The sequence below is a fragment of the Electrophorus electricus genome, chromosome 11 (genome assembly GCF_041902795.1).
Source record: "Electrophorus electricus isolate QZ-2024a chromosome 11, ASM4190279v1, whole genome shotgun sequence".
In the NCBI taxonomy this organism is placed as follows: domain Eukaryota; kingdom Metazoa; phylum Chordata; class Actinopteri; order Gymnotiformes; family Gymnotidae; genus Electrophorus; species Electrophorus electricus.
This window is the reverse complement of record NC_137507.1, coordinates 11,233,954-11,305,000: the sequence shown is the minus strand read 5'-3', so window position 1 is coordinate 11,305,000 and position 71,047 is coordinate 11,233,954. Positions and strand designations below refer to the sequence as shown.

The 71,047-nt window shown below is 42.0% G+C and overlaps 2 protein-coding genes across 20 annotated transcripts in view; both read left to right on the top strand.

The window, feature by feature from the left end:
• Nucleotides 1-10,688: 10,688 nt before the first annotated feature.
• On the top strand, nucleotides 10,689-37,865 carry sema3aa (sema domain, immunoglobulin domain (Ig), short basic domain, secreted, (semaphorin) 3Aa). 10 transcript variants are annotated; one of them, XM_027020249.3, is made up of 20 exons: nucleotides 10,689-11,280; nucleotides 16,392-16,562; nucleotides 19,147-19,307; nucleotides 22,044-22,106; nucleotides 24,774-24,893; nucleotides 25,318-25,380; nucleotides 25,759-25,852; nucleotides 25,948-26,067; nucleotides 27,201-27,343; nucleotides 27,561-27,675; nucleotides 27,775-27,844; nucleotides 29,019-29,163; nucleotides 29,358-29,577; nucleotides 29,925-30,016; nucleotides 30,170-30,211; nucleotides 30,318-30,475; nucleotides 32,861-32,928; nucleotides 33,038-33,183; nucleotides 34,822-34,879; nucleotides 35,259-35,394. In XM_027020249.3, exons 1-19 carry the CDS (start codon nucleotides 11,169-11,171, stop codon nucleotides 34,831-34,833), a joined length of 2,115 nt encoding a protein of 704 aa, XP_026876050.2. In that variant the 5' UTR covers nucleotides 10,689-11,168; the 3' UTR covers nucleotides 34,834-34,879; nucleotides 35,259-35,394. The 10 variants fall into 10 exon arrangements, with proteins under 10 accessions (XP_026876050.2, XP_026876045.2, XP_026876047.2 ...); XM_081723260.1 differs by lacking the exons at nucleotides 10,689-11,280; nucleotides 34,822-34,879 and adding exons at nucleotides 17,127-17,338; nucleotides 17,421-18,654 and having other exon boundaries at nucleotides 16,431-16,562; nucleotides 35,259-37,865; XM_027020244.3 differs by lacking the exon at nucleotides 34,822-34,879 and having other exon boundaries at nucleotides 10,697-11,280; nucleotides 35,259-37,865.
• Nucleotides 37,866-53,935: 16,070 nt separating this feature from the next.
• pcloa (piccolo presynaptic cytomatrix protein a) overlaps nucleotides 53,936-71,047 on the top strand; it is a 51,595-nt gene continuing 34,483 nt past the window's right edge. For 9 of the 10 annotated variants that reach the window (XM_081723236.1, XM_081723233.1, XM_081723235.1 and 6 more), the window contains exons 1-3: nucleotides 61,159-61,532; nucleotides 63,423-63,975; nucleotides 65,323-66,063. In XM_081723236.1, the coding sequence (XP_081579362.1) occupies nucleotides 61,351-61,532; nucleotides 63,423-63,975; nucleotides 65,323-66,063 (1,476 nt within the window). In that variant the 5' untranslated portion in view covers nucleotides 61,159-61,350. Of the gene's footprint in view, nucleotides 54,068-61,158; nucleotides 61,533-63,422; nucleotides 63,976-65,322; nucleotides 66,064-71,047 lie in introns of those variants that run through there. The other variant, XM_081723239.1, reaches the window with a different exon arrangement.

The following is a 71,047-nucleotide window of genomic DNA, read 5'->3' as shown; positions in this document are numbered from 1 at the left end:
GGCTCTGCTTTACCTCAGCAAAGTTAGCCAGCTAGCGACGCCTCACTAAAACTCTTCTGTCCTGACTGAATTTTGACACGGACTCACCTTGCGCAAACAAACAAGTTCACATACAGTTGAACGTCATCTCCTTCAGCTACTTTTCTTTACTGTCAGAGGGAAGGTTTGATCTTGTATAGTCTTTGTGTGGGCAACATGCTCAATAGAAAGTTCAGAATATTTATGATACAGTAGGCATTCTACATGTGTGAAGGACTGTGAAAACTCTGCTCCATTAGCAGTGTCATACTCACTGCCCTGCAGCTGTGCTCAGAGAGAATTTAACAATAACTTATCCTGTCCAAGCCATTCTTTCTTTATTCTTGGTCTCTTGAGTGCAATAACATTTTTGGAGCCTAACTGTAGGTAAAAAGAGAAAGCATTAAGCCTAACTGTAGGCAAAAAGAGAAAGCAATAGTATTTGTTGCCCCTCCCCCCGATAATGGCAGCTCTTGAGAAGGTCCTTTCTTTTCAATTAGCCAGGTTGACTTTGCATGGATAATTAAGTCCTCAGCCTGACAGGTTGTCGGACTTCTCCAAGCCGCTTACAGAGGGCTTAGTGCTGCGGACCAAGCCCAAATGGATTGGGTGCAGCTGGGGCTGGATTAGCTCGAGGGCTGGTGGCCTGGAGCTGGTCTTTTTGTAGGGCTCCAGAGTGCTTGGCCTGGACAGCTTGAGCTAATCCCTCACCCTCTGAACTACCTCCCAGTGAGACCACAGCTCTCCAGGCAAGGCATACAGGTGGTTGGAGAGCTGCAATGTACAGCTCTCTTCGCGTGACTGTGTGTGTGTGTGTGTGTGTGTGTGTGTGTGTGTGTGTGTGTGTGTGTGTGTGTGTGTGTGTGTGTGTGTGTACACATAGGGGTAGCCAGTGACTAAAATATTTTGCATACCCTTTGAATTCAACTATGAATTCAAATGGTTATTTTTTGGAGAATATAAAAATATTTGACTATAGTTTTTGGTTTGAGCTTTGGTTTAAATTTAATATCTTTATGGAAATGAAAACTATATTAATATTAACATTTGTTAAATTTACATGTATTCTATGGGTTTTTCCAGTGGTGTTATAAGCTTTGATCTCCTCACTGACAGTTGTCATAGAGAAAGCTGTTGACTCAAGGAGGTTCCCTGAATGCACAGTGTTAGATGAGCAGGTCCACTGTAATAGCATATAGCTTTTTATTAGATGTGATGAGAAGTGTGTGGGTAAACAGTAGGCCTGTTCCTTGCATTTTGTCCTGACATATGTTGTTTTAATGTAATCCTCCTATGTACAAATCTGAAATTCTCTAACCCTCAAACTCTTGCAAATCATAAAGGAATTAGCTAAAGTAGGAAAACCTGTCCTCCATACAGCAGATTTTCACAATGTTTCACAATGCAGTTTGTTTTTAGCTACTAAAGCATATTTAAAAGATTAGATTTTAAAACAAGTAAATGCAAAATTCTGACACAGTGAAGTTCCAAAGCAGACATTCAAGTTGAAACTCGATAATGTCATTTCATGTCAGGAAAATACCTCATGGGAAAGAAAACTAAGTCTATCTCAAAACATACACTAGCATTCTATTGACTTTTGTATTGCATTTATTATCAGTATTAGTTTGTGTAAGATTTGACTGTAAAAGTGAGTTATTTTTTCACGTCAGCAGTATGGTTTGCTGCCAGATTGTTATATGTTTGCACAAACCTACCAGTATATTCCATCAGCCTAGAGTGTTCCCTCCAAGTACAACACTAACAAAAGGTCTCTCACCACAGCATGACAGCAGTAGTCCTATTCTGAAGTCCTCCAGAGTATCCCAAAACAGCCTTGATAGATAGGCCAGTCTACCCCAAAACAGTCCCGATAGATAGGCCAGTCTATCCCAAAACAGCCCTGAGCGATGGAGTAATCCAGCCCAAAACACTACTCACGTCCCTCGTACTCCCTACGACATCAGAGGCAGAACAGGAAGACAACGCTCGCCCATCATACTGCAAACAGTGCTACCTGAAGACAAACAGAGCGAGAGATGTCCTGCTCCTGCCAGCAGTATGCTGTTTGAGCCCCACTGTATCACCACTGATTTCCTGAACTACATCAGATAGCCCCCATCTCACTCTAATGCACTCTTATAAAAAAAATAAATAAACAAATAAGTAAAAAGTAGTTTGCCCAGATGCTGCTTTAAGAATAAGGAAGATTAGCTGATGAAATGAAGTCAGACTTTCTAGGCATTGCTTTGCTGACTTTCTAGAATATTGGTGCTAAGTGGACAGGAGCCCTGAGGAATGCACTGCACTGCCTTGCGGTTAGGGCTTGCTAGTCTCGCTGTCCAGCCACGCAGGTGAGCGGTGAGCCTTTGTAGCCTCCAGCAACGCCATTGTAGCATCTTACTTCACAATCTGCGGTTAGGCCTCACATCAAAGTAATGTCCCCCATTCAAACTGCCATCTGAAGACATTTTATCTGGTGGAATCATCTTCATAGGTGGTGGATTTTCAGAACAAAAAAAAAAGTCTATGTCGCTCATGATGGCATATGTGTTTTTGTAATGTTTTCAGCACTGATGTAAGAGTTGAACTGAGTACTTAGAGTACATTGGAGTGCTTCCCTTTTTCTTTGTGCACTGGACAAAGTTGTAGTCATGGTCTTTAGATGATCTGGCAGGCCAGTCCTTAACAGCAGGACCAGAGGATTTTTATTTAAAGATGGGCAGTGTTAATTCTCTAAGACATCTGGCAGGGATGTAGGTAGGGAGAAATATTTTACCCAGACGTCCGTGAAACAGATCTTTTGCCAGGGATTCTCAATGAAGGATGGTAATGCATATACGTCTAGTAGCTGCTTTTAATACTGGGTCCCCATTCACAATTGACTTCTGTTTTTTAGCATATGTCATTGAAAGCATGCTGGTTTCGGAATATACAATGATAAACATCATGCACAAATCCCTAACATTTTTATATGCTTGAGAGTTCATGAATCTGAATCAGTAGACTGTGGTCTTGAAAGATTATGCGCATGGTTTGGTATCTCTTACCATGTGACAGTGAAAAAAACAGCTATCAAAGTGAAATATGTCATTCTAGCATGTACAGAAATGTCTAAGGAAGACCAAAACCAAAGCCTACTTTGTGAGTGAAATGTTTGCTGCAATTTCCATGTGTGCTCTTGCCAGCTGTTGAATGGAGCCCGTCTGTGTTTGGCTAACAGACCCGCAGAATGCACCCAAGAGGTCCCAGATGGACAGCACGCCACAGAGGAATGAACAAAATCTCCATCCCATTTATTTAACGAGCCAGCAAACCCAGCCTAATGTATACTGAAGACAGAGCACATCTCATTTCAATTAACTGCCATGGTTAAGGGCAGAATTCCCACTGTGTAAATCAATGTTGGCCTCACTCTGATCACTTGACCTTTTCTCTCTCACAATGAGATGCCTCAATTTATTATTTCACCATAAAAGATAATAGCATGTTTCATTTGCAGTTGTAAATTGTAATCACTGCAGGGAGAGCTTTGATTAAACCCATCAGCATTAGTTCATAGTCCAACATGTGAAGTGTTATTAATCCCAAGTTCACAATTAGAAAGGAATGTATTTTAGATATTTAACTGAAAACAACAGACACTAATGAAGGACTTAGAAACTGTTGTCACCATCTTTGAAGAGGCATTGTTCTTTGAGCTTTTAAATTGTCCACTACTTTGTCATGATTCCAGTCTAATGGTATAAATTATTCCATCTCATCTCAGTAGAAAATGAATGTACTTTGATAGACTGACCGTATGCTTGAAGATTTGTTCAACAAAATCAGCTTTAACATAGTTTAGATGGATGAGCTTGTCTGAGTGATGTGAAATATAATTTGTCAGATCTACTTTAAAAAATACCAGCGGTCTTGCATTCTCCATTGGTGACAATCCCTTTCTGCTTTAAAACTGTTTGGGTAGTGGAGGTAATTGGTCATGTATGGTGTTCAAATGAAATACTTAAGCTGGAGTTATTTTATTGAGTGGCTGTGCATTATATCACCCAGGCCTGTCATTTATACTTGATTTATGATGTAGCTGAAGGTCCCCAGTGGCGCTGCTTTGGCTTATGGGAATGTGATTGTACTCTGACTGAGTGGTTAAGAATGAAGAATGGGCGGTGTTGAGGATAAATGTATGCGGATATTTAATTTGCATTGCAAAAATTCTCCACCATTACCCTAAATGCCGACGACATGATTAATTTCATTTCCTCTGCATAATTTTACAGCAAATGCCTTTTGTTTTGTTGCACTGTGAACCCAATCTAACTGCCATACCATTTCAGGTTGATGTGTGGCTTATGTCCTGCATTAATATGAATGTTTTACTCTTCCTCTAAATAAGGCATAGACCTTTCCATGTTGCTGTAATGCAGAGCTGCTGCACACTGGACAATATCGCCTGCTTTTTACTTTTTTTCGACAAGCATATGATAATGCAAGGTCATTTGCAGCATGAGGTGGCAGCAGAGCTGAAGTATTCGGGACAAAGACTTCGTGTGACAGATGCATGGAGACACTGCTGTGTGCCCAGTGGCATGAGTGGATACTGTGAGACAGTGCAGCAGGAGATAGAGCATGCCTTGACCCCATTCTGCACCCACCAAACTTAGCTGACCACATGTAAACCCTTTGTTTAGGTACCTGTAAGCGCTAAGCCCTACTTCAGAGGAGGGAGCTGATAATATTTCCCCTGCAGACATAGGAAAGACATTAAGATAATAAATCACCTGCCATAATTGTTTTTTCAGTATGGGTCTTGTCTATATGGGATGGTATTTCCTTTCATCTAGCTGAGATTGAAGTCAAGATAGATAACAAATCCGAGATGATGGGAGAGCAGTGGAATTAATGTAGGTTCCACAGTGGGTCCTCACTCCAGTCCCCATGGCAGATAAATCCGACAGATGTTTTTACATCTAAGCTAACACGCCAGTCCGCGGACACGGCTGGGGTTCATCACCATAGCAAATTAGCCAGTGAGTCATGACAAAGCTGATACACATTAATGGCTTTCTCACAGGAAATCTTCAATGTCCATGCATGGTTTTATATTTCCCACAATGCAAAGCATACCCAGCAAACTCTTCAAAAGTGAAATCTAGTGAAATTCTCCTGTTAATAATACTAAATGATGTTGTACCTCTTTACATGTAAAGAGCAAACAAGTACCTATTAATGAAAACCAGATTAAGGATTACACTTACAGCCAGTAAAATGATTTAACCACAGGTCCATAAGTCTCAAATATCCTTTCCTAACCACAAATTTAATGTTAGTTATGACTATTGCTCTCTCTCTCTCTCTCTCTCTCTCTCTCTCTCTCTCTCTCTCTGTCTTTCTCACTTCCTCTTTGGCAGTCTTTCAGCCCTATATTAAATACGACTCCTCTGCCCAACAGTAACATTAGTGTCAGTGGTTAGATTTTATACATTTCACAAGCGTGTAAATGTTTAATGGAGGTGTGGAATAGACTGCAGCCCCACTATGTCAGCTTTCTGAGGCTGAAGAGCTGAGTGCTTGACAACAAGGACAGACAGACCCAAAGCTGAAAAAAAATGGAGCATGTTTATACAGTGGAGATCACAAATATGGCTGTGGATCAGTCAGTTCTGGGCAACTCAAAACAAACCACAAGACTTCTAGTGAATGGCCAGTATAACTGTGATCAGCATTAAATAGTGAAAGCTTAAACAGAACTTACTTTGGGGGTGTAGTATTGGGAGGTTTTGACCTGACTCAGAATAAGGTTGCAATGTGCCATAGCCCTTCCAAGGTTATTCACAGGACAGGACCTTCAAACCTGAAGCTCTCTGAGACTTGATCATTTTCCCTTATTGCCTATCTGAACTACTGCCCTTAAAACTAAACATAAGTTGCTCAAACTGCCAATGTATGCATATATATATATATATATATATATATATATATATATATATATATATATATATATGTGTGTGTGTGTGTGTGTGTGTGTGTGTGTGTGTGTGTGTGTGTGTGTGTTTCTTCTAACCTCTGTGGACTGTGTTTTATTGACGCAATAGTGAAGGAACGCTGATGATTGACAGAACTTTTTTTTTGCTGAACTATTCTTAATCTCAAAACAAGACCCCTTTAATGCTTGAACTGCATCATTAACTCCTGAAGCAAATACCCCACTCGATTTGATTAAGTTACATTTTAATTACAAGCAAAGTTAAATCTCTTCACTTGTCCCTCTGAGCTCCCATTCACGTTGACTGGATGGGGGGAGGAAGGGAGGCAGATTTTCTGCAATCCTAAATTTTCTGATTGGGTTACACAGAAGGAATAATGAGCACTTTTCTGTTGTCTCAGCCGATCTGAAGTTAAGCACTCCAGAGCTGGCATTAACTGACGCCACTCCGCATTTACATATACATGAGATTTAAAAAGCCCTTTTGCCTCTTGGATTAGTTCAGCCTCTCACAAGCCTTGCCTACCTTTCCGCATCACTAACGCTTTATGGGGGAGCTCGATCGGACAATAAACTCCAAGTGCCTTTGATCTGAAGTTGAGAGTCAAAATGTCCATTGAGGTGTTAAGAGGTTAGGTGAAGTATTCACAGCATAACATGTTTGTCTTTAGCAGTATTTTGACCCCTGGCACTAGACTACATAGTTTACATTTTCAGAACAATTGATTTGGATTGTTCTTGTGGAACTAATATTTAGTAAAAGCAGCGTTTTTTCAGCCATCCAATTTTCTGCCATTTAATTTCACTGATATGCAGCTGTTGTGTTTGTTGTATTCAGTTACTTAGCAACTCAAAAGTCAGTATGAAGTAGAAACAGGTCGGTAGAGGAAGTGGATCCAGCCCCACTTAACCCTGCATGAAACACTCTCATTCTATAAAGTGTGCCAGACACTATCTAGGCTCCAGACAAGTCATCCATTCACCTGTTTCTCCACTGATGTTACGTCACCTTCCAGGCAAGTTCAGACACTGTTACATTTAGTGAATCACAGAGGAGGTGGCACTTTAATATCCCCACATTGCCCACATGGTGAGGCACTTGTGAAACTTGAGTAAACCGCCAACGCGCCGTCACATCACATGCCCCTGTGGAAGAGACTCTGTGAAAAAGTGATGGATGGGAACAAATTAATCCACTCGCAAAGTCATCCATCCTCAGGTCCTGTTTCCACCAACTCACTGCTTCTTTCCCAAAGCACAAAGTTCTTTTGCTTCTATCTGCTTTTATTCAGGCTGTATGGTCTGACTTAGTGTGGAAATGTTTTAGATGAGAGTGATATCTTTCAGGAGCTGGGCAGTGGTCAGAGGATTAACAAATCTCTGTTACGCTCATTGTGAGGGATATGACCTCTTTTGTAAAACAGACACTGACCTCTGACTTGTGTGCCACTGATGAAATGGTGGATGCAGCTTTCCCACTGTGGAAGAGGGTGGACATAACACACCATCAAGTTCTCAGGGAATCTCTGAATAGGCCTTTTTCGCATTTCCACATTCAATAAAGAGAGTGCTATTTTAAAAACACTTAACACACATCAACGCACTCAGTTCACATTCTTATGAAACAATGAGTTTACTGTCCAAGTGAGTGAATCAATAAAAAAAGAAAATCTCCAAACTTCCCATACCATGCTGCAACATCCCCAAACACTAACAGACGTCTGGAATACTGTAAATCACCTTTATCCATATCCCTGTTGCATAAATCATGTGGAATCCTGGCCTGGTCTCCCTGCCCTGTCGAAGGAGCATGCTTCTCCGCTGTGTCGGGTCAGGAAGGACAGCCCTGCGAGAAGATCCTCCACACATACCTGCCAAAGCTGTCAGGGCTCAGGCTCTGAGCTCTGGTGCAGTTCTAGTGCTCAGGGTGCTGTTTTCTCCCTCCCACGACAGAAGCACAGCTTGTTTTCAGCACCATCTCCTGTGATCTGTCCTCCTGCTCCAGCTGACAGCTGCAGGCAGATGTGCATGCTACATCCCACCACTGATCCGCCTTGCAGGTAGAGCCAAAAACAACACTGATGGATGGACTTCGATGCAACTCTTGACTGCAGCAAGCAAAGGCTGCAGGAAGGGCTAAGAAAGCAGCACCTATGTGGCTAATCATGTGTAGCTACATATTACCGAATAGCTCGAAAGTCAAATAGTGATAACTGACTTTGGAAAGTCTATTTCTGTGTAAACTGTTCTTCTGGAAGGTTACACGTGATTTCTAAAGTGGTGTTCAACTACTTACCATCATATCAACAAAGATTTCTTTAGAACTTTTTTGCTTATTACTTTTAAAGAGTTGACAATTCTAAAGGTGACTTTAAAGGTTTTTGTGATCTCCTCACTGATGCACACACTTATGCACAAATATATACACACACAAACACATATATTAAGATGGAATATTTGTTGAGTACATTGGCTGTAATGACGGAGCTGTCATTATGGTGAGAGGAGGATGTGAGTAGAGAGTGGGAGTTCTGGTGCCAGCCAAACACACCTCCCCCCCCTTGCTTTCCACTCGCCTTTCCTCTCCTCCACTCCCATCCTTCCTCTATTGCCTAGATCCGTGTGAGTCTGTGTGGTTTAGTGGGCAAGGCAGATTGACCTGCATGAGCTATCCGTGACCTGCGGAACAGACATTGCCAGTTAGTCAGGAAGGGTGACCCCTGAGACAGGAAATCAATGATGGGAGAGCAGAACATTGACCAAGGTGGTTATGATAAATGATGATGAGAATGAAACACCACGTACATGCACACACACACACACCCATACACCATATCATGGTGGGAGCAGTGTATCACAGTGTCAGCAGAGTATCGGGGTGTCAGGAAGTGACGGAAAACTGATAGGATATAAGAGTGCAATTTTAGCTCTTTTGGGAAAAACGGAAGGGTGGACTTTGTCAACTATCTCCAGTGGCCCCCTACTGTATGTGTGTGTGTGTGTGTGTGTGTGTGTGTGTGTGTGTGTGTGTGTGTGTGCGTGCATGCCTTGGCCTGAGCATGTGTGTGCATGTTTGTGTGAAAACATGGCAGTTGACATTAATCTGTATATGTAAGTGATTATCCTGTTTAAATGCCATTTTGAGGATTTGGCTTTCATGTGCCTTTATGGGTGTGTATGTATATGTTTAGTATAAACTCCATACATTCCAAGCTTACATGACACAACAGTCATACACACTCACATATCTGGATGACAAGATCCGTCCGCCGATTCTGGGGGCTAAAAGGCTCTAGTGTCAGAGTACTTTTTCTGTTTAGTCCCATGCTGTGTCAGCATTTCTCATAGCCTTTTTTCACATTCAAAGCAATGATCCTGACCAAGCCCGTGGAAATAGTAAGCAAAGACATCCTGGTACGTTGCTGCTCGTACCTAGCCAAAAGCTCTTGCTTGGTGCTGTTAGGGCAGACCAGCTGCCCTTTGCCCCACTCAGATGCCTGGATTTGGCAGGGGATAGGATTGCTTAGGTCTCTGAGGTGTTGATGTACAGAACACGTCTCTCATCTCAGCAAGGCTTCTTTTGGGTTTGTTGTAAACAACTAAAAAGCATGTTTGGAGTCAAAGGTGATGAGATGTGTGTCCCAGCAGGCTTACGCAAGCAGGAGGCATACACAAACACACACACACACACACACACACACACGTACCAGCTCACACCAGTGATGTCGAGAGATGTATAGTCTTTATTAAGCTTGATGTATGGCTACTCATGAATTAGTGAGGTTGTGAAAGAGCCACATGCACAGTGTTTGTACTGCTATGGTTTTGTTTTTGTCACTTAAGGGTATAAAATCACACATTAACACTTGTATTTTATCGAAAGCTTTATTACAAGCATACTGTCTTCTCCCTTTTGAAGGTGTGAGAGTCTCTTTATATTTGTGTGTGTGTGTGTGTGTGTGTGTATGTGTGTGTGTGTGTGTGTGTGTGTGTGTGTGTGTGTGTGTGTGTACCAACATGACGAGACAGAGAGAGATAGAGAAGGAGATTGTGTGTATGTCGTAAACCTTTTAGCTTTCATTGTAGTTCAGGATGAACTACAGAGAGCATGCTGGATTTACATTCAGACCACTGCAATGTCATAGATCTTTACACCATATCTCGCTGTACAGGGACACATAAATGAGGTCATATATTTCTGCTGATCAAATTGTCCAGAAATGGTGCTAAAACAGAGTTCTGCCATTGAACTGCTGATGTGTAGATGCGTAGGCTATGTTTTCCTCTTTTGCTTCTCTCTGTTTAAGCTGGAGCTGTATGTATCTATAAAAATGTGAATGTTCTATTTGTGACTGGCGCATCGCTACAAGAAAAGTATGACAAAGAATGAATGACAAAAAAACAAGAATAAAAATGTCATGTTGAAAAAATAAAGCATATGGACTTTAGATCATACAGTATAATATTTGAAATCACGGATAGGGCAACAAAAAACAGGAACAACAAAATAGTGTTGTAGTAACTAACAGCAAAAGTACCTCAGGCTGTGAGCCAGTCAAACCTGTGCAGCAGAGTCCTGCCCATACCTCAACTGTGCTGCTCTCTTGTTCACCCCCCTCCTTCTCCTTCAGCTGCTCTCGTTCGCTCCCTCCCTCCTCTTCCCCCCTCCCTTTCTCTGCTCTCGTGGATGGTGAAGCACTCTATTGCTCACTCTCGTCCTCTCAGTCTGCCTGAGCTGTGGACAGGGCTAGAAGTGTGTACTGGAGTGTGTGTGAGTGAGTGTGTGTGCGCAGCACGGGGGTAAAGCTGGAGTGAAGGCGAGTGGAGTAGCGTCACAGGACCCTCTCCCCGGACATAGCACCTTCCCAGGCTGCCGAGAGCTTCACCTCGAGAGGAATACACCTTAAACTCGCTTGATCTCATAACCCCCTACCCAGCCTAGGAAGTCCTCGATGGAGCCATGTGAGCACCAGTCCCTGCCTGCCTTGCCAGGGATCTGATTTGGATTGCCTCCCTTGGACGACCTCGCGGCTCTGGATCTCTCTCTCTCTCTCTCTAACCGAGGAGGGAGTGCAGAGATCTCTAATTCACCCCGGAGGGGAGCACCGTTCCCTGGGCACTCTGGGCTGTGAGCCCCCCCTGGGCTGGAGGCCAGTGCTCCAGCACCATGGATTACCTGATTGGGATTGTACTGCTGTTGTGCGGGGTGTCACTGCCTGGGAGACTGGCCCTGCAGCACACCAAGAGGAACGTGCCACGGCTCCGGCTCTCCTACAATGGTAAGTTTTGGAGCCACTGCTGTCTGCTGAGAGCCTAATATTTTACCAACCTGTTACAACTTACTGTCTTTTCAGACCAATTCTGTATTACTTTATTATTTTTTCTATTCTTCACCCATTAGTATTAATATCTCTTTTTCTTAGATCTTCCTATATTTATGTATTCTTGTGTACAAATATTCTTATGTTCATCTATCTATCTATCTATCTATCTATCTATCTATCTATCTATCTATCTATCTATCTATCTATCTATCTTGCCATAGTTTTTCTTTTTGTTGTTTTTTATTTTTCTGCATTTTCTAGTGTTTTAACTAGCATTCTGTCACTTCACTATTTCATTTCTGTCTATTTTCTCTCTCTCTACTTCTGTCTCTCTCTCTCTCTCTCTCTCTCTCTCTCTCTCTCTCTCTCTCTCGCATATGATCGTCTATTCTCATTTTGCTCTGACAGATTGTTTCCATATGTTCAGGGAGGTCTTAGGGAAATGTAACTGTGTGTGTTGGCTCTTGCTGGGCTTGCTCCTTGCTGCTGTCCCTCCAGACTGAACTCAGCGCCTGGTGCCCTGTTCTATGGCTTCCAGACCGAGGGGTGTATCGCTCCGTAATGGTTTTCAATAGATAACCAGGGGTCTACGAGCTCTGATCTTTAAATCTCCGCTTTGAATATTTTATTTCAAAATTGTCTTGGTTCTTGGAGTTTATTGGTTCTACTCAGGCTTTGTGGGAGACTCTTTGCACATACAGTCAAGTGCACATGTGCAGAAATGTAGCCACACACTTCTGGAAGTACCCACATATCCTTCCACACCTTCCCACGGTCCTTTCTGTCTGACCTCCAGCACCGGCAGCTCTGCTGCTCTATGTGTGAATGGTGGCGGTGGCTGTAAACATGTTATTCTCTGGACAGAGTGTTATTTTGTATGGCGACTGTGGAGAACCCCAGACTAGAGCTGCCTCTTTGTACACCCGGGCTTTCATCTCCCGCAGAAATAAGCACCAGAGTTTTTGCCATATTTTTGGCCATTTTGCTTTTAACGTAAGCTAGGCGAGCCTTTGTGGTTCTTTGTCCAGAAACATGACCAAAAGTATACAGCTCAATGTGTGGCGATGATCTCTCTCTCTCTTTCTTTCACTCTCACTCTCATTTCATAAATACCGATGTTGGTGGGTATATGTGTTCGCATTTGTGTTGATTGTAAGGTTAGTGTGAGGCACATATTTACTCCAGTAGGGGCCATTAAAACACCCTCTCATTTCTTTTATAGATGGATGGAGTTATTTTGGTGCAACAGCCTGTAGTCTGAAATACTCAGAGAATGTGAACAAAGAAGGAGTGAGAAGTCACACACATGAATACATAAATATTCACCTAAAACATGACTTCTTCTGAGTGCAACAAAGACAAGAAAAGATGATGAAGTATTTTGCCTTGATATGCAGGTTTGGGGGCTTTGAAGTTTTTGTTTTTGCACATAGCGTCTTCCAGCTAGAAGACTGGAATGGCACAGGAACACCTGTGGCCAGTCCCACAGTACTGGGGCAGCCCGCAGCATTGTGGGAAAATTGGACCTTTTCATCAAAATGATTCCTTTTTTACAGGTTTTTTTTTGTTTTGTTTTTTTTTGTTTTTTTTTTAAGTTTCACACTCATGTGATAATCTCCTTCCTACTCCTCTTTGACATGGCACCAGGGGATGGATAGTGGATGATGTGACTGACAGACACCTTCACACAGTCATATCACCACTGAAATGCTTCCATCAAGAGCTCCTAAATGGGGATACACTGGTCAAAGTGTTCTGAGGCTCAAAACGCACCAATGTGTCAAACTGCCTCCCGGCAAAGAAAGAAATACATTTCACCAACATGTGCTATACACACCCTGTGTGTCAGAGAGAAATAGAGAAAGAGAGAGTATATGTATCTGAACGTGAGATAGCGAAGGAGAGAGAGTGTGTGTCTTAACGTGTTTTTGGCTGCTGAGATGTGTGAGAATAGAAACAGGCTAAGATAATTAGACACCTGCCCATGGTGATAGAGCTCTATGTATGTGCGTGTGTGTGTGTGTGTGTGTGTGTGTGTGTGTGTGTGTGTGTGTGTGTGTGTGTGTATGTGTGTGTGTTTATGTGTGTGATTGAGTGGCCTACAGGTGTTTGATGGCTCTTTTGATGCCTCACAGACTGACAGATCGGTGTTCACACCCACACACTGTCTGAGAGCCAGTGAGAAAGAGAGAAGGATGAAGGGATAGTGAAAGAGAAGAGAGGAAGAATGAGGGAGAGAGAATGAGAGAGAGAATGAGAGAATGGGAGCGGGGGAGAGAGAGAGAGAGAGAGAGAGAGAGAGAGAGAGAAAGAGAGAGAGAGAGAGAGAGAGAGAGAGAGAGAGAGAGAGAGAGAGAGAGAGCGCTTTAATGAAAGGAGCTGGCAGACAGTAGCTGGCCAGACGAGCCTGGTCGTTAAGTGAAGTGTCATTCATTCTCACTCCCCCTGTGAATGCAGCATAGTAATTAAGCCAAATAAACGTGCAGAGCCTCTCTCAAGGGATGCACTCTCAAACAAGCATGTAGAGAACACTCTCTCCAAGGAGGGCTGGTCCCTTTCGTTCACAGGCACACACACACACACTCATACACTCACACACAGATTTGTCATGGCTAGTACCCTCACACAGAAGCAGCGACTCGGGGACAGGCAGTACAGCAAAGCAATGCTCTCTGGAGGAAGGCCTGTCAAACGATGTCCGAGACACAGATTTGCCTGAACGCAGCACAGTTTTTAATTGATCGCCAAGTGATAGATTCTCCTCTCTGCCTCCTGGCCCTGTAATTATTCTGCAAGCCATCTCTTCACGTTGCCTTGCTGGGACTGAAAATTGCTCCTGTCAGCGCTTTTGGCTGCATTGTTTTGTCTGTCTGCTTGCTGGAGACCCACATGCCTGTCCTCACTTTGTGAGGAGTCCAAATTAACACCAAAGCCCTCATCCTTGGTCTGTGGCTCTACCCATGTGTTCACACTGTGGGATTTTCAGTGGTGGAAGCCTTAATGCCCCTGTCTGCCCAGTGATCCCAGCACATTAATACAACTTCCCTAGTCCTCGCTGTTCCATGGGTGACTGAGGTGGAGCAAGCCTGTGGCTATGAAAACACTGCCCCCTTCAGGCTGCAGAGCACATGTGCAGCACGCCCAGGCAGAGACATCAGCTTCTGCAACCGGGCGATCCCGTCACCGCTCCCTGGAGCAGCCAAGGAGTTTAAAGAGCTCGTGAAACAACCTGATAATTACCCACTGCAGGGTAATTACCGGGGACTCGCATCTCATTACCCTGCCCCGCGGCCTCCTGGGACTGATCAGGATGGGCGGCACTGGGACAGGGAGAGACTGCGAGTCGTCGGAATTCGGCCTAAATCTTCCAAAATAGACACTCCGCGCCGAACCGCAGCAGACGCGGTCTGGAGGCCTGCAGTAGTGCATGCTCGCTCGCTGGTGGGGGAAGTGGAGGATGGAGTGGAGCCAGATTCTGGGGTGGATGGAAATTATTATACAAGAAGACACGGCTGCTGTTCTTTCCCCCTCTCTCAAGTTCTCTCTAAGTCCGTCTGTCTTGCTATCTGCCACTTCAAGTGGGCTGCCTACAACTTTCCAGCAAATTGTTTTACATGGTTCAATTAATGCATTTCACCACTCTCTTGACTCAACATTTCAGCACCCACTTGGCACAATATAGTTTACAGACACAAGTATAGATGGTTGTGTGCGTGTACACCTGTCTCATGCGTTGTGTATCTGGTTACAGAGTGGACATTGGGTACAGGGTGTCAGGAAATTGTGCACCTGTCTCTGAATATCCATATCTATAGAAAAGCACTTTTGGGAGTATCACATTTCACCCACCCTGCTTGTGTGTGTGTGTGTGTGTGTGTGTGTGTGTGTGTGTGTGTGTGTGTGTGTGTGTGTGTGTGCGTGTGTGTGCGTGTGTGTGTGTGTGTGTGCGTGTGTGTGTGTGTTTGTATGTCACAAATAGAAAACATTTATCCCCATTTCAGTGCTGCTTGGAGAAAGCCTGAGGGCTCTTTCTTTCCCTCCTCTCTTTCTCTCTTTCTCTCCCTCCTCTCTTCTTCTTGCTCTCCTTCTCTGTCTTTCTCTCCTTCCTTCTCCCCCTCCTTCTATCTCGCTACCACTCCTTTCCTCTCTCTCCTCTCCATCTCCTCTCTCCTTTCTTCTATACTTCTCTCCCTCTCTCATTATCTCTGTTTCTCTCATTCCATCTCTCACTCCTCCCTCTCTCCTTTTCTCTCTCATTCTCTCTCTCCTTTCTCTCTCTTTTTCTCTCTCTTCTTCTGCTCTACAACTCTATTCATTCCCACATATTTCACCACGGACTCTCTCCCTGTAGCGGCTTGTCCATCAGAGGTACTAATGATATCCAAATCCACAAACTGTTTGCTCTCTCTCTCTCTCTCTCTCTCTCTCTCTCTCTCTCTCTCTCTCTTTCTCTCTCTCTCTCTCTCGGGAGTGTAGTAATCTGGGACAGTGCACTAGGAGACTCAGTTTGGGCTCCAGCAGTGTCTGACTGTGTGTGTGCTGTGGCCAGAGGAATGCTTCCTGCAGTCTCTGTGGTTAACCCTGCATGTCCAAAGCACATTCACCAATAATTAAATACTTCCCCACACACTCTCCCCTCATACGGTCAGGCGGGCAGCCCAGAATGCAGTGGGGTAACATGCAAGGCCACCTCTCAGACTTTAAAACCGAGACCCAGCAAGGCTCTGTGAGCATAGTGTGTGTGCATGTAGGCAGAAGCAAGCACACTTTAAACCTTCCCCTGTCAGTGGAACATTAACAAGCAGAGAAATTGCCTTTTTTCTTTGATTGTGGCTGCTTGGAAGCTTTTGTCATTTCTGTTGTTTATCTCCTGGCACATGCATGCTGAGCTTTACCTCACTGATTGCAGTGTTGACGTGAGTCACTTAGCCAAGTCATAAATCACAACTGTTCATGCGAGGGCTGCCTTTTCATGCCAAAAAGTGAGCAGGGTGGGGGGTGGGCGTTGATGGTGTCTCCTGCTGGTGTCACTGGGAGTGACCCCGCCGGTGTCTGCTTTCCCTCAGCCACCCCTCTTGAGCTGTCGATCAAAAGCCGCCGGAGCTCACTCTTATGGGTTGTTGCCGAGGCGACTGACGCGAGACCCAGTGCGCGCTGGTCCGCTGGCATGACGGTGCTGAACAAAACCACACCACACGCTTGGCCTGATGAGAGGAAGAGGAGCAAAAGCAGAGCGGGTGAGGGGGGGGTGAATGGTGTGGGGGTGCGAGGGAGGTGGGGTCGCAGGGGTAGGGCCCAGGGGAGCAGCTGTGCCAGGATCTTCCATGTGGCTTGAGGCACACTGTTATTCAGAGCTAAATAAACAGGTAGCGCCCCAAAACCAGTGGAAATGGTCCTTCACTTTTTGTTCCATTTATCCATGCTTTCCTCTCTACCTCTAGAGTGGAGCCACAGAGCAGCTCATACACATCCAGCATACACATGTGGAAATGGGATTTTCTGATTGGTTGAAAGTATAATGCAGTAGTCTTCAAGCATGACTTTAATGGGTTCATGGTTAATGTTTCTGTCTGCTGTGTTCAATGTAGTGGAGCGTACTGTACTATCCCACAGTGCATGATGCTGCCTGTGTGTTTCTGTCTCTTTACTTTTATCTGCTATGTAGTGTGATGTTGGCTGAGATAAGCTCCATAAACCCCTTCTGATTCTGAAATCTGGACATGCAACAATGTGTGGACGCGTGTATGCCATATTGTGTCTGTGCATGTCATGACTGTGTGTGTGAGGGTCTTTAATTACAGCCCATTTGAAGGCTGCCTCTCATGACAGCCTCAGCATGGCGGCTCTCGAAAAAGAATGCCTCACTCACGGAGTTCAAGCGGCAGTCGCTCACTTTCAGCTGGAGAAGAATGCCACTGCACTTCTCAGAGCCAACTGATGTCCGGTCAGAGCAGCAGGAGTTCGTAGCAGGCAGGGGAAAGAGAAAAATACAATGTCAGAATATAGTTCACAGGTAAAAGAACAGACTGTTGTAAATTACAGATGTCGTCTACAGTCACAATGAGTAAGGATGCATGTAAACTCTGTACACGCAGCTGTCCTCCACTCAACTGCCTTCTCTAGTGCTGTGGAATACGAATACCAGCGTGACTTTCTCATCCTGGCTGGCAGAACCCTCAACTGATCAGTGCTCTGATTAGCAGCTGCCCTCATTAGGCACTTCCACCCTGATGAGAAAGGCTGCTGCTCTCTGACAAGATAAGCACTCATCACATTCAACATGAAACACCACACTTCACTTGCTCTCTTGTCTGTAACTCTGGTAGAGGTCTATTGGCTCAAAAAATAGCAACAGTTATTACATGTTAATTTCTTTTCCATTACTGTGCAAGTCATTGCAGGTGCATTTAAAATTCACATTTTTGGCATGTTGTGTGCCTATGTTCATGGCTGTTGTGTAAGACTATGTACTCGGGTGGCTTTGAAGACATAGACATAGGGGAAAACTGCTAAACACTACTGTTCCTAAGTCTCTCTCTCTCTCTCTCTCTCTCTCTCTCTCTCTCTCTCTCTCTCTCTCTCTCTCTCTCTCTCTCTCGTACTGTCTCCTGGTCCAAGCACGCAGATGTCCAGAATCTTAAGAGAATCAAATGCAGATGACTAACACAGCAGCATGTCGGTCGAAGCTCCTGGGACTAGCTGCAGACTCTAGATGTCACTATTCATTATGATTCATAACATTTGGGCTGCACAGAGAATTGTCTAAATGTTGCAGAAATATTGGCTTCACCTGTGGAGTGCTGGGAACAGCCTGCATTGGGGAGTTTTCTCCGCCTGGCAGTGATTGTGGAGCTTCGATTTTGCTTTTGGCTCCTCTCTTTCTCTGCTTTCTTTCTGTCATCTTTCATCTCATTTCCCTCTTTACCACATCATCTCCTTGCTTCCGCTCCCGCTCGGCTTTGTCTTTCTGCTCCCATTACTGTCAGGTCTTGCATCAGGGAACGTAGCTTAACCAAAACTTGGTGCATCATTGTAAATGCGTGTTTTTGCAAACTGTCGTGCAAATTGAATGATTTTTTTTTTTAAATCACAAAGGACAACATGGCTGTTTACTCATTATGCAAACTTTAAAGTATAAATTAAATTTCGATTCTAGATGAACAGCCTAAATATGTGTCGATTTCATGCTATGAATCATTTCACTTTCAAAATCGCATGCTAATGTGACATTCCTGCCAAAGGAACCGATCCATTCAAAAACTTTGAGGGTCTCTGAGCTCAAAACACTGATGGCTTTTGATGCAGGCTCCGATTTCTTTACCTGAACAGGTCTGTGACTTTGCATAGCAAGGACTCTGTCAGGTAGTGATAGTGTGTATCTCTTTTGCAGTGTGCAAAAGTGCATGTTCAAAATCTGAGCAGACACATGGTGAGAGTTATCCAGCCATGCCTTAACCTCATGTAAATGATTAAGCAATTTAGCCAATCACATGCTTGGATGCTTTCTCAAGCCTACAATGATTGGATCACATGGTTTTCCTGTAATGCTTGAATGGACAGTGTGACATTACAGAAGCTGTTGGGGAACAAAATTTTACCTGAAACCCTCAAACCTTCTGCACACTGTTCTTTTTAAATCTGAAATATATGAAGTTTAAGTTGTATGATTTGTAGAATGTGCCACAACTGTGCTTTTATCAACACTTTAACAATGTAACAGATTTTTATATAATCCTACTATGTTAATTCCTTTAAGGATCCAGTAATGTTGTCCAGTTAACATTAACTCGCTCCCCACTTTCTCTTTCCTCCCAATCCTAGAGATGCTGGACTCCAGTAATTTGGTGACTTTCACTGGACTGGCCAACAGTTCAGGTTACGACACTTTTCTAATGGATGAGGAGAGAGGGAGATTACTAGTGGGAGCAGAGGACCATGTCTTCTCTTTTGATCTGGTCAACATAAACAGAGACCTCAAACAGGTAATAATTACAGACACACACACACACACACACACACACACACACACACACACACACACACACACACATACAGAGAGAGAGAGAGAGAGAGAGAGAGAGCTTTCTCCTTTGCTCGTGACAAAATAATTGAAGTGGGAATAAATGATCTGTCAAATGCATTGTGTTCAAGCCAATATGAATCATTACTCCTCAGCCACACTAAAGAATGTTTAATTCTATTGTTCCTTGATCATTGAACACATTCCTTCCTCAGCATTCATACAATTACTGTGCATGCAACTTATAGTTTGTGTGTACATTTGTACAATGGTAAAACCACAATTCCAAATAGTTGGTACCAAACCATCAACCTGGCTTCCACCCACCCCTTTGTAGAAGGCAATATGGTATTTCAAATGCTAGTCTGTCCTTTCACTGTGGTAAATAACTTTGTAGGTGTAACCCAAAGCTAATAGGCCAGTAAGGGTTGTAAAAAAAACACAATCACAGTTCACTCCATTTTATTCTGTAATGGTCCTGACATACCAGGTTTCACTATAGAATTCCAGAGGATTTGAGTCAAGAGCACAGGAAGGGTTGATGCTGAGGCAGGAAACTCTGCAGGTGTGTGGTGTGTGTTGTTGGAGAAGAGAACCTAGACCCAGGGTTATCACAGTGTGCCGGCTCCCTCCCATTTCCGCTTTATAACATCCACGTTCGCTTCTGCCTCTCTCCCTTTTTACTCTGGCCTTATTGTTTCTCATTCCCTGATCAGATCTGGGGTCTTCTGAGGTCCTTTTATGCTCTCCCTCTCTCTCTCTTTCTCTCTCTGTTTCTCTCTCACTCCCCCTCTTTCTCCTCTTTCCCTGCCTGCTGTCTATTTTGATTTCCTCACATTCCTTCTGTCTCCTTGCTCATTCAGTCCATGTCTTGACGGCTGTGGGCAGACAGTATTACCATTCCGTTAGTTTTCCTAGTAAAGGCTGAGAGCTAAGAGGGTTTTTATCTTACTTGAGTCACACACACTCAAACACACACCCACACACACACACACGTAAACATGCAAAGACACACCTACAGACACGCACACTGTCTTGCAGCCCTTTTAGCAAGTTTTTATTATTTTACAGTATTATGTATACTGTAACTAGCCATCAGGCCTGGACCTTTGTAGTTACACATGTTTTTTCTCTATGTATCTCAATTTATGACATTTATGACATTCAATGTGGAAACAGCAATTTTCTGATAATGATGGTGGAATATACTCTACAATGCAAAAAAAAAAAAAAAAAAAAGGTGTAATTCCAAGACTTTAGTAACTGACCTTAGCAGTTGGGTTTTGAGTGTAGACCTAATAGGCCATGGATTTTAGCCCTGGATGTTCAAACTTGTTCCTAACCCTATTCATGAGTAATTGTGTATCTTTCTAAATGACAAATTGTATGTTTGGTATTGCTTGCATATTTTCAATGATTTCTCTTCCAGTAATTACATTTCAGTGAGGGAAGTGAGGCTTAGATAAGCAAATGTTACTAAGGTTAAAATAAGTATAAACTTAAATATGAAATATGAAACTATTGATTGATTTTGTGTACAGGCTTCCATAAATATATTTTAACAGAAAATAATTAAATAATTAAAGAGAATTCATTAAATAAAATAAATAAATAAATAAATCGAGTCTAATCATTTCTTACAGAGTAATAGCAGTTTAAGGAGGAATGGAAAGATGGGAATTGTATGAAGTGTAAACAAGATATTAGTTACTTTGTTTATTATATTTAAAGATTGAAGGGAATTTAAGAAATGAATAGACATTATGGATGACTAAAAACAAAGGACAAATTAGGACTTAGAACTTCACTATGTTAACTAGGTCACGTTTCTGCAATAGCTTTCACACAGATTACAACCCTGTCTACAATCAATTATATTTCATTGTGTATTTCAAAATTTTGTTGTGTATTTTGCTGTCTTGGGGAGTTCAAAACAGGCAGTAACTCTTATGAGCTAGTAAAACAGTAGACGTTTTCACAACAAAAGTCATTTGTTATACGGAGAAAAAACAATTTGAAACCTATTATTTGGCAAATATATGACAACGAATAAACTGAGAAAGTGCTAACAAGAAGCTTGAGAAGTAGTGAAAGGTCGCTGTTCTATCTGTTCTATCTACCTGTTCTTTCAGATAGTGCAGCCGTCTGGAGAACTTTGACCAATCGTGACAAAATCCATAAGAGCTACAGTCAACCCAGCCTCTTGTTTATTATTTTACTTTAGGTTTAAAAGCATTTTGAATCATTTAACTTTGCTTTTGGTGCAGATCCAACTAAAATCAATTCTGTGTGCAAGCACTCTTGTGCATACGACTGTTCGGGCTCCTCTGATATGCTGAGCGGTAGGGCTTGCTCAGTCTTTCCATGATTTGCTACAGATGGTGGTGGCAGAAGGATGGCAGATACTGATCTTTAATTATTTTACTGCCCCCCCTCATGTGGAGTTGTAGTCAGTCTTTTGCAGCACTTTGTGTTATCCATTCACACATTAACACTCTCTCTCTCTCAATCTCCCTCTCTCACTCTCTCTCCCTCTTTTTCTCTCCCTTTTGTCTCTCACACTTTCTCTCTCCCTCCCTCTGTCTCTCTCTCTCTTGCTCTCTCTCTCTCTCTCTCTCTCTCTCTCTCTCTCTCTCTCTCTCACTATTTCTGTTTTTCTCTTTTTCTCTTTCTCCCTCCATCTCTCTCCCTAATGCAGATCGCCTGGCCTGCCACACCTTCAAAAAGAGACGAGTGCAAGTGGGCAGGAAAAGACCTCGCAGTAAGTGTGAAGCGCTCCACTTTCAGCCTTCAGACCCCACTTCTAAGATCAGTCCGGCATATCTCGAAAAAACCTCCAGCACTACTTGTGCGGTGCCTGTGATTTATAGCCATGACCCTGCTCTCTGCAGTAACAGTACATTTGCTGTAGGTGGATCTTGTCCATGTGGTATGACTGTGATGAGTGCTGGTGTTAAAGAGTGTGTGCCCATGGTGGTGGCCACTCTCTTTCTTCTTTGCTTTCTGTGCACTCTTTTATTCCTGCCTGAAGTTTATTACCCAGAGTGCTTTGCTTGGCCGTTGAATATGAATGCTGGGGCCTAGCCTAAATTGGAGATTTATTTATCTAGCAAACTAACAAATCTCTCTCTCTCTCTCTCTCTCTCTCTCTCTCTCTCTCTCTCTCTCTCTCCTGTTCTTTCTTTTTTGTGCATTTGTAAGTCCACGTGTGTGTGTCAGTTTTTGTGTTTTTGTGTGTGCACATGACTGAATGTGTTCATGTGCGTGTCTGTATGTGCATGTGAGGCATGCACTATCTGATGGTAATTTCACGCCTGGTTTCTCTGTAGTGAGATGAGGGGCACAAGGGGGGCACAGGATCATCAGATATAACTCACACCATCTGCTACTAACACACACACATGCACATGCGTTTTCACACACACACACACACACACACACACACACACACACACACACACACACACACACTTATATACATATAAATATATGCATGCAAATATTCAGCCTGTTCAGTAAATATAAACAGTCTAAGGCAATACACAGTAGTCCAACTTCCCTACTTGCTCAGGCAAACTTCTTATCTTTGTTATTGAAATGTTCAAAGATTTTACCATCCTCTTTACAGGGCACAGTAACAGTTACAATTCTCCTACTCCTAACTCTTCAGATCGCACATTAGCCAGTTTCTACAGTGTTTAGAAATGTGGACTATAGGGCCACTGTTGGCTGTTTAAAGCTTGGGCCTCACTATTGTTCTCCCACATATAATTGCTATTAAGTTACAGCTTTATTTCAAATACAATAAATTAGTTCTTAATACTTTTATAAACCCCATTCTCTTCAGTGCCATGTTTCACCATATAAAATGCAAGGGCATTTTACAATTGTAATTACATGTTAATTACAGATTAATTACAGGCATTAGGTTGTTCTCAGCATGGGCTACTATGGGGAGTTGGCAGCAGGGAGTTCCAGCAGAACAGCCTGTTCAGCTGCCTCTTCCAGTAACAACCCCACCCACCCCCACCCACCCCCACCCCCCAAATGGCACACCCCGAGCAGCCGATGCTTTTCAAATCAAACCAACTACAGGGAATTTCAAACACATCCGTCAGCACTGGGAGGAATTGTAGTGTGCATGTAATTATTTAGTCAGGAATGTACATATGTTCTCGTTGCTAGGCACAAAGGGCACTGAGAACGCCACGGGCATTTGATGCTGCTTTGATGGCACGGGCAGATGGTTCAGGTCTTTCCAGGAAGGTCAAGAGCAGGCTGGACTGGGTTTGTGACTAGACAGTGGAAATGTGACTAAATAGCACTGCTATTAGCTTTTGTGTCCACGCTAGTTGATCAAACAGAGGGACATCTGCTTTGAAGTTACATTTAGACAGCACAAATATGTCTCTACAAGTCTGTGGTTTGGTGGAACAGCGGCTGGGGGTGCTGGAGTCATGACCACGTGACCCTTTCTTATGTTCTTAAACGTCCCCTTCCTCAGCCAAAAGCACACACGAGACTGAACTGTCATTGTTTATACAGATGGGTTGTCTTTGTTTTCTTAATGGCCATGGAAAGGTGAGTGTGCTAGTGGGTGTGCATAAGATTAAGTGCACACACAAGCAGTTTTGTCTTTTTGACTGTGTGTGCACATGCAAACATGTATGTACAGACATATATATTAAGAACATAAATGATCTTCTGTGTTTTCTGTGTGTTTTTATGCCGAATAGATGTTTGTCATATTTAATATGTGTTTATTATTTGTGAATCTTTCCTTCCCATATCTGTTAATTAAATGAACCTGGAGGCCATTCATGGACTAAACAATCACAATCTGTTTCCTACACTCATAGCGCAATGAGACTGTCCACATGTGCTATAGATTTAACACTCATCAGAACCACACACACACACACACACACACACACACACACACACACACACACACATGGGTGCTAAAGAGAGCAAACTGAGAAAGTAAAATGGCTTTAACAGGTGCAATTCTAATCGGTACTTCTCTGGGAACTCAAAGACATTTTAATGACACTTCAAGCTTAAATATTGAGGTTAAGAAGCATTTAAAAGTGTGTTGTATGTTCAAAATACAAAGTATATGCTAATGTAAATGTGTTCTCATAACTTATACAATGACCAGCCACTCACTGTGGATAAACAATACCTATCATAGCTGCCCAAAACATTATTGCAATCATATACAGGCAATATGTGAAGTGCATACACCACGTGAATTCTTTGCTTATCACATGCCAAAATTTTTCTTACTATTACATTTTAGCACCACATACATAATCATTAGTTAAATATATAATATTAGGTGGGTGAGAAACAGCTCCGTTTGTCACAGGGTCATATTCAAAAGGAGCTCCTTATTTCAGGGGTTGTGTGATATGTCCTTTTTCAGAAAGAGTGCTCCAACTTTGTGCGGGTTCTGCAGCCATTCAACCAGACACACCTGTATGTGTGTGGCACAGGTGCATTCCACCCCATCTGTTCCTACCTGGAGATTGGCAAACGAGCAGAGGTATGTGCACACACACACACACACAAACACACACACACACACACACACACAAAAAAACCCAAAAACAAACAAACAAAAAAAACCCCCACACAAACACATGCAAGCATACAAAAATTGTAAAGCCTTTTAACTTTTCTGGTTACACTTTTCACAAGACCTTTAATGGGTAGTACATCTCAAAGGCACTCATATTCATGAAACACAGTCCCCAAATTCAAACCAGTGCTATAGGTCAAAGAAGATTCATTCAATGGAGGCTATTATCTCAGGCTAATCTTCCGCTGATGCCCTGCGAGCAATTTCAGACCAGCGATGTGCAAAAGGAGATGAGGAAAAAGAGAAGTGTATTTATAGTGAAGAGGGTGGCTGGTGTCTCTCTAATAGGAAACGTCAGTACTTCATCTGACTGCCATTTTGCAATTAGCTTCTGCAGGGTGTACAGGGTGGGGATGCTGTTCAAGCTCCAGATGTCCTGGCATTACTTGCAGTGAGTGAATAATGAAGAGTTCCCTCTCACAAGGCCATGTACTTCTCATCTGGAACTTATTTGTTTATTTTCCCAATTTTCCTATCATTGAATTTTGAAGAATGTTTTATGTTCAGCATAATGTCTGAAATCACATTGTGAATGTCTGCACTTTAGTATTATTATTAGTATTATAATTAAAATTGAGGGGAATGCTAAGAAGTCTGATAATAAAGAAATGAGCACCGCTGATAACCTTTGGTATTTAGAATTAGGACTTGTAAATTCTCAGCAGAAACAGTTTACATGGATATTTATGACCACTCCTATCTTCTAAATCCTTTGTCTGTTACACTGCTGGTAATTCAGGTTCTTGAGTGCTGTCACCTTTTCCCTCAGGATAACCTGTTCAGGCTAGATGTGTCCCATTTAGAGAATGGCCGTGGGAAAAGTCCATATGACCCAAAGATGCTGTCATCCTCTTTGCTGATTGGTGAGTGACTGCAAGTTCTCTTTTGACAGGTAGATTGCTGATTGCATGTGTTCTGCCTAGATATCTGATGGTAAATGTGCTTTTCTAATTGGCAGATGGAGAACTGTACTCTGGAACCTCAGCAGACTTCATGGGACGAGACTTTGCTATTTTCCGAACACTTGGGACCAATCACCCAATCCGCACAGAGCAGCATGATTCCAGATGGCTAAATGGTAGTAGATCTTTTGGTAAACTGTTTACAAGAGGGCTCATGATTGAGATGAGACATCCACGTAGTTGTGTGTGTGTGTGTGTGTGTGTGTGTGTGTGTGTGTGTGTGTGTGTGTGTGTGTGTGATTAAGAGGCCTTCATTGGAGATTAACTGGGCTGGGCTGATTATTTCCTGTGATAGATTGTCTGAATTAGCAGGGACGTATGTGATACAAAAGTTCAATTTCATCTTTAGGAGCAAGCCCACATTTTCCCATGTAGCTAATCTCTGCTTGTCTGGTCCTGTGATCAGTTCTAATTTCACCCCTCCCCCTAAATGCTTCCACATATTCAGATAAAAATGTGCTTTTTATGAAGGTATTATTCATACCTTAATCCCCATCGTCTGTTGCCACGGATACATCAGATCTCACCTTCATTGTATCTCTCTAAATGGTGTTGCTCCCTTACAAAAGGATCAGTGGTATACTGAGGATTAACTGGATGGCAATTCTATCAGACCCTTATCAATAGAGACACAGACCTTTCACAAACTTTAGGCAATGCATTCAGTCACTATTGAACGACAGCTGTTCTTTTGCATCAAAGAAGCCTTCGGGATACTGGCTTAGGTGAAGCTTATAGTAAGCCTCCCTAAATGCAGAGGTCTTTAAAAACATTCAATGTATTGAATACTATGGGTCTGGAAAGAGTGGGAGAATCTACACTAAATGATTCCCCTTTCATACACACATACACCCACTAATCAAGTAGTAAACTTGCTCCTGGGCTGGACATTCCACTCTGTAGGCTCCACGTCCTGTTAGCAATAGGGTGGTTGTAACACAGCACCGTATGTAGTTGCATGTGGGTACAACTTGCATGGGCCGGGATTACGTGATGTTTCTGTAAAGACCTCTGGTCATGCTTGAGTAAAAGGACCCCTGTAGCTGTTGATATTCAATCCCTGGCTGGATTTGGCCCATTTTGTTAAAGTTGAGATGGAGTTATTGAAATGTTCAAGCGCTCCCATATGGTTTTACTGTCAAAACCAATTTTCAGGGCCTTGAGTTTTGCATGTATTTTTCAATATTGCACTTTAGAGTAATTACTACTTGGCTCCTTGTGTCTGTGTGTGTATGTGTGTGTGTGCCAGACCCCAAGTTCGTTGGCATTCACCTCATCCCTGAGAGTGATAACCCAGAAGATGATAAGATCTTCCTGTTCTTCAAAGAGAATGCCATGGATGGGGAACACACAGGCAAAGCAACTATCTCCAGAGTAGCACAACTGTGTAAGGTAACAATACACACACACACACACACACACACACACACACACACACACCCACACCCACACACACATATAAATATATGTTTAAATGTATGTTTATTTAGGTGCGTGTGTGTGTGCGTGTGTGTGTGTGTGTGTGTGTGTGTGTGTGTGTGTGTGTGTGTGTGTGTGTGTGTGTGTGCGTGCACGTGTGCAAATGTGTTCATGTGTGCTACTTACCCAGAATGACGAGGGTGGACACAGGAGTTTGGTGAACAAATGGACTACCTTTCTAAAGGCTAAACTGACCTGTTCAGTCCCAGGGCTTAATGGCATAGATACGTACTTTGATGAGCTACGTGAGTATTGCTCTTATTTATTTGCTCAAAGAAGAGCTCAAAACATTACATGGCCAATAGAATTCAAAGGTATCAGTGTGCAATGTTCTGCCCTTTCAGAGGATGTGTTCTTAATGAGTGCTAAAGACCCAAAGAACCCAGTGATCTATGCTGTCTTCACTACCTCCAGGTAACACTAAATGCATATTCATGTTCAGTACACTGTGGACCCACCCTCTCTCCCTCTCTCATATACACCTCTTAGCATAATTACATGGTTTGACACCTGTGATGCATCCCATCTCCTCAGACACGTCTCTTCCATAATCCAGTTAGACACAGACGCTCACTTCACCTCCCCATTCTCTGTATGGGAAATTCCACCCCCTACTCTGCTTGTACCTGCTGATCAGCAGCCCCTCAGCAAAGCCTGGAGGAAATGCGATTAAGGGGGAAAGGCGAGCGCCGCTCCCCAGCTGGCCTGCTCCTTTCCTGGGCTGAGCGGCAAGGAGGGGGCTGTGGGCGGAGGGAGGAACAAAAGCAGACAAACGAGTTACATGAGAGAGGCGCTTTTAAGATGATGGATGAGCATGCGGTGCATTCGCACACACTTGCTATGTGTGCGTTTGTGCGTGTAAGCGAGAGATGAGGAAGAGGACAAACACATCATGATTAATCACCGTCAAACAACACGAAAAGCAGAACGGGGGGCAGGCGGCACTCAGGCGGAGCGAGTTCAGTATTCCTGCCTTGCTGCAGCTTTAATGTATGCAGAGAACATGGCCCTTGAAAATTCAATTACCAGCTTTGAGGAATTAGGCTGGTTTAATTGCTTTTCTAAGTGCCCCGCTCCAGAGATGAATAGAAGGGCATTCTGGGGACTGGCTTTTAATATTACCACTTAATGAGCCCTTAAGGCTGCAAGACTGGATCAGTGGTTTATCTGAGTGTGGTTGGGTCTGGGTATGTGGGAATGTATGTGTGAATTCCTCTCTGTGTGTTTGTGTGTGTGTGTGTGTGTGTGTGTGTGTGTGTGTGTGTGTAGGTGTGTGTGTGTGTGTGTGTGTGTGTGTGTATGTGTGTGTGTATGCATGCATGCCCCCATCTGAGTAGAAGAGTAGTGTGTTCATTTGCCCTGTGGTTAATTGAATTTTTCACTAATTAACATTTTATAAATGCTTCTCCATACATCTATCAGGGGATGATCACTACTCTCACACCCAGTAGTGCACACACACACACACACACACGCAAACACCACACAATTACAGGTTTTACATTTTTTATTCTTTTTTTTTTTTTTTTTTTTAAATCTGAGTTCATTAATTGAAAGGACACTTTCATCCTCTCTCTTTTGATGGCAGTAATATCTTTCGTGGATCAGCTATCTGCATGTACAGCATGGCAGACATCAGGAGAGTGTTTCTGGGCCCCTACGCTCACAGAGATGGGCCCAACTACCAGTGGGTCCCCTTCCAAGGCAGGGTGCCCTATCCACGCCCTGGCACAGTGAGTTTCTGTAACCCTCAGAGTTTTACATAACATAGCTCTCCTGCATTTTAACTAGCATACCTTGCACATTGGAATGAAAACATATGAGATATGACCAGACACTAGCTAATGCTGTATTGGTAATACTGATGTAGCCACAGGAAATGAAGCCATCACAGGTGTGCTCACATTCTTCTCTTTTCCATTCCCAGTGCCCCAGTAAAACCTTCGGCGGGTTTGACTCCACCAAGGACCTCCCTGATGACGTCATCACGTTTGCACGTCTCCACCCCGCCATGTACAACCCAGTGCAGCCGGTAGGCGGCCGGCCTATAGTAGTACGCACCAACGCCGACTACCAGTTCACCCAGCTGGTGGTGGATCGCGTGGAGGCCGAGGACGGCCAGTATGACGTCATGTTCATCGGCACAGGCCAGTAGCTTCTCCCCATAGATGAGAGCAATGGGATTCTCTTTGTTCATGCACATGCGCATAGCTTTATGTGTGCATAACCTATGTTTGCACAAGTAACAGGGCTACCATAATCTGCACATTTTACATTTCAGTTTCAGCTATTTCAGCTATCAGGAGTGTTAGATTCAAGCTGAAACTACAGTCTACAGGGCAGTGTAGCTGCAAGAATAGTTTGGTTTACCAAGTGAATACGACACAATTATATGCAGACACACTTTGTACATTAAGAGCCAAGTGTGAAAACTGAATAGGGAGTTTGAATCAATGTGTGTGAGTTAAATGTGCTGTTGGCATTCTGTGGGCAGACTTGGGCACAGTGCTGAAGGTGGTGACCATCCCCAGAGAGAGCTGGCATGACCTGGAGGAGGTGGTGCTGGAAGAGATGACCGTCTTCAGGGTACGCTCCTCAGCAATGCCTGATCAACATCATAATACTGACAGCCACAGTACCTACGCCTCGCCCTAAGGACTTATCTGTTTATGAGTGTTTATCAAACAGAACAAACAATACCTGTGAGTCAGAGCTCTATGTGTTTTTATCTCACCACAGGAGCCGACTCCCATCACGGCTATGGAACTATCCACTAAGCAAGTGAGTGAACTGACAGCCACTGGCTGGCTCCTCTCTGCGGGCTGTTTTTAACCATCACAGAAATACAGGTCTGACCCCAGTATCCTGTATTTGCCTGTGTCAACAGCAACAGTTGTACCTGGGTTCAGCTGTGGGGATATCCCAGATGCCTCTGCACCGCTGCGAGGTGTACGGAAAAGCATGTGCCGAGTGCTGCCTGGCCAGAGACCCCTACTGCGCCTGGGATGGCATGGAGTGTTCCAGATACTTCCCCACTGCCAAGAGGTCAGCGCTCACCGGCCACCTCTCACACACTGGCCTTCCATTCCAATGCTTCCAAAAGGTTCTGTGCATTCTTGAAAAGAAAAATTAATGGAGTCATGGTTCCATCCATCACGGTTATGTGCAAAGTCTCAAGATGATGTAATATGATCAGGGGTGAAATATATGGAGTGTATTGTGGTGGATTCCTAGCATGTAATGAAATTAAATGAATGAAGAGGTTTAATACTAAAGGATTGTTTTCAGTTTTATTTTCAGGTTGAAAAGAAGCATGGCCCCATACATCAAGATTAATTCTGGAATCAATTTTCTTCACCATTTTTAATCAACATTTCAACTTTTCCACTTCATTCAATATTTCTGCCTTTTCCATCCAATTTTTTTAATGTGCACTTTTAAAATTCTTATAAATGAAATGGATGGAAAACCCACTACATTCAGGCCTCCTTGACGTACAGCCAAGCACCTCTGGCCTTCTGGCATAATTTAGATCAGTAACTAAGTCATAAGCATTTGGTTGTTTGTATTTACTTGTCTTTGCCAACAAGCCTATTAGATTTCTTCCAAAGGAAGACTTTTCTTTGTTTGGTTTACTGCTTTTTTTCTGTGTGAATGGTAGATGATTTATTAATACACATTGTCTGCCCTAAGATCTGTCTGTAGTGCTTTTGCATGTCAGCGAACTGGTTTTCAGATTACACGCTGCAGCATTCTGGCCACAACATCACTCCACAAATACCCAATGGCCAAAGAATACAAACTCACACATACATTCTGCTCTACAGTCCCATACTACACACACACAATGTGTGATTTTACTGCCTTAAATATAATCTACCTCCTACATCGCTCAACCACATGATAGGAGCTCCACACACTTCAGTACAGCCAGTGGGAGAGAGCTTTCTCCACACACAGACAAACACACACACACTCACATGATGGTACCCTGTAGTGTGGGTATCATGCACAGCCAAAGGCTTGTACCTTCCCAGCTTCGTCTTGGGCCAGAGCATGGTAACATGCCATCCTGGTCAGAATTGGGCATGGTAACATGCCCTTCTTGTCAGAAATGGGCATGGAAACATACCCTCCTGGTCAGAAGTGGGCATGGGAACACGCCTTCCTGGTCAGAAGTGGGCATGGTAACACGCCCTCCTGGTCAGAAATGCTGGGCCAGTCTGTTCCTTTCCAAATATTTTCTCCAGCAATGAGAAACAGACTTCCCACCACTGCTCACACATCACCAAAGAAAAGTGAGAGAGGGATATGTGTGTGTGTGTGTGTGTGTGTGTGTGTGTGTGTGTGTGTGTGTGTGTGTGTGTGTGTGTGTGTGTGCGTGCGTGCATGTGTGTGTGTGTGATTGACCAAGAGACTGAATTACTGGGTGTGAGACAGCCAGACAGAAGAAGAGATTGGGATGGTGGGGACAGTTAGGGAGATAGAGTTAAACAGTGGTATACTGAGCTGTGGATATCTCAAGAAGGTGAGAGATGCATCGAGAGAGGAACAATGAAAGTGCTTTAAGCTCATATATCCTTTCCTCTGCAGAGTCCATCTGATCTACAGTTTAATCTCTGGATTTTCCTTTCCACCTCTTTAGCCGCCTACGTGTTTCCGCCTTCCTGTTCCTCACTATCACAGTCCTGACTCCCATAAACTTTAAACTTTAAGCTTTTTATTTCTAAAATATGAAAAGTATACAAGGCCTGGCTCCAGCCTCTATCCCCTGGCCCCATACTATGGTCCCAACCCCTGGCCCCAGACCCTGGACCCAACCCCAGGCACCAGACCCTCATTTCAACCCCTGGCTCCAGCCCCTGGCCCCAGCCCAGCCCTTGGGCCCAACTCTTGGCCCCAGACCTTGGCCCCAGACCCTGGTCCCAACCCTTGGCCTCAACCCCTGGCTCCAGCTCCTAGTAGAGGCATGGAGTAGAGCTGGTGCTTAACAGAGCACAAAGCTGCTATAAAAACTCTGGCTATGGCCTGGCCCTGAGACAGCCTGAAAGAGGCCCCCATTTTAACTGGACATCAGAAGGCACTGCTGTGTGTAGTTCCATGATGCATGTATGGAAGGCCTGCCAGCCATGAGTCATTTTGCTGTGTGCACCAACTGGTGCGCTAGCATTTGCTGTTTGTGCCAGTATACCACCCACCCCCCCCAACCCCCAAAACTCACCCTCCCCCAAGCTGACAGCCCAGGCTGCAACGGTTTGCTAGAGGAGAGTTCTTTGACTGGAGCAACAGTGCACTCTAGTGGTGTGAACTGGTTATTTAAATGTTTGTTGCAAAATCTTGCCTTTGAACGGTGCATGGTGCATAAAATCTTTGTAAGTTGTTTTTACAGATGAAAAAGGTTTTCAATATATTGTTTTTGTTTTTCTTCAGGAGAACAAGGCGGCAAGATATCAGAAATGGAGATCCTCTCTCCCAGTGCTCTGATCTGCATCACAATGGTAATCATAAATACCCACAGGAACACAAATGTAAAGGCATGCACACACAAATCCTTTAGACTAGACGTACCCTGCACATTCATGTGTCTTTTGTGTGTGTTTGTTTTAGATGACCTAGAGGGCTACAGCAGTGTGGAGGAGAGGAATGTGTATGGGGTGGAAAACAGTAGTATGTTTCTAGAGTGCAACTCCAAGTCTCAGAGAGCTCTCATCTATTGGGAGCTTCAGAGGCCTGGTGAGGAGCACAAGCATGAGGTAACACACAAAAACACACACATGCACAATAGTGTACTGATTGAACCCTATAAATCCTATAAATTTCTTTCATATATGTTAGTAGTAGTACCTAATGAAAAGTACTCATGTCTTGAGACAGGAAATAGTTGAGTGATGTCTCATATCAGATCAAATCAAATCAAAATGTATTTATATAGCGCTTTTTACAACACATGTTTTTTCACAAAGCAGCTTTACAAATGTCCAAGTCCAAGCCCCCAGTGAGCAAGCCAAAGCTGACAGTGGCAAGGAAAACCTCCCTAAAGCATGAAGAAGAAACCTTGAGAGGAAGCAGGACTCAAAGGCTGGGCGCATGCTCCTCTGGCCAATAACAGTCACCACAACAATAATTACAGTTTAACAATTGATCTCTTTAAATAACAATTTTAAAAATGGAGATCCTCTTTAAATAACAATTTAAAGAGAAAAATCAATTTTAGAAAATGAAAAAAATAAGCAATTAATGTCTAGTCCAACCTACTAGAGGTCCTAGTCTTGTCCCAAGGTGTGCATGTTTCCAAGACCCATCCTGCAAGAGAACGTCCATTAAGGGCAGTGGAAAAGTGTAGTGGGCTACGGGAAGGGACAGTAGGGGGAGGTGAGAGGAGCCATGGCTGCTGAGATGGGTAGAGCATCAGTATCATCATGGCATCCTGCAAGAGAACGTCCATTAAGGGCAATGAAGAGTAAATGGCTGGGGTAGCGGTGTGGTGGGCTACAGGAAGGGGCATCAGTGGGTGGTTAGAGTAGCCATGGCAGCTGAGATGGGATGACGCTCAGTAACATCACGACATCAGGAGTAGGTGTATCTTGGCAGAAAGAGAGAGTAGATTAGGCATGTCCAGGTACGAGGGTGTGTAAATTAGGGAACTATAATGTGCAGTGATGGACTCTGGCAGATTGAGCTATGGCAGCTAAAAGGAAAGAGCCAGAAGGAAACACAGGCATGAAGGCACCCTGGAACATCAGCACTCAGCCGCTCTCAGTCAACAAACTTGAGTGACAAAAGAGAGGTGAAGTGAGAGCAGCATAGCGTAGTTTACCATAACTCTGAATGCCCATGGACCCCCAGATTTACACCTTTACCTAAGATGGGAAATAGTTAATAAAATGCCTGACTGTACAAATAGGTTTTCAGCCTAGCCTTAAATATTGAGACTGTGTTTGAATCTCGAACATTTACAGGAAGGTTATTCCATAGTGTGGGAGCTTTATGGGAAAAAGCTCTGCCCCCTGTGGTAGATTTTCTTATTCTTGCTACTAGTAATATTACATATGACAGCAGGAAACATTCAAATTCATGTATCCTCCGAGAGGGAGGAATTCACATTATGTATGTGTAAATTGGATAAGGTGTAATATATGTAGTTAAAATGACCCCCTTGTGTTTAAAATTAATATATCATTGGTAATATTAGATATGGTTCTGTAGAATCTATACCTAACTAAACCTAACTAAATATGACATTCTATAATCAGTAAGCAGTACAGTTCTTTCATTCAAATATTTACTAGGTTTTTACTGACAATGAGGAATTTTAATGAGAACAATATGACATGATAAGAGAACCTACAGACAGACACATACTCTCACACACAGCTGTGTTGCTTTTACAGATAATGATCTGAAACAGATAGAGCTGGCTTGACCTCTTGCCCTTCGACAGTAATGATGGTAATCGAATAGTTCTCAGATTACAACCTTCCCACTGTGCAAGGAAACCCTGTTACTGAACTTGCAAATGCCCTTTCACCCTATGGATAACTCCACGCTCCTCAACTCACTACAGAAACATTTAGTTGTTTTAAGACTAAACCTAGCCTTTTTTTATGAATTTATTTAAAGAATAATATTTAACTTATAGTAGATTAATAAAGATTAACAGTCCTAAAATAAAATTCCTAAATAAAGTCCTAAATAAAAATTAACAGTCCTAAAACATATCTATATGTAGTAAAAATGGCAACTATGTCCAACATACAATAATAGTGTTCCATAATTTCCATGCTATCATAATATAAATTGTAACTCAGTCTCTCTCTCTATCTCTCAGATCATGATGAATGAGAGGGTGAGTCACACTGACAGAGGCCTGCTCATTCGTAGCCTGACCCAGGCTGACACAGGAGTGTACCACTGCCATGCCGTGGAGCACGGCTTTATCCAGCCACTGCTGCGCCTCACCCTGCAGGTCATCCCATCGCAACGTGTGGGAGAGCTGCTCCTGCTCCGTACCGGGCCTGACGACCGTGAGCCCATCCCCAAGCACAAGCCCTGGTACCGTGACTTCTTGAGCCTACTGGAACACCCAGACCTCCATAGTGTGGATGAGTTCTGCGAACACGTCTGGAAGAAGGAGCGGAAACAGCGTGGCAAGAAGCCTCCCAGAAGTGGCCTGCCCACTGGCCAGAACTCGCAGACATCCAGCCAGAATCAGCATGACCAGAAAGCACCCAGCAGCACAAAAGCGACAAATGTCCCTAGTGGCCTGAATCTGCCCAAAGCAGCTGGGATCCAGAGAAGCCAAATCCCACAGGGTACCACCAGCCCACACGGCCTAAGCCCCAGGTCAAGCCCCAGCACTCCCAAAGGCTCAAACACTCAAGAAAGCCAGGGTCAAGGGAAGAGAGGTAATGCACCGGCCCGAAGAACACCGCCCAGCACGGCCAAGTGGAAACAGCTTCAGGAGAACAAAAGGGGACGTAATCGCCGGACCCATGAGCAACAGAGACCACCTCGCAGTGTGTGAAGCCATGGATTCTCCACTATTTCAGACACACACCCATAACATGCATCAAACATGCAGATAGCTATCTAGCAATCTTCATACATCTGTATACTGCAAACATTCAAAGAAAAGCACAATAAGCAGAAAAACTGCACTCTTAGAACACTTGTAGTTTGAATAAAAGGTGAACTTTATCAAACTTCTTAACCATAGGAAGCACAATTACAATTATGTACCATCAAAGACATTTAACAGTAGTGTGTATACAAGTGAACTGATACACTTTCCTGTACATAATGTTCCTATGCTGAAGGGCATGAGTGTGTGTTGTCCCTTAAGACTCTTTTGTCTTGGAGCAAGAGAAGGATCACCATTTCCAAACTGCTTCCTCTGTTCAAACAGCTGTTGAGAGAAGTTTGGGAAACTTCTACAGAAACTGAGATGTTTTATTTAGTTATCTTCTCAATCTTTATCCAGGATGACTGTGTTGTTCATTGTCATGATACATTTACCATGGTTCTGGATCAGACAACATCCCCTAATATGGACTGTTTACCAGCCTGAAAGAGATTGGAAAATTGTGGAGTCTGGTCACTCTGATTTGTGAAGATTATTACAGGAGTAACTATAGTGGGCACTGTATAGAAAATAATTCAGTAATCATGGCTACAAGATATTGTTAGCCATAAGGCATGCGTTACGGAGGCATGCTCTACTAACAGTTCATCTGATTGCTGACCCTTGTAGCCATTCTGACTTAAATGTTAGCCTAATTAGTTGCTGTATATTCATAATAGAAAAGTGACCCAACTGGATTATGAAGAGGGTACCTGTGGAGACAGGATTTTCCCCTCAAATACAGAATTCAAATGTGCATGACATTGTTTAATTGAATACATAAGCTTCATTAAGCCAGTTGCATAGTTGAACTTAAAAATACATTTTCAGATTACAGGGGTGGTTTATGATAGATCTGAATCTATTTTATTTTTATCTGAATTTTGATTTTATTTTAAATAGAAAATAACATGTTTTGTGCCAAGTTCTGCATCTTTTAAAAGGTGCTGTGTTTGGTTATTGCTATAACCTTGGCTGTTTTATTTTAAGTTATTTTTATGCTAGTTCACCTCATACGAATGTGCTCTTGCAGTCTGTGTTGAGAGTGTAAATATATACAGCCAGACACCACTTGACTATTTATTGCTGATTTTTTAGGGGTTACAGTTATTTTTGATATTATGGATGTTTTGAGATCTATTGTAAACAAAAGTGAAAAATGTGGTGAAGCACATTAATGGACCAATACTTTTGTCTTTTTTTAGTTTTTCCTATTGTTTGAGGTTTGAGAAGTCTGCCTCTTCCTATCCTTCACTTTTTCTCTGTAATGCCCCCAAATGAAGCTGTCTATATTTCATTCCCTTGTTTCTGTATGAATTGCTCATCAAATAGCAAAATATTACGAGGATATGACTAAATTGTAAGATACTGAATGCCCACACTTTAGCTGTGAATCTCCTGTAGAAATGTTTAGGGTAAAAGTCTGACTGACTCTTCAAACTGCATGTGAACCTTAGTGCATTCACTTTATTGTCAGTGTTTTCTGTGAGGTCCGTTCCTTGCCATGAGCATAGGAAATGTGAAAAATGTTTTATTTCATATTACTTATGCAAAGATAAATATGTCTGCCCTCTTTTATGTATTATAAAACTCATCTTTTGTACAAACAAACCACCTCCACCCCCCAAATGTATGATGTTTCAATGCAATACAAAATGATGTCCACAGGATGGCGCTCCCAGCACTCCTTGCCAAAGACCTATTTTGTCTTTGGTTGGAGACAAGTAATTTGAGGTAGCTGGGAGCTCTTATAACTGTCAATGGGTGTTTCTGGCATGCATTTGGTTGTCTAAATAAATATTTCCTCTATCGTTTTATGGTGGTCTTTATATTTGCACATTCTTAAGTTTCCTGGAGAACTTAGACAGTGGGGAATTCAGACATGGGCAATCAAGTAATGGAATGTCTTAGGAAAGTCTTGTTAATGTCTTCAAAGCATTGGATACACCCTTGGATACCATGACTTCATGTCTATACTATTGTAAGAGAGAATGCAATAAGCAAAGACACACACACACACACACACACACACACACACACACACACACACAGACAAAGAGAGAGAGAGAGAGAGAGACATATGTAAAAATGTTTGCCATAAATTATCCATTACAATTATTATCCTAACTTGTGTTAATTATGTTTTACTCTCTGCAGCTGCGTTTTTACAGGGTCGCTAATCAGTGCTGCTGTATTCCCTACACACTAATCATGTGATAGGTGTCAAGGGAACTGTACTTTATTAGATTCATTCATTTGGAATCCTGCAACAACATCATGCTGAAGGTGTACATGTTGTGGGTTCATTTGTTTACAACTCTTAAAGCTACATTGAGGTTTTTTTTTAAACAAATTAAATAAAATGGTCAGTTTTATCATAGCAAATCTGTTTCTGCAGAAGAATACAAACTAACTGTGTATTCCAGTTTGTTTCCATAGAAAAGAAGCTATTGTTAAGTCAATTAAGCATCAGTAACTTAAGTTACTCTGAAGACATTGGAATTTTTCATCAGAAAATATTGACCTGGATTTTCTGTGAGTTTATAGATCACACTGACATGGTTTCTAAACCTAAATAAATATGCTATATCTCATTTACAAATATGAATAAATTGCTTGCTAATTTTGGCACGCTAGTTAGCTAGCTTGCTTATGGCCATGCCTAGGTGGATACATTGGATACATGGCTAACTAACTTACATCAAACAAGTATTTCAGACATATTTTATATTAAAAGTGTTATAATGTATTCAAATTACACTACACTAGCTGTTGCTATATCACTGGTGCTATCATTCACCATCTATTCAGACATTTCCAGACGTGAGTAACCCTTCCCTTTTCATTTCGCATTGCATTGTGGGACAGTAGTATTCATTCACACTCAAAGAATGACTGGTTCAAAGTATGGATTGTGGATTTTTGCATATACACAACTTTGACACTAGTGAGTGTACTACATTCTCAAAAACTTATATAAGATAACACTATCTATTGACTTATACCTTGAATAGGCCAAGGTTCAAATGCACCTCAAAGTGTAACTCTCCTGCCTTTCCTAAGCAAAGCACTCTATAGGAGAGCACACTAATGGTTTTGTAAATAATTTAATAAGCACCAGTATTTTCACTATATATAGCATCGGGCACGTCTAAGAAGTTCTAATCCCTTTTTGAAATTTTAGAAGAATGTTTTTAATTTGGACATTGAATTCAGTTTTTAGAACTTGAAACCATTGACATGAACAAGGAGCTACCTCACTGGCCAACTGGCTATGGTTCAATGGTTTAGTCTGCAGTACAGAAGATACACTTGTTATTCTAAATGTTCTCTTAATTTTGATAAGAATGTAAAGGCGATTAAAGGCAAATAAAATACAATGTGTGATATGTACTAGTAAGCAAGTTAACTAGTCTGCTAGTAGTCCACAGTCTGTTTTGTCCTTATCATAACTAATTAGGGAGATACAAAAGCAATGATTTCTAGACATCTATCTAGTAGAATGGCTTGTCAGCAGTCTATAATTGAAAGCATTCACTGAATGTATTCACGTTTTTCCTTTGTTTGTTTGCTTGCTTGCTTTCTTGTTTGTTTGTTTGCTTGCTTGCTTGCATAAGGTTTCTCACATGGAGCTAGGAGAGAAGAACAAAGATGGACCAATGCCTAAGACCCTAACACAGCCCCACGTTGTTACGTGATAAGAGCATGTTCTATTTCATTTGCTTTGACAGCACCTTTTGGGTCAGTATGGTGCAAACGTAGTGTGAAGATGCTGTTTGAAATCCAACTAGAATGTTTTGTTGAAAATATATATTTATGTACATTTTGGAGAGGACCCTGCTCTCCAAAGCCTATAAAAATTAATGGTCATAACATTTTACAAATGTTGACATCATCTTCTTCAGTCAGTATAAATGACTAAAAATAACAAAGCAGACCTAAAGACTAAATATAATAAATGTATTGAATAAAAATATACTTTTTTCTTTTTTTGTACTATTTCTGGAGATAATGGTTAAATAAAAAATGGATAATTACCAGTGTACCATATTCAGGTGCAGATGCAAAAAAAAGGTTTTACGAACAAGTCATTAGTCATGTTTGTACTGTGAGTATTTGTTAAGTAATTAACATATATTTTAGAAGTATAAAACAAATAATAAAATTGGAAAATTTGGCCCAGTCTCTACAGTAATTTCCTGGTAGACTGATATGATTTAATCATATAGAGAAAATGAAGATAACTGAAGCTTATTGATAACACACATCACACAGAGAAACTAGACCTCTGAGAAACTGCCTAAAAACTGGTGTTTATACATTTTAAACATATTAGAAACTTCAGTATAGGGGCATGGTGGTAATTTGTTGATGAATTATTATAGTTGTCATAAACCCTGTAACATTTAAAGGATTTAAAGGATTAGGTCTATTATGATGAGTATACTTGACCAACACTTATCTTATAACACTTAATATCTCTATTGTAGAGGTGAGTAATATGGCAAAATAATTAACATTCGTAGTGTTTTGACTGCAGATTTCTAAGTGTTGTAAGACCAACAGCTAAAAAAGTGGACATATTGCTTTATTTTTATAAATAAAATATATTATAAATATTTTATAAATATTTCTGTTATAATGATCATTTTGTTGCTATGTTAAGGGAGTCTGTGGGAATGTCTGTCAGCTGGGGTGAGACATGACTTCTTGACAAGCTTCATTTTATTACTGAACATTTTCAGCTGCTCTTTACAATGAGTATATTGAACTGTTTTTGTACATTTCCACTCTTTCAGCAGGGGTGCAGTGGTAACAGAAGGTGGGCAAAGGATCCACATCTGTAACCCAATCGTTTCACTCGTTTAATTACATTTATTGTATTGGTTTTTCCATACAAACTATATACTAAAACATTAGTGAATTAAATGGATTAGTGTTTTTTTGGCATAATTAATGTATGTTTAGAAGAAATTGGGCTATATTTTCACCACTGATGAGAGCAGTTTTGCAGAGTTAGCATTTTATACTTATCATCAGTGATTCATTCCACATCAAGTTCTGTTGATATGTGGTTCTGCCACAAACTGTCTGCTTGATTCCCTTATTCCATTTGAATGCATTAAACATAAGAAGGGTCTTGTCTGTCTCATTCCTGTCTCTAAAGAGACAGAAATGTTTATTTACAAGAATATTTTATATCTGTTATATCAGCTGGTGTCCTGCCAAGAGACAGCATAATTTCACTAAACTCGTGAGATTGGGTTATGTTAAAAATGTTTGCAAGCTTTCCTTCTGACAGTCAGTTATGTGTCTGACAGCTTGCTATCTGGTAGTTCTTTCATTATATCTAATGTTTGATATTGCATATTGGCTTATTGATAATAGCCTATTGATAAAGGAGAAAGACAAATCTTCCAAGCTTTTGATTAAATATGCTTCAGCATTTGCAGTAAGTGAAGATCATTTGGGTTTTTCCATTCTGATTGAACATGATACTAGTTACGCATATAACAGAGTCTGTCAGTTTTTGTAGGCTTCCACCCAGGTAATATGATTTAGTAAAAGCAGAAATGTCTGGAAAAATAAGTTTTTCATGAGAGGCACAGCCCTTACTCAGTCCCAATGGATGTGGATGAGAAGAAAGATGACTCAGCATGTATCAATTACAGTCACCTGATTGCCAAAACTATAAAGAGTATTTGGATGCACTGGTGAGAGCACAGTGGTTTATCACTGCTAACTATCTTGGTATCTTGGTTGTTCTGATCTCTAAGTAGCTGCCCAGTGTAATGTTTTTACTATTAATGTTATCTCGAATGTGCTTAATTTTCTCATTAACGAAATTCATGAACTCATTACTACTGTGTGATGTTGTAATCTGAGCACTGGTGTCAGTTTTATTCCTAGTTAGATGTGCAATTGTCCTAAAAAGTAATCTAGGATTATTTTTGTTATTTTCTATTAGGGTTTAGAGATAAGATGTTGGAATGGTAATAAGTGCTTTTCTATACTTGAGATAATGCAAGATGGAAGACTACAAGTTTAGTGTGGCGAAATAGAATTAATCTTAATAGAATTAATTAAAGAGAATAGCAGGTCCAGTATTTATTCTGAGCTCAATGTAATGTACAAATGAGGCATAGTCCGGAATATGTCTGACAGTCTTAAGAGGATTCAACCTTTATACACCTTCTTCAAGGACAGTTACATATCAATTTATTTATTATACAGTACTTTTCAAAGTTTCCACCATTATGTCCAAAGTATATCAAAAAGCAATTATTCAATTCGACACCATTATCACCAAATTACAGCTTGTAGTTTTTTTGTTTTTTTTAAATCATTCATCCCACCTGGTACCAATCACAATAAAATTGTATATTTTGGTAAGTCCCATGATGTCCTGGCTTCAGTCCCAGACTTGTCACAGAGACAAGTGTGACTTGTCACCAGAGTCCTGCCTTAGAAATAAAGAGCAGCTTTAGTCAAGTCAGGCATTATATAAATAGTTATTAACACAATCCCTCAGCACTAACCCTGAGGTTAAATATAAATTAAATAGAAGCGGAAAACAGAATTTGAGTAAGAAATTCTGCTCGCTGTTAGGGCATGGCTCGACAGTATTCTTCTCCGTATGGTCGACCTATGACAGTTTGTCATTTACACAGCTCTCTCATGCCCCCATGTGGTGTGCAAGCATATTTGCTGAATGTTCCCACCTGGGACTGGGCTCACGCGGATGCTGTCATCTGTCTGGCGCAGCTCAAACTGGGCTTCATGGCACAGAGCTGCTGGGAGCCAGGACTCTCCACACTGCTTACCATTTCTAGAAGTATTAGTATTAGTGCATTATTAATCTTCTACAAGATCTAAAGATGTAAATAAAAGAATAAGCCAGTAAATCTGTATGAAAACAAAATGTAATGGAAATCCACAGTTTATATGTTAAAAAAAAAAACATTTTTTATGTATAATATCCCAAAATACAGTATACATGAGACCAAAATTATTCTAAAAACAGCCTCAAACAACCAGTGAGTAATGGAAATGACCTCTAGATAATAAAATAAGAAAAATGCTGTTCAACAATTGAATGAATCTATTAATCCTTACATTCATTCCACAATCATAAATAATTTTTTCAGTGTAAATATTCAAACTAAGAATTCTCAGCATTTGCAGTCAAGGTGCCACAGTGTGAAGGAAAATATTACTTATTGTAGAAAACAGATATAAAAACTGAGCTTTAAGCAATTTAAAAATCATGCCAATTTTTGTAAAGAGCCTAAGACAATCAGTAACAAACACCATGATAACAAATTGATATTTATCCATTTTCCAGTTGGAAGACACATGCTGAAGCTGCTGACGACTGCTGATGCTCAGGCTGAAGAACCTGAGGTCAATAATGCCCCACCTCTGGGTGAGTCAAACAAATGGATATTAGATTTCATCATGCTAACACAACTCCCAGCTGTACATCTCTTGTAATTAGTATAAACAATGTCTGTTAAATATCAATATCCAACAAAATGATTAACATCAACTTTGCTGATGTTAATATAAAGCTGATCAGTTCAGCACTGATTAAAAGCAAGATTCATATAGAACACTACTGCTGAAACAAAATTTTTAGATAGCTTACATTAAAAATGTATTCTTATTGCAGAAAAACTAAAACTGAAAAGTGGTATTTTCCTTTTAATTCCTTTTTAGCAAACCAGGTGCTTGATGTCAGTGATGCTCAGCCTGAAGCCATAGCACAGGTCATGCACATTGACGAGAAAGACGTGGCAACAACAAGTGACCATATGGTGGCTATATATGTGCTGATGGCGCCTTTGTTACCATGACTTCAGCTTAAATTCACATTACAATCATTTGACCTTTCATTGGCAACACATTAAGATAAGGGGAGATATTACTCATGGCATATTACTTGTTCCGTTGTGGAGTGCACCAGATGCTGTTGTCAGGTGGGAGACTGCTAAAAGAGGCAGAAATGCCTGCCAGAGTGTTGGCTTCCTCCTGTCCGTCACAGTTTAACTTTGTCTGTCTCTGTTTCACTCTGTCCATCACAGTTTCACTCTGCCTCTGCAAAGCGAGTCACTTCTTTGCAACTATTAAATCTGACCACTTCTTTCACCTCTGCAACAGTGCATTTTTGGAATGAACACTGTTAACTGCAGCAGCTACATGCTGCCACTCACAACTGTGGTTACTGGTGCTGCCACTCACACCTGTGGTTAAAATTTATTTTTTGTCTCTGCATTGTTGCCTCTATCTCATAATAATTCATAGTCAAGGTTTTAGAAATCTAATTTTTGGGGGGCATACGCCATTTCCTGTTATTTGTGCAGGATACACACACTTTCACTCTGGAATCCAAACCGTTTTAGAAATGAGGCTCCTGGATAACATCAATCTAGTTCTCCACTATCGCGATCTCTAATTGAATATATGTTTATCTGTCTGTCTGTCGTTCTGTTTGTCTGTGTGTGTGTGTGTGTGTGTGTGTGAGAGAGAGAGAGAGAGAGAGAGAGAGAGAGAGAGAGAGAGAGAGAGAGAGAAAACATGGTTTCCACAGAATAGGGAGAGAGAAGCGAATGTGATAGAACACCCCACCCCCCCGCCCCCGAAACACACACACACACACACACACACACACACACACACACACACATTGGAAAAGACAAATCCTTCATTCTGATGGTCTGAAGCTGTTCAGCAAACTGATCAGAAAGCCTTCTCTTGGTTTCTCCAATATAAAACTGGTTACATCTCTTAGAAAAAATCTCTTAGATCTTCGGCGTGACAAAATTCTGCTGACTTTGCCACATGTACTCCCAAACTTTCCTCTGTGCTGTCAATGACCCAACGTCATCACCCAGTTGTTCCAAGATTTCTTTACCCTGAACTTTGCGGAAGTCCCCGAGGTTGGTGTCCTGAGAAGCACACAGGTGTATAGCCATCCAAGCATCCCCTGACAAAGACTACTTTAAAGATAAGTTTGCAGTTCGTTAAATTAAAACTAATTACTGTCAGCCAAACTGAACTAATCCTAGCTCTACCAATGACAAAAGAAGATGACTAAGTTGAGTAGAGTGGTGAAGAGCAAATTAAATGAGTTTAGACAGACTAACAAACTGGGTATCAGACAAACAACTAAAATAAGATGCTATTCTAATTATGCTATTTTTCTCGCAAGAGGTTCCAGACTTGAAGTCACTTCTTGTAGAGTTTGAACTGACTGTCTGCTGAAAGCAGTTTTTAACTATGTATCTCAGGGGTGACATGAGAAGGAATGGCTCAACAAATCTCTTCATGCATATTCATAGCGTCTTTGTCTCAGTCATAGGCTTTGATTGAGTTAGGCATTTATGTTGAATTATCTTACAAGACATTAATTAATTCAATGTAGTGAATAAAAATGAAAGAAAGAGGTAAATAAAACAACTGGACCACATATCGAGCATATTGAGATATTGATATATAGGGATTGGTGATAAATCTGAAATCCAATCATTTCAAAATCATATGATCTGCATAACTAACATGGTGTAATGTGACTCAACTATTCCTTTTTATATTAATGTATATAAAAAGAAATAACAAAAATCTTAAATGACCTCTATTAATAATTACATTTTACTTCCTTTAGAATAGTGTCTGTTTTCTGGTCATTAATAACTTCCACAAAGGTAATTCACAAACTCTTAAATGATCATAGTCCATAAAACCAAATTAAAAGGTATAAAAATTAACCTACTGTACAAGAATTACAAGTTACATATTTTAGATGAAGAAGTCAATGAAGGTCAGGCCTGGAGGATCCTCGGGCAAGAAGGATTGGGGGGCGTACATGTGCTGTGGACTGAGGGCACGTGTGCTATTGACTTTCTGCCACTTTGCAGTACTTTGGTGTCACATAGATAGAAAAAATTGCATGTAATCTTAAATGCTCAAAACTAAAAAATAAACACTTCATCTACAGCCACTGAGAATGCATGAATGAATGAATGCCAGTAGAAACTAGTTACAGTTACCACCACGTGTCTAAGCACATTAGACAGAGGAGGGAGAGACAGGCAATGTGAGAGAAGGGAGAAGGAAACAGGGAACGTATGAGAACTGACAGAAAGACAGGAGACGTGAGAGCTAACACAAAGACAGGGAATGTAAGAGAATTAACACAGAGACAGAGAACATGAGAGAACTGACACAGAGAGATGGAGAACATGAGAGAACTGAGCAGCCAGTCTTTATCATGCTCTCTGACACACTCTAGTATTTCAGTGAAAAGCGTTTCTCCCCAGAGCTTGCTGTTCCTCATTGAATAATTACTGAGATGTACACACACACAGACAGAGACACACAGCGTTGAATCAGAGAGATTTAATGCTCAGGTACTGTTTGCTAACATGGCAGCTACTAAGTGAGGAAAGTTGCTGTTTCTATATGATGATGAGTGTGTATCTCACTCATGTCACTCCTAAAGTGTTTCTGTAGCTGCCATCAAAGTGCTTCCTGTTAACAATGATTTCAACCACCTCAGGAATGTAGCTGGCAAACACACCCTGGGAAAAAAAATACAGATTAGATTTATGAGATTGTCAAGAACTCTCCAGGACAATGCTTCCGTGCATATGTGTGCATGTGTGCGTGTGCAATGGCGATGATGATGATGATGATGATGATGATGAATAAGTGTCCAAAGGTTGTAGTGACATCTACATCACCGATATAGAAAGTGTGGACCACTCCAAAGGTCCCCAGAATTCTCCAGCTGAACATGCACAGTCAAACACACACACACATACACACACACACACACACACACACACACACACACACACACACACACACACACACACACACACGCACGCACATGGTGTGTTAGATACATAAGACTCACCAGTCTCCCCTAAAGGCTCCTTTAAAGGAAAACTTAGTCTCTGAACCTGCAAAATCTAACTGTTGCCCAACCTAATGGTGGTTCTAACACACACACACACACACACACACAAAAAAAATTCTTCCAGATGATCATGAGCTTTGTGCATTCGTGAAAACAATACAGTGATGAGTGGCAGTCTAGCACCAGAGTTTGGACTACAGAGGAGAGAGGGAGGTGCACACAGCTGGGTTGGTATAACATAGCTAGGCAGGACGCACAGACTTCCTCGACGGTGAAAGACGTTTATTAACATTAAACACACATGACACAGGTGGCACTTACACATAACACTTACAGTAAACATGACTCTCCACTTAACATTAAACGAAGAACACATGTACTTTAACACAGGACTACACAAACTAATGTTACGGTGACAAAAATCGAAATTAACACATACATAGCGACAATGACCAACAGGGAGCACACACTGACTTGGGTTTAAATAGACAGACAGACATTCAACATTAAACCCTGTGCAGGTGTGTGCAATTCCAGGGGGCATGGTTACAAGCAGTACAAATGTGAATCCCCTGCACGTGGCGAGCCATACCACATAGGAGCCTTCCGTGACAGCTGGAGAATCTCTGTCCTCTATGCTACTTGTGGAGAAGAAGCCAATATAAAATGAATAAAAGTTATCTGCACTGACTCATATTATAATGTATTTACTAGTTTGTCTCGGAGGTCAACTGACTGACCACAGCACACAACAGGTGGACCATACCAGCCGCAGTGAGCAGAAATCCAACCAGAATCTCAACCAGATGGGAAAAATTAATCGAGGTGCTAAGAGGGATTCATTCTGTTTCTGATCTAAGGATTTGTGTTAGTCATTGTTCAGCCTTTTTCTGATTGCAGGGTTTGTGTTAGCCATCCTCCAGCTCATCACTGGTCTGTTTCTGATTGGGGGAATATTTTTGGGTGCCGGACCGCTCTCTGCTCAGCAGTGATGCTGACACTAATGAATATGTCACTAACACTGCTACACTCACACCACCACAACACTGAAAGCCTAACGAGTGTCACAGCTGATGTGACCACGAAAAACAATATCTGGTCTGTGGTGGTTAACACTAGCAAGGGATGAACAGGACAGAGGGCAGCTGAAAAATTATGCATTATAACAGATGGCTGGATGGGCTCATGGCGGCCCAGACTCCTGGCGCGTGACATGGCGTGGCATGAGGTGACATGATGCGATGCGATGCACAGGCAAAACAGTAATGGTATCAGGGCAGGAGGAGCGCAGGAGCACAGTTAGAGGGCACTAAATACTCAAGGAGGCCTGACATGGGCACATACACAAGGTCTGCCATAATCGTCTCCAACTTACCTGTGGCTGCACCCAGGTGGCTCTTGGGAGGACATGCGTGCAGCTGAGGGCTTTGTGCCCAGACCAGCATCATAAATCCTCCTATGAAGATGGAGAGAGAGGCGCAAAAGAAGAGCCAGGTGAGGTGCTGGCAGCCCTGGGATAGACAGGGGAAGGCAGGGCTGGCTGCACATTCCACTCACATCACTGAGGCTTCTCAGCACTTCCCCCTACTGCTCTGATCCAGAATGACCTTTTTTTTTTACAGAAATAACACATTGGTTTGGGGATTTCACCTGAGAGACTGTCGAGTTTTAGAATGTTCTGGAATATTTCTTTACCATCATGCTTAGCCTGTTGGACATCATGCTTAGTCCATTCCCATAGGGCTGGCTCCACCGGCCATACAGCAGAGCAGCAGAACCGGGGCTACTCTGATGCAGGAGGGGAAAGGACAGAGAAAGACAGTGACCCACTGAGGTTGTGCCTTTAGGTGGGCCGGGGCTAGTACCTGAGGCATGGGCATCTGTTGCATGGCCCTCACATCGGCGGTTTCTTTGCCCCAGTAGCACTTTACCATGTGGCCCTCAATACCCGTGCCATTCATGATGACGATGGCGTGAGCCGCTGCCTCATGGGAGTCGAACTTGCCTGAGGAGGAAGACAAAATCAGACCCATGCTGCTACATGCCAGACAATTCCCTTTATCTATTTGTATTTTTGGTTGTTATCGAGACGTTGCAGTCATTTGTACAGTTAATCCGTTTTAAATTGTTTGTCAAAACCACAGCCAAGCATGGCTCTTCTTAAGGGTACGACCAGCCAGCAGAGCTATTATACTGTTTGTGGATCACAGCTATGGTCTTTGCAGGACTAACGTCACAGATGCCTGCATTTATTTTACCATCAATCTCGGGCTACAGCTATGTTCGTGATGAGGGTTGTATGAACGTTCAATAAAATCACAGCTTGCACTTGACCTAACCAATGCAAGTCATTTTTGGCATATCATAATTACAATATGTTGCAATATAAATGGTAATTACAATATATATGAAGGCAATTGCAGAAGACAAAAACTTTCAGCACACCTGTCCTAGATTTGTCTTAATCATCTCTCGGTACAACACACCTAATGAATGAATTGCCTTTCTCTGGGGAAAACTCTGATCTCCATGATCAAAGAGAGAATGTCTGTCTCATCAGCTGATCTGGAGCAGAGAAATGTGAAACGCAGTGACAATCAGGCGTGAAAATCTAGAGACAGGCAAATCTAGTGGCTAATGTGCTTTAAGAGAAAATCAGGCCTCTGACACTGGATTTCCTGTCCTGCACTACATAGAAAGATTATGTAAATGTTCAGTGAGTAGAAAAAGATTTGTAAATCCTCTAGATCTCCATATAAATATTCTGCAAAATATTTTCTGCCAGTGTACAGAAAAAATATGTACTTTATCTATAAGGACAAAATAATACATACATATTTTTTCCTTTAGGAATAATCTGTAATTGGTGACACATGAGCTCAGGTAATGACCAGACTTGGATTATACAAATTTTAAAGAAACTGTACTTCCATAATTGGTGATATAATTATTCTAATCCGAAACCTTAATGTCTTAGAACCTTTTTTCTCAAATTGTCTTTTTTTGGACTGAGTATGATATGCAGTTTGATAGGGAGTTTGAAAAATTAAAGTGAAGCTTATGTGCACTTCTCTTAAGATAAAAAAAAAAATCTAAATGTATTTATATAGAGCTTTTTACAGATGTTTACAGATGTTGTCACAAAGCAGCTTTACAAATGTTCCAGCCCCCACTGAGCAATCCAAGAGCCCCAATGGCAAGGAAAAGCTCCCAAGAGCATGAGGAAGAAACCTTGAGAGGAACTAAGACTCAAAGAGGGGGGCATCCTCCTCTAGCTGACAATGGTTACCACAATAGTAACAATTTTAAGAGAAAAATTTAAATGAAATGAAAAACTTTAAAATAAATAAATAAATGGAAAAATAAGCAATTCATGTCTAGTCCAATTTTCTAGAGGTCCTAGTGCATGTGTCCGAGACCCATCCGCAAGAGAAAGTCCATTAAGGGCAACAGAGAATTAGATGGCTAGTGTGTCGGGCTAGAGCAGGACACATCATGGGGTGGCAGGAGTAGCCCTGGCAGCTGAGATGGGTTGAGGCTCAGTAACATCTTGACATCAGGGGTAGGTGTACCTCGGCAGAAAGAGAGACTAGATTAGGCATGTCCAGGTACGAGGGTGTGTAAATTAGGGAACTATAATGTGTAGTGATGGACTCTGGCAGATCTAGCTATGACAGCACAGCTAAAAGGTGTAACGTTGAGCGAATCAGAGAATCAGAGTCATTAAGGCAGTCCAGGGTCAAAGAGCCAACACGGAGAGTACGGTGAGACATGATTACAAGACAAGGGCTAGAATAAATGAAGGCAAACAGGGGAAGCAGGCTAAAACAAGATGCTAGGAAAACTCAGGGCTAGGAAACACAAAAGCTAGGATAAACATATAGGCACAGAATACAAAGAAACACAACCATACGAAATAAACATGTAAACGCAATGAACTAAACACATTCACAACCACATAAACAGAACCATTCAACATAAACGCAATGAAGCCTAACAATGAACAGCCAAAACACTGGGATCCAGACAGAGTTTAGATACATGAACTTAATACTAGAAATGAGGGACAGGTGTGGAAAATCAAACGAGGGGAGGAGAAAACGAAACCATGGAATGGAAACAAAAAACACAAGACAGAGAAAACACAGAACAGGGAAGGGAGGGACTGATCGTAACAAAAGGAAAGAGCCAGAAGGACACACAGACATGAAGGCACTCTGGAACATCAGCACTCCACTGCTTTCTCTCAATAAACTTGAGTGACAGCATCATAACATCCCAGTTTACCACAACTCTCAAGGCCCTTAAACCCCCAGATCTACACCTTTACATAAGATGGGAAATGGTTACATTTTCTGCATTTCACTGACACTTTTATCCAAAGCAACATACAATTATGAGTGAGTACAATTTGAGCAATTGAGGGTTAAGGGCCTTGCTTAGTGACCCAACAGAGGTAATTTGGCAGTGGTGGGGGCTGAACCAGCAACCTTCCAATTACCATAACCACTGAGCTACCACTGCCCTACTTACTGCAATGCCTGACTGTACAACCTAGGCTTAAATATTGAGACTGTGTCTGAATCTCAGACCTTTACAGGAAGGTTATTCCATACTGTGGGAGCTATATAGAAAAAGGCTCTGCCCCCTGTGATACATTTTCGTATTCTTGTTACTCCGTATGGAGGACGGGGATGGCGACCCGGACTCCAGTAGCACTCGTGATGCGATGTGATGTGATGCATACACACACACACACACACACACACACATACACACATACATACAGCAGGGCTTACATTTCAGCCATGGATCAAGAAATCGTGTGATGTGCTATGTATGAAATGTAGATCACTCTCAAATTTGACGCAAGAACTACATACATTCTGCAGGATCACACAAAACTAGAAGTCTGTATATATGAACACCTGAATATTGAGGTTGTGAGCAGATCACCTTAGAGAGGAAGAAAAAGATGCATCTAAAATTTAGATTTTTATTTTTTGTGCTGCAGCTTTGTACAACTAATAAAAAATATTGGTTATTAAAACCTTGCCGTGCCTGTAATCTGACACTAGATGGCAGACACTCTTAAGATACTAATTGACAGCAGTAAAACATTTTCACTAAATTCATTATGTGTTTAATGTAAAGTCAGACAGAATGAGAGGTCTGAAGCTTCTCTGTGACAGACTTATTTTGAATATCATTGATACTTTATGAGAAACATAATATGATTTGTGTAAAAAATTTAATTATGAAAGAAATTAAACTGGCATATGTTAATCAGCATTACACACTGTTATAGAGAAGAAATGTCTACAAAATGCAAAATTTTCACTCAAGGACCCGGTGATTTTTTCATGTGTGCATTTATCTGTGAGTTTGTCTGTGTGTATGTCCTTGTGTATGTACACTTGTGTCTACGTTTGTCTGCAAGTGCATGGTTTTGTTTGTGTTTGTGTTAGCGTGTTAGCTCTTTAGACTCTGACTGTAGTCTTAAAACCTTATGACAAGCAAGTCCCTCTTTCTCTAATTATACATTTGTTACCCTCACTTTCTCTCTCTCTCTCTCTCTCTCTCTCTGTCGCTCCCTCTCTCTCTCTCTCTGTCTCTCTCTCTCTCTCTCTCTGTCGCTCCCTCTCTCTCTCTCTCTCTGTCTCTCTCTCTCTCTCTCTGTCGCTCCCTCTCTCTCTCTCTCTCTCTCTCTGTCTCTCTCTCTCTCTCTCTCTCTCTCTCTCTCTCTCTCTCTCTCTCTCTCTCTCTCCTTCTCCAGCTAAAGTATGTATGAATGGATCAGTATTGGTGACCATAGCAGAAGGTATTTCTGCACACATGCAGTGTCTGCTGCCCAAATGATAAGCTGCATGCTACTTTGAGAGCACACCTGGATGCGCACACACATGCGCACTCACATTCATCCAGTCACGGCCCTGATTACTCAAGACATCTGTTAAAAAACCCATAATTACAGGTCCCAGTTGGAAAGAAATGCCATGGCAATGTTGGTCCCATAGGGATCTGCCATGCTGGGTAATCAGGATTCAGGAGAGCAGCCATGCTGTGTGTATAACTTTTTCCTGTAGGAATTCTGTATGTGTGTGTGTCGGGGGGAAGGGAGTTTTTCTATTGTGTGACTCATACTCTGGTCTGCCATCCCTTGTCCTAATTACAGGGCAATCCTGGAGCCAACTTTACTACTGTTCTGGTGCCCCCTTATTTGTAACATGAAAAAGAGGTAAATAATTAAATTATCATTAAACAATAATCTACATAATAGCAAATTATATATGTCTTTCTGTCAACAGAAAATATTTACTGCAAAGCACTGGAATAATTATGTTATAGCTGTATATCTGTACCTTCATTGACATGCTTCTTGACCTGACTGACAGATCTAGCATTGGTTTACAAAAAGCATTCCACTCCATCTATATACATAAAGCATAGGTATATAATGATGTTCAAATAAGGCAAAGACAAGATTGTTATAACAGAAAGGAATCAACTCTCTGCTTCGGGTATTACTCATTTATCTGTTATATGATGGTCTGTATTATCAATTATACGATTGTCTGCCATTGCACAAGGCCAGTATCAGTTTGCAGTTGAAATGTGTGAAAATGTGAGGCTTCACAAGATTAAAAGCTTTTTATTTATAGTATGTTTTATATTTACAACTCTGTATATATAACATATGTATTTTTCCTAATGCTCTGAAATAAGGATTCTGCGTTTGTGTGAATGCACATGAGGGCCTCTTTATGTGTGCTTTGAACTTCCTCACTGGCTGTTGGGTCATAATAAAGCAGATTAGACTTGTGGGTATTAAAGGGGGTGTGCCCTCTTGATAATGTGAGTGCAGACAGGAAGCAAGGGACATGAGGCACACCATCCCTTTAAGAGAGTATTTTTAGATGGGCAGTTATCAGTCCTCATTGGGCAGGAGAACGAGGCACTAGGGGTGGAATTAGGCTCATGCAGACTGTAAAGAAGGATATGTATGGATCAAAGAAACTAATATAGTACAAATTAAACATCGACTCCCGGGAGATACGCACCTGTTCACACAGAAGAGACAGAGTATGCTGTGAAGGTATGTGAGCCTCACTCTTCTGGTGTGTCCATCTCTCCTTTACTGTCTTTCTCTCACTCTTCCCATAACTCTGTTTCTCATGCTGTCTCTGCCTGCTCTTGCCTATAGCAACAGCACTTTCTGTAAAGAGCACGGCCTGTTTCTCATGACTGTTTCTAAGTCATGTGAGTGTGTGTTGTGTCTGTGTGTGCCGTCTGCACTGTAAGAGGTCTTGCCCTGTTGATGAAGGTGTTGGGTTAACGGGCAGACTGAAACTTAAGCAGAGATGCTGGGTCTTCATCGATTAACTTGACACCTATCATCACAATTTTTTTTACCACCACATCTTAAGTGGTGATTTTACTCTGTCTTCTATTTGTGTCTCTCACACTATATTCAGGCTATAGAAGTGCATATTCAAATTTAATGAAGGTCACACTGTGTGTGATCAAGTTTCAGGATTCAGTTACACAATGCTAGTGGAATAGACAATATGCACATTCACAACAGTGACACAATATGTCATATACACACACAGGCTGTTCGTAAGGCTGATGTTGGCAACTGTGGTGCCTTTTGATCTATGAATCCTGTAGCGTGCACGTTCATGCTTTCGCTTTAAAGAGGAATGAACATTACATGCGCTACTGGACAGAAGTGTGCGGGAAAGCCTCTCTGTACTGGTCTCTACAGCACAGAGACAAGATGGTTAGAGATGGAGAGAAATGTGCAGTGAATCCAAGCAGTGGTATACTTAATCTGTGACTTTTCTTGTGTTAGAATTTCTTGTGCCCACAGCAGATAATACTAATGGAGATCTTAGCCAGATGGTAATTCAGTTAGATTTTATTATTCGATGTATTGAAGTCATTCTTGCACTCTGTATCTGATAACGTCCATTCTTCCTAGTGCAGCCCAGAGGGATGCTCATAGTATGGACAAAGAAAGGACAAGTTATCCCACCCTGCCCCACTGTCCACATCATTCATCCCTCTGATATTAAGCAAAGTGGGTGGGATTAACAGATTAAGAATGTTACTATTTGCCTTTATTTTTGCTCATACCGCACAGCTCATCTTTTCCTCATAGGTCATACTTGGCAGGATCTGTGCCAGTAGAGTTGATTTCTCTGTTTCAACAGCAGCAGTGGTGCGTCTTGTGAAATGATAGCCATTTAGAGAAATAATGTTTTCTAGAGATATGCAATACCTGTGTTCTCAACAAAGACTGTTGTCAGATTGAGAAAGTGGTTACAGGACATGTTTCATTTTCAGTTGTAACTTTCTATAATCACTATAGTTTTTGGTTAACAAAATCATTTTCCCTTATGATAAGGGACAAGTTGTGCAGGACAAGTCAATAAATAATTTTGCAATCACATTCACTTAAACAGAAACCTTAGTGTGTTGGGGTGGATAAAAAGACTTAATACTCCACCTTACAATCAAGATCAAAATAACCTTGTTACATGCACAGGGAACTGACTGTAAAATGTAAAATTCTTAGTTTGCACATCTAACCAGCCTTGAAGGAAAACCATACATACATAAGCATATGTAAAAGCAAATACATAAACAAAATCACAGTCTTTATGATTATGATATGGTATAAATCCAATATTTATCTTGGATGACCTATTAGCATTAGCACACCTGGAATACTCTTAACCTGGACCATTTTGCTGTTTAGTGGTTGATGAGCAACTAGACAGATGTGAATCTGCATTCTAAAACCTCTATGGATACTGGAGATCCATAAGAGTTACTAATGGGGATGTAATTTTCCTCCATTTCAGCTGAAGTGTACTCAGACCTAAAGAAAATGAATAACATTTATTTTTCTAAGCGTTACTTCGTAACAGTACACTGAGCTCTATCTGGAAATAAAAAATGTAAATATACTTCATATACTTCTTCAATTTGTTTGTTCAATTTGTTGTTATGATTTGGGAATTTTTGTGTGTGTGTGTGTGTTTGTGTGTGTACTCAGGCTGTGGGCCAATGGGGCAGTGGAGAGGAGAAAGGCAAGGACTTCCTGTTTACAGCCCTCTTTACATACATTTAGTTTAAAGGGGGCAAAAAAACTTTTCTGGAGCTTGTGCACATATATTTTGGTATCTGGAGTGCCTACCAACATACAAGCTGTGAAATAAGAGAAACCAGAGGGATGCTTTTCTGTGTCAGCAGGAGAGTAATTAGAAATGTACCAACCTCAATCTGCGTATCTCCAACCATTGCTTGAAAACTCCCTTTGCAAAGGTATGCCATGTTTCTCTTGCAAAGATGAGCCCTGCTAGCATTATGTTGACGCTAAGCAGGGGAATCGCTACATCAGCCTCAGAGTACAAAATAACTGAATGGATACATTTACCTTTTTACAACCTGGGTCAGTACAACATAGGACGGGCAATGAAACCTTTACTAAAAAAGGAACCAATACCATTTTTAAGATTTAAAAAATAAATCATAGTTAAGATAAGTTGTGTTTCATTGACCGTTTAGCTTAGGTATTGCTGGTGGCAATAGATATAATTTTCAAGAAAGTTATTAGCTTTACAAATTCAAAGTCTGAATTGAGTACAAAGATAATGGTTGCACCACTGTATTTTGTCTGGCAGCCATGTTTCTCTCAGTGTACATGTTTAACAGTTGTGATGGTAGCGTGAAGCTCTGCTCACACTTGCACACCCACAGAGGAGGGGAAGGGGGCAGGTGTGGGCTGATCAGTGGCTCATTATCATTTAAAAGAAAAATAAGACGTTCTGAACAGGATTGTTTTGACTGGGTGAGATGGGTACTGTGGTGCTTGACCCTTGTTATTTAGACTACAGCATGTCATAGATATTTTATCAAGACCACTGGGAGCTGTGTTAATGTTTGTAAAGGGGGTATAATAGGTGTCTTTTAGTGTTTTAATTGTTGATCTGTGTGGTTGTGTGTGTGCTTTGTTCAGCTTGGTTTTACTTTTTTTGTTTGTGTTTGCTTTAGGAAATATCTCCATCATCATGGTGTGTGGAGTTAGCATTGGAACATTTCTTGAACGCACTGTTACCAGAAGAGCAAATCTTTGGTGTAAAGGCACAGTGTTATGCAGTGGAGGAGCTTGCGGAAGAGATGACATGCCAAGCATCTCCCAGGCGAGGGGCGGTAGAATAACTAGTGTGCTGGCAGTGTAGGAATAGGAAACAGTCAATGTCACAAACCTAAGCCAGGCGGTACAAGGAACGGGGGCTGCCCAGTGTGTAGCCCAGTAGCTGGGAAGCAATGACTGTCCAACTCAAGTCCGTCACCAGCTGAATTGACATGAGAGGGAGGTAGAGGCTTCTGCTCGTGGTGGTGGGTCTGAGCTGAGTGCACCGATTCTGCCTCGAGTCTATACAGGATGCACGCATACTCGGCTTGTGTTTCCTCACAGCAGCCAGGGCCGAGCTCCAACATAAGAAGTAAATCCTGGGCAAGTGAAGCTGCCCATGGCAGCTAGCGACGAAGCCGAGGCAGAGAGTTGGGACTGCGGCCTTTGTTTTCCGGGCAGGAAACTGCTGGCTGTAGAGGAGCCGAACACGCATGATGTTAGACAGGGCGTGCTGTTACATTAGAGGTGCCAGAAATTTTCACGTGTGACACTCCCAGTGCTGGAGGAACTGAACGCGAATTGCCAGTGCAGGTTGTTGAATCCACGAGGGCCATGGGTGATGCACATGAGCAGCACCCTTATCACCATCAACAACAGGGAAAGCAAAAAGCATGGAGGCCAGCGGTGGCAGTTAAAGAGGAAGTCTGCACAGAACTGAAGGTGGTGCATGAACTGTGGCAGTGGATTGGGTTGGACTTAACAGAATAGCAGAAACAGTGGCTCTGGAAGCATTTGTTATAGAGATGCAGAAAGATTACATGTGGACAGATTTAGTGCAGCAAGATTTATCACTGGCTATGCTGTACCGATTCGGCTCCATCCCCATTGTCTTGTGTTGACTTAGAACAGGCAGCAGAGCAGAAGGTGAAAGAGATGGCAGCTGTGGGCATCATCAAGCCATCAAATAGATCCTGGGTGGCACCAGTGGTCCTGGCAAAGAAAAAGGATAACAGCTGGCACTTCTATTTAGACTATCGGTGGCACAATGCTGTTACTAAGCCCCACTCACATCCAGTCCCACACATTGACGCCTTGGAGCAGCTCGCCAGCTCTGCATGGTTTTGCTCAGTGGTTCTGTGAAGCAGTTACTGGCAAGTGACACCTGCTCTTGGTGCCAAAAGAAAAATAGCATTTACATTGGGCACAGAGCTATGGCATCTATGGCTTTAGGACTTTGTAATGCACTAGCCATGTTTGAGCTTATGATCGAGCGAATGCTTGCTGGTATCCCTAATGAACAGTGCATCATTTATGTAGATGACATGCTGGTCCACAGACCTAATTTTAATCATGCATTTGCAAACCTAGAGCAGATATTCCAAGATATTAAGCTCTGACTACAGCCATTAGCCCCTGTGGTGGCTGTGGCCAAGTGCATCTTTTGTTTGGCGGTAGCTGTAAACCTTAAAATAATTTAACCAAAAATTTTTAAAACATAAATTGGATGTAAAATCAGTTTAAACAGGGTTATAGGGATTTGTGGAACAATATATTTATTTTAATACATTTGTTGAGAACACTCCTCCACAAGTAACCTGCGTTTACACATTCAAGAAACGGCAAGCAAAAAAAGAACATCAGATGCTTCCTCCAGTAACATTGTTTCCAAAAAAACAATACAACACAAATACAACACTTGTCAACAGTGACAAGTGATTTATAAAGCTGCTTTGAGACAACTGTTGTAAAAAAACACTATATAAATTAAATTTGACTTCACTACTTTCATTGTTGCTGTTTTTTAAGTAGTAACAATTACTACTCAGATATTTACTGAGGATTTTTTGTTTATTTGTTGGTTTGTTTGTTTTACTGGGGTTACAATTACAATTACTCATAACGAAGAAGGAGTTGGAACGTCCAGTGGGATGAGGAAACTAAGCATGCGTTTGCTGCTGTCTGCAGTCAGCTATTTGAGGCACCAGTGTATTGGTATTTCCCAGGGCATGCGACGATTTCATCGTGGACGCATACACCAGCAATAAGGCCATTGTCCTCCCACAGGTACAGGATGGGACCGTGAGAGTCATTGTATACTACAGCCAGTCTTTGAGCAAACCAGAACGCAACTATTGCATGACAAGGAGAGAGCTGTTCACGGTCGGAGTGAAGCTACGTCATTTTTGCCCTTACATCTATTGTGTCCATTTGATCCTGCATATTGATTACACCTCACTGACTTGGCTCATGCAGTTCAGAGAGCCCGAGAGTCAAGTAGTGAGGTGGCTTGCAGCGCTGCAGGAATACAACTTTGGTATCTGACACTGTGCCTCATCTTGCTGTCCGTGTGCTACAGAAGGATGCTTCTCTGTGTGTGGCTCTAGAAGTGAATGGGGGGAGCTGAGAGGTGTGCTGCTGCTGCTGTAACCCCCTGCTGGATGCTGTGATCTGTGAGTAGTTCCATCGCATCCAGGAGGAGGATGTAGTGCTCTCTGGGGCATGCAGATGGCTCCTAGCAGAGTTGGGTGCACGTGTTGTCGCAGGGGCCCACCATTAAGACAATTCACGCAGGCTGGGACAGTCTTTGAATGCAAGATGTGCTGCTGTATTGTGTGTGGGAGGAACCGTTGCCTGGGCAGCGTGTGTGGCAGTTGTTAGTACCACACAGCCTGAGCAAAACTCTGCTGGGCACGGTGCATGGGCCAGCTAGCGTGGGAGTTTGGTGTGGGAAAAATGCTGAAGCAGCTGTGGTGGCGATTCTACTGACTGGGATGTCGCATGGACGTAGAACTTTATCTGCACTGCTGTGAACAGTCCATGATGAAGAAGGGACTGCTACAGCTGTCACACCTGCCTACTAAATCTCTTCACTCTGGTGCACCTATGGAGAGGGTTGTAGTGGACAACCTGGGCCTCTCTTCTACCAGCAATTCTGGGAACTACATTGTCTGCTGGGGACCAAGGAGGGCAGTGAGCCCAGAGCAGGGTTTATTGAGGTGTTCTGCCAATGCCTCCACTCTGTGCAATAGCTCACCAGAGAACACTAGGGCAACTCCAGCACTTGTCAGAAAGGAGCCAGCGACTTGCCATGAGTGGGCTGCATGCTGCCCTAAGTTCCAGTCATCATGGGAGGGCCCCTGCGTTGTGAAGAAGCACCTAGCCGAGATAGTATATCAGGACTAGAGTGGAGCACAGTGTCCACATTCATTGCCCCATATCAACAGCCAGGAGACCAGTCTATTGGTGCTGTTGCTGGCCCAGGTGGCAGGCAGGAAAATGGAGACTATGGATGTGGCCAGTCCACAGCATGAGGGACATGTCTCAGGGACTAGAAAGTTAGTCTGTAACCCATCTCTTGGCAAGCATAGCTCAGTTTATCTTAATCTAGTTTAGGCTTGTTTTAGCATTCCTCTAACCTTTTTGTAATCAGTTTCAGGCCATAGAACTACTGTTGGCTGGTTATCTTCGGTTAGTGGACCACTCCCAGAGACACTGAACTGACACAAAAAAATAAACAACAGCAACAAAAAACAGCTGTGCCTGACCTACCTGGACCTGTTTAATACCAGAAATCATGCCATTACCATGTTAGGATTAGATCTGTGTTTAGAATGATTTAATCACCTAAATAAATGCTGTAATCCATGGATATGAAAATAACCAGAGATTAATAGAGTATAAGGTGGCTGGTGAATTGAAAATGGTCTACAGTCTGTGTTATATATTTATAAATGCACCTATAAGACAGGTGCATCTAATAAATGGCCGGTGAGAGCACCTGCAAGGTCTGAGTTTCTAATAAAGTGTCTGGAAAATATATACACTGATGATATACTGGCCCCTATAGGAGCTACTGAGTGGGAAAAAATATAGGCAATTAAAAATTAGCTCTGTACACAGTATTCCTGAAGATTACAATATAAGATTTGATTGTGGTTATAAAGAGATCGGTTCCCCTTTAATTTTGTTTTTCTTCGGAAATGTCTTCTGATCACCTGTCAGGGGCGGCACATGCGCGCCGTGGGTGAAGGGAGGGGAGACTGAACAGTGGACGCGCACAGAGGGGCACCGTTCTCCTAATGTGCGTTATCAACAGAGAGAGTCGAAGGGGAGGCGAGTAAATATGTAGAAATAGTATGACACGCCACCGACGGCCGCGTATACCGAGTTTTAGCATCTTCTGCGGATCTAAACATCTGTACTGCCGCGTAGTTTGTTAAAAGGGAGGGATTATGGGGAACGAGGCGAGCGTGGAAGGCGGCGAAGGGGGTCTTGCTGGACTACCAGCGGGGCTTGCACCTGACGGGAAGGGTGGCTTCATCCAGATGCCTGCAGGGGAAGAGGCGGATCTCAGCCATTTGAGCGAGGAGGAGAGGAAGGATATCGTAGCCGCTATGGCAAAATCTCAGTCCAGGCAAGTTGATTTAACGTACAAGGAGGCTCCAGTGGCGCGTTTAATATGTATTCGTGCCGTAAGCATGTTAAGCCCTCCAGGTGCCTTACCCGGCTCGTTGGCTACACGGAGAAGACGTGTGCGATTATATTGTGTTTTGAACGGGGCACTGCAGGTTGGCACATCACGACCGCAGCACGGGGGCAAAACACACCCATCGAGATTCATAATCACAATCAGCTAATTTAAAGAAAGCTACAACTAAAGTCTGGACTGGTGTAAAAGCGCCATCTGAATCAGTTGTTGTTTTAGTTGCCTTGTGTATCTATTTCTTTGATGGTTAATTTGGAGCATAGTAATCTTGGTTTACTATGAGCATTGAATCCATGAGCAAAGATGAGTGCCGTTGCTTCTCGCCAAACAAACACAGATGTCCAATCTACGCGTTTATGTAGTGGGCCGTATAATAAAATGATTGGATTGATTTGATTCAAAGCTTAATGGATGGTTCTTTTTTTGTTGTTTTTTGTTTACTGGATTTGCCTTTATTAGTTTATCAAAGAGCATTGCTTGAAGAAAAAAAATCGAATTGCTTGATGGGTAAATATTTCCTTGCCAAGTATTTTTTTCTTCCTTGAATTGTGCTTCCTCGACCTCTTGGTACATGCGTCCTCATCGGTTAATGTTTATTTTGTTTTTGTTTTGTCAATTTTCTTATTCGTGGATCTATAAATTATAGCCGCTTTTCCTATTTAAACATATACTGCCCTATGGGTTGTGCAGGTGATGTCATAAATGCTGCTTTGGAAAATAGGGAATAACACTCCTTGACGCCACTAAAACAAAACGCGTGATAATTCGATCAAATGTAGTAATACTGTCGTCATTTCCACTGTCATCCCGGCCCAAAGACAAAAAACGCGAGGCGTTAAATAGGAAGCACAGGGCCATGCAGTTCCTCTTCGTGAAAATTATTTTTATCTGTGCAAATCGGGGGGAGGGGTATAAATATTAATGACTATATATAGCACAGCAAGCATGAATGCCATGATGTATATTAACTCTGTTCTTATCTCGAGGTGTAGTTTACGTATAGAAGTATATAGGTGAGAAAGTCCATCAGTTGTTACGTTCGCTCTCCGTGGTGCTGAAAATCACATCATGGGTATGTAGAGAAAGCGCTTTTCTCGATGAAAGGGAAAACGCCTCGTTGTTACAAGTGGACAGTTCGAGTATAATTCTCAAATACAGACGGTTCAAATAAGTAGTGATTCAAACTCTACCTCTCAGTACTTTAAAGGTGGTTGTGAACATCTCTTTCGGAAGCAAGAGTATAATTCTCTCTTAAAGAATGAAGTATTGATTAAAATGAATAACAACCGTTCAGACGATCAAATCCCCTTAACCTCTGGGCTTTTTTTAGTGTAGTTTTATTAGACCTTAATTATCTGGTTTTATGGCAGTGTACAGTGCTGCAGATGCCAACAAGATTCTCTTTCACAGCACGACAGGTCTCAGGTGTGTTGATGAGAGGTTTAGATTTCTGTGATGTTAAAAAGCAATATCTTTATATGGTTCATGTGAAAACGATTGCTTATGCTTAGATTATGTTTTAGGCATTATTGTTTGCTTTAAACTGGGGTTTTTTACCTACTAGTATTTTTGTGTTTGATGTAAGTTTGCTTTGTCATGCAGTGCCTGAATTCAGAGCTTGGCTATTATGGTCGGCTATTGATCAGTCTGTCTGGAAAGTATATCCACATCAGGGCCAAAGCTATTTTGGAAGTTTTCCATGATGGCAATTAAGAAGGCATCATATTATTAAATCTGTGATGCATACTATCCATGCTTTGCCACTACTTCACTCAGTATGGAGAATTCACCCCTTTTTTGTGTTTATTTACCACACAGGCCATCAGTGCCTCAGCCTTCTGGAGGACGAGGTCCAGCAGGGCTCAGTAAGAGTCGAACTGTAGACGCATTTGGCGAGGGTCCACCACCCAAGCCAAAGCCTGGCCGCAGTCCCTCGTCCCTCAGCCTCCTCGAGTCTCGCTTCAGGCAGGAGCCCAAAGGCCCCGAGCAATCCCATACTGGCATGTTCTCCTCTTCATTCCTGAGTGGGGTCACCTCAGCTGTCTCCTCAGCCAGTACCAAAAAGTTCAGCCTTTTTGGTAACGATGAAGAAGACAAACCCAAGCCCAGCTCTCAGCAGAGCTCGCCTAAAGGACAACCGAAGCAGGCAGCTCCACCACACGGGTCTGCAGGAAAGCCTGCTAGTCCCGGGCCTGGAAGCCCGAGTAAAGTTAGCCCTCCCCCACCGAAGGCTGGAGGAGCATTTTGTCCTCTTTGTAATACCACTGAGCTCAACTTGCAGGCCAAAGACCAGCCACCCAACTACAACACCTGCACAGGGTGCAAACAGCAGGTGTGCAATCTGTGTGGCTTCAGCCCTCCTGACTCGTCGGTAAGATCCCTACATTGCCCCACCACATCATTATCATCCCAAACCCTTAAGCACTAGTACAGGCCAAATTGAGACACTAGGGCTGTGGATTCAAATGGTGCATATAATTCATCTTAAAAATATAAATATAATTAGATAATATAATTCCCAATTTTCTGAAATAAAATGTAAACTGATGTTTCTATTTTTGTAATGTTGGCAAAGGACGTTTAAAAACATTAATGTTTTATTTTGGTGTTTAGTGTGTGCACACTGCGAAATCCAGCCTTTCAGGAGCAATGAATGTTTTCATGAATCATCTGAACACAATCACTGTGTTTAAAGAAAACAGTTGCATTTTGCCTTGAAGTATTACGTGTCCAAACATCAGACCTAAAATCTCTGAAGCATGGCTGGATTTGATTGAGAAAGATGCTCTGGTGGACCTGCAGTCAGTATCGGTTTCCCCCAGGGGGAAGAGGGACCATATGGGCTCCAAGGGGGAAGATTATCAAGGTGACTCATGTCATCCCAACAGGAAGTGCAGGAGTTTGCCTTTCACTACGTTCGGGGACCAATATGAGAATAGCAAAGCCTTAGAGATCGCAAAGTGTTGTTTACTGTTCTGTTCAGTGATGAAATATAAAGTGGAAAGACCTAGGAATAACAACATCTGTGTCTACTGGTTTAAATGTAATTACATAAATATAAAGAATTGACTCAAGCACAATCAAACATGCATTTTGCATTGGCTTTTCATGAGGCTAGCTCTGGGCACTAAAACACTGCACAGTTTTGGGCTTAAACTACTACAGCATGATTCGACTCATGAAGACCTTGATGTCCAGCCAATGAGTATATTGTGATGTGCTGGAGCAGGAAAGCCATAATCTGTGCAGTACTGTGAACCTTGAGATCTGAATATGCATTATGCTGTTATATTTTTTATACAAGGATGTAGTTCATATATACATACTGATATATCAAAAAATTAATAAATGGCCAAGCTATTCATCATTATGTTCATTTTTCGAATGAGGATTATTTTTAAAAGGATTTTTTAATGGATTTGGTATTGTATTTGATACTGTTCCATACCTAACTGTAAATAAAAAAGGTGGTTTACAGAATCAAGTAATGAAAAACTGAAAAACTCTCCAAGCTCCTTGAAAATGTGACCTTTGGATTTATGAATTTATAACTTTCTATGAACAATCGTCTATGCAAGCAGGGTGTAAGGGGAAATTAAAACAGATGTTCTTGCTAAACTATGCATGTATATGGATGCCTGTGCACAGTATGTGTGTGTTTTGTGCTTATTTTTTGGATTTGCTTTATGTGTCCTTCCCTTTTTGGCTGTTTTCTCAGGGTAAGGAATGGCTATGTCTGAACTGCCAAATGCAGCGGACGCTAGGAAACATGGAACCGTCTGCTGCAAGTCCAAAGGGCAGCCCCCAGATCTCTCCTTCAAAAACCAAGCAAGATGGGGGTGGCTTTTTTGGGGGATTCAGTCTTGGCGGGTTGACCGACACAGCAAAAGCCCCTATAGCAGAGGCAGTCACAGGGAAGTTCTTTAGCGGTTTTGGCAGCTCATCTAAACCTCAGGGTGGCACTCCAACACAGACCACTGAATCAGTGACTGGGAAGCTCTTCGGTGGGTTCAGTGGGCAAACCGAACCAGCCAAGCCATCCACGGCTGCTTCTCCACCACCTGAGGCTGTTTCGGGGAAGATATTTGGGTTCGGCTCTTCATTCCTTAGCTCAGCCACGAGCCTCCTCACTGGGGAGGAGCCAAAGTCTCCCACTGACTCTATTTCCAACTCCTCTCCAGGATCGCCTGCAGACTCACAACGTAGTACCCCGATTGCCTTTTCCAAAGCGCCAGCCTCTCCCAAATCTCAAGTCCCTGACCCAAATGCCCCAAAAGATAAACCCACCACAGAGCCTGAAAAGGCAGCTCCAGGTTCAGTGACTCAGTCCAACTGTCCACTTTGTAAAGAGGAACTGAACATTGGTTCAGGAGCTGCACCCAATTACTCTGTCTGTACAGACTGCAAGAAGACTGTGTGTAACCAGTGTGGTTTCAACCCTATGCCACATGTCTCAGAGGTAAGCATCTTCTATACAATACTACCTATAAAGGTTTACCCATCTATGGAATGCAAGCCATAGCTGACTAGGCCCATCATTTTGCCAGATATTGATAATGCATAGGAGAGTTGGTGGTTGTCAGGAAAAAAAAAATGATGATCTAAACTTAATTGTACCAATGTTAAAAATCAAACGAATTATCTGACAAGGAGTAACCTTCCACTTCACCCCTTTAACACTGGCAAAGGGGAGGCCAAGAGGACCCTGCCAGTGATAATGTTAGAGCCTAAGGATGTAAAACACTGATGTGTGAACATTAAACATTTAAAGTTGTAGTGCACTTGTCAGCTCTTGCTGAACACAAACACTTGTCCAATCAAAGATGTTATCTTCACTGCCTGGCAGTTGGTGCCCCACTGCATGTGTCTGAGATGAGCATGTGTGATCTGGGGCTGAAGTCATTATCCCATGTGCAGCTTTTCCCTTTTTTACTCACCTTTTTCTTTGGAATTTGGGGCTTACTAGGAGGAAGGATGATTTTTTTTTATATATATATATATATATATATATATATATATATATATATATATATATATATATATATATATATGATGTCACAGGTACAGCAACAGAGAGGACCTTTTTAACGGCCACACCTCAATTAGTCATGAATAAGCTATCATGACATTATTGCTTGATACCCCTAACACATTCAGTTGCAGGACATGATAAAATGTTAATGTACTCAATATGTTGTGCATTTATTATATAAATGAATGACAATTTCATGCCCAGTTGTCATGGGTAATATGCTTTTCAGTACTTATTGTCCTCTTCTTGAACTAAAAATATAAAACTATATAACTACATAGACCATGCTGTAGATCTTCTCTTTTGCACAGAAGCTTAAGAGACACAGTCTTAACTATTGTTCTGGGAAATATTTAGTTGTGGTTCAGTTTTATTTTTAGATCAGTGCCATATAAGACACCCATTAAGAAACTCATTCCATGTTTTTTCTTCACAAACATGGTGACCTAAGTTGCTGGACAGTGTTCGTATTAGACACTCGGAGTGTGTGTATGTGTGCATATGTGTGTGTGTGTCTGTGTCTATGTGTGTGTCTGTATGTGTGTGTGTGTCTACAAAAAAGGGCAATTTTCCTGCATTCTATTACTTCTATTGCTCACTCACTTTAATCCTGTGAGTCTATTACAGGTGAGTTGAGCAGATTAGCCTGAGCAGGCCCATCCTGCTCGACCACACAGTGTTTGAGACTATGATATCACTTTTTATGCAGCAATTTACCAAGGTGGCAGAAAAATCTTTCCCACTTATGTTACTGAAACTCCACCTATAATGACAGTTAGTAAATGTTTGCTGTATCTCTGTGTTATAAGAGTAAGTGTGAAGCCAAGGGTTGAGTAACTGTATTAGCAAAATCACCACTAATGTGCTTCAGTTTGAATAAGAGATTAGACAGGATCAGACCATTACAAACTCTGCTGGGCTTCAGTAGAGAACAAAATTTTGTTATTATTGGAAGCACTGTTTTGTAGAAAACAATGCTGTTATTATAGGAAGTGTTGCTATTTTAGGAATGCTCTGTTTTTAATTTCAAACTTCCTCCTCCCCTGACTAAGTCCTGATCTGAATAGTTTGACTCAGAATGTGTGTTTGTCTTTGATGTGCTCTTCCTGAGTGATGGGGATCTGATTAACTGGATAATGGCAAAGGTGTGGGTTTGTGCCATAGACTAGTGTCTCCCAATCCAGCTCTTGAAGGCCCTATATAGTTACATTTTTGCTCTATCCAAGCTACAAAGAACCACATATTCAGTGTTCCTAGTCACTCTAATCAGATGTGTTGGCAAATGGAGAAAAAAATGTGGACCAGCTGGGTACCTCTGAGGACTGGGGATAGGAAGCATTGTTGTAGGCATGTCACTATTGTTTGGTTATTCCTCTAAAATATATTGTAATAACATATAAATCTGCCAGTGCATTTCATTTCTTGCAGAAAAAGGAACTTTTTAAAAATGTTTTTCATTCTTGGTTTGTTATTTGTATGTATATTTGTAAAGAGTGTATATGTATGTTCATGTACATGTCTGGCTCTTGTGTACATAGGTAGTGTGTCCTAGCTAACAGAATCTCAACAGCTGAGATGTATTGTTAGACTGGAATATTACTCGGAATCTGTCCATATTTGTTTCATAGTGAGATGACAAGATTTATTTTCTCCTGCTGTCTCTCTGTCTCTTTCTTTCTCCCCATCTATCTCCCCTGAGGCAACAGTCATCCTCTCCTTTGAGTTTTTTACTTATTAATGTGACTGCAACACTTTACAGTGTTTGTCTTACATGTTTCACTCTGTGTTTATGTATATTGTTATGTCTAAAATAGGTGAGGCTCAACACATTCTGTTTTCTTCAAATTAATATTTAGTATATAAAATATAGAAATTATACATTTTTACCTAAACACAGTCCTCACTGTTTTCAACTACTTGTTTCCTGCTATCTTTGAACTGAAATTTTTGAGACGCTCCCTTAGCTGAGCAGGCTGTGCCACAAGGCTGAGCAGCCTAATGGCCTCTTCAGACACTTTTCAGTGCCTCGCCCCTTTCTGAAGGGAGTATGCACAAAATGCATGCCTTCACTACTGCTGAGTCAAAATGGAAGTGGAACATTTCTCCTCCGTGGTGACAGTGCATAGCAACAATGCCATGTCCCCTGTAGCAAACAATTATGTTGCACTTTACATAACAGGAGAATACATCAGAGGTAGGAGGTGCATTTTGTCTATCACTTTCAAGTTGGCAGTATTTACCTTCCCAACTGATATAATCACCCTGTTTGCACTAATGATCAGACACTAAAGCGCCAACCTGGCCAGAATGTTTATTTTTGGAACCATCACGTTCTGATTGTTTCCTCCTTGCTACCATATGCAGACCCAGCTAGACATGAAGGTGATTTAAGTGGCTGAACCAATCAGAGGGGCAATCTTCATCCTTTGACCAATGAAGCTATTTATTCTTAACTGGACTGTCATCGGGTATGACGTTTCCATGCGTCGGAGTGTTGACGGTTTCACAGTAGTCATGCAGCTAGCTGGACCAGGCTTTAGATCCCTTTACACAAGCCTTTTTTTCTAGTTTGCCATCTGCTGCTCCTGGCTTTGACTTAGGAGTAGGCCAACTGATGTGTTGCCCCTCCCCCCTGTCACTCCACCTCCTGCCATAACATACCACGTCTATGCCCTATGCCTTATTTATGCCCTATGCCTTATCTATGCTTGCCTGTTGCTTAGTACTTCTTTATTTGCTCTTTGAGATAATATTCTGCCTCACTCCTCCATTGTAATGCCCACATTCTCCTTCACTAAGCCCCATCTACCTCCTGCCAAATGGTCACAGCACCCAAGCTTGCTGCCCCTCTCCTCCTGCCTATGCTTCTCTGGGTCACTTACAGTTCTGCCTGACCTCCCTCTGAGCTTTTTATTTAACTCACCACTGTCTTCAAAGTGGTAGACTGATTTCTTCCATTGTACTCAAGAGAGTTTCTTTATGACTGTGAGACTGCCACCATGGTATGACTCCTCACCCATTAAAGTTCCATAAGAAATATTGGCAAAAATAAGAAATATGGCAGAAAAGGATAGGATTTGTTTTCTGTGTACCTGGTTACATCCCTGGAACAATGAGTACTGTAGGCATTTCACTGTCCGTCGGTCTATTTCCTTGCCATTTGGCTAGACAGATGACGCTTTGCGTTTTCTTTCTTTCTTGAGTTGCTAAGTCATCAGTCATTCTGCTCTGTCTGTCTGAGTCTGTGAGCTCTGTTCCCATAGCTACAGTCTAGATTTTCCTTCTCTCTTTGGCTATTTTATGTAATGCGCGCACACACACACACACACACACACACACACACAACACACACACGCGTGTGTGTGTGTGTGTGTTTGTGTGTGTGTGTGTGTGTGTGTGTGTGTGTGTGTGTGTGTGTGTGAAAGTGTGATCTCTATCACTGTGGATATCTGTCCACCTGTCTGTTTGATCAGGTGATGTTTACTCTTTCTGTTCTGTGCTTACCTTTTGAAGCTACATTTCTTCCTCTCTGTCTATATGTTTGCTTACAGTAATTTTATTGTACTCTTCTGTGAAAATCTTGCATGTGCATCTGGGGATTTCTGATCTAAGACTTAAATATGCAAAATACATTTGAAAATGCCAGTGTCTACCTGTATTTATATATTGGCTGTATTTCTTAGTATTACTTAGTATATTTGCATGCTACCTGACAGTCATAAAGAAGCAAAAATAGCCAGAATGACAAAAGAACAGTGAAGGCAGGGCCATGCACGACTGCAAGGCACTCTGGGATACTGGGCGTCTTTATGTCAGTGGACTTTTATTTCCATTTGTACATGATGGATGCATATGTATGTGTGAGTGTGTGTGTGTGTGTGTGTGTGTGAGAGAGAGAGAGAGAGAGAGAGAGAGAGAGAGAGAGAGAGAGAGAGAGAGAGAGAGAGAGAGTTTATTTTCAAAAGCCTCTCTCTGAGGCTGGGCATATTCCTGTCCAACATGTGCCAGCCTCTCTCTGATGTTTTGAAAGGCTCTACATTTTTAGAGGGGTGTGTGTGGGGGGGGGGACATGACACTGAGACAGAGGAAGGTATGTTCTCTATTCACCAGCTATGTCTAAAGACAGGTCATTAGCCCTAGTTTGTTACACTTGTGTTCAAAACTTACAATGTAATTATCTCTTTTGTGTTTGTGTAGAATATTTGTGAATTGTGATCATCCAAGCAGTTTTCCAAATTGTTCCACTTTGAGTCCTTAAATATGCCAGAGCTCTCTGCTTGGCTCAGAGCCACTGAGACTCAAAATATAGAGAGTTATCAGACTTGTAGCCAGAAAAGTAGCAAAAGCCCACAAATAAACACTTACACACTCACACACACACACACACACATACATATAGACACACACACGC

Bases quoted from the DNA above. Each gene is read 5' to 3' on its own strand.
- sema3aa (XM_027020244.3), top strand. From the start codon at position 11,169: ATGGATTACCTGATTGGGATTGTACTGCTGTTGTGCGGGGTGTCACTG. The intron at 11,281-16,391 runs GTAAGTTTTGGA...GCTTTCCCTCAG, and splicing joins GCTCCGGCTCTCCTACAATG to CCACCCCTCTTGAGCTGTCG. The intron at 24,894-25,317 runs GTATGTGCACAC...TTTTGCAATTAG, and splicing joins AGATTGGCAAACGAGCAGAG to CTTCTGCAGGGTGTACAGGG.